Source organism: Muscardinus avellanarius (assembly GCF_963383645.1).
Source record: "Muscardinus avellanarius genome assembly, chromosome: 12".
Taxonomy (NCBI): domain Eukaryota; kingdom Metazoa; phylum Chordata; class Mammalia; order Rodentia; family Gliridae; genus Muscardinus; species Muscardinus avellanarius.
Window position 1 is genome coordinate 103,747,544 of NC_137798.1, and position 71,625 is coordinate 103,819,168.

Consider the following 71,625-nt stretch of genomic DNA (forward strand, 5'->3'; position numbering starts at 1 on the left):
GACAGATGTCATCTTCGAGGACGGCCTCGCCCCACCCCCACTCTCGTCTGGCCAGTTATTTTAGGAGATTTCCAAGAACTGGCAATTATGACAGTCTCTTGCTGCTGACTTCCTAGAAGTCCCACAGAAGATCCTGAAGCCAAATGCCAAACGGGCCAACCCGGCTCGCGAGGTTTGCGAAGAAGGAAATGCGAAATCCAAAGTCCTCGGGCATAGGGAGCGAAGCCCCGGGGTGCTACAGCAGTGTTTCTGAGGAGAGCTTCCAGGTCATCAGGCAGTGCCCCTGGCTTAACACAGAGAGTTTGGGGAGCGGGACACAGCCCCCTCCCATCTGGGAGTTTGGGTGTCCCACCCACTCTCAAGTTGTCTCTGCCCCCTCCCGCCCTTGTTTTCCCATCACCCACTGCCCTTGTCCACTCTATTGGAGAACTAGTCTCCAGCAGATGTGGAGCTGCTCACCAGGCCTCCATGGCTCCCAGACTTGGGGCCAGGTGGTGGCTCCAGGTGACTAACCCCAAGGTCTAATGAGCTTTGGAAGCCATAGCCAACTCAGTAAAATGCGCCCGAGGTGGGCGATTACCGAGAGAAGACAGTCTCTCCCGAAGAGGTGAACTGATCCTCCCGTTTCCCTGATACTCCCATCTCAGCTGATGGAGGGATCAGGGAATGGAGATGCTTCAGGCTACAATTTGCTTCCAATGACTGTAATTTTCCCCTCTTCTCCACACCGGAGGCAGCCATTTTGAAGCTGAGGCTAGAAGGCGGCAGGGCAGGAAGAGCTTTTTCCCAAGTTCCCCTTTAAGTGAGGACTGTTTTCGCGTGGCGGCCCAGAGCTCCAGGCTTCACAGCACCAGCTGTGAATCGCCCTGCCCCTGCTTGGAAGAACCTTTGGAGCCCACCCTGCCTCCCTTGCCCCCGCACCCAGTGGTACAGTAGAGTATTTCATTCTCCTGGAATGGACATCCATGCTAGTCCTCCAGAGAAGCCAGTCAGAGTGGCAGAGATGCCCCTCACCAACTGGGACAGGCCTGGCAGCGAGATGGGGCAGGCGGGACAGAAGAGGGCAGCCCGTGCTAGGCTGACCAGGAGAGTCAGGCTGCATTCAGATGTCCCGCAATTGATCAGAAAAGGAGGAAGCCCCCCGCACAGTCCCCACGGAGACATCGCATCGATTAGACTCATCTGATAGCTACAGCTCCCCAGACAGCCAGCACATCTATTAGGAGGTCACACGTCTTCCTGTAGCCCAGGGACCTGGCCTCACGGCAAGGGGTGGGGCTTTCAGTGTCAGCTTAATCCAGCCCGGCAGACATTATTGAGCACCACCTGTGTGCAGCAAAATGGGTTCCAGGGAGCGGCCCACAGGGCGCCCCGGGGCCGAGGTCCTCCAGCGGAGGGGGCCTGGTGGGAGGGCGTTCGGAACGTTACCTATATGCCTGCACTCTGCAAAGCACTTTATCTGTTTGGCTGGTGTTGATGGAAAGACTGAGTGGTGGTGTGTGGAGTGGGCTGGGTGCTGGCTGGTCCCCTGTGCTCCAGGGCAGAGGCCAACTGGGAGGGCTCAGGTATCCCTGGGGGGAATGTGATCCCCACTCTAGGGGCCAGGGGCAACCCCCCCCCCTCGTGCATCCCGACCTGGCCTGGGACCTGGACTCATTTTCCAGCCTGAGACTGGCCTCTTTTTTCTTAGACAAGGCCCCCACAGCTCTGTGCTCACGCCGCCCGCACAAGTGTTACTTCTGCGCGGCTTCTGGAGCTTGTGACCCCTGAGGGGCTTGTCCCACCCCTGCGCCCCAGCTACTGCACAGCCCTCGGGCACCTCCCCGGTGCCAGGGTGTGGGGTGGGCGGGCTCCCTTGCCCACTGGCTATGTCAGGCTTGGGGTGTGTGCTGGGCTCTCGAGGGGGGGAAATTCAGTGAAGAAGGGGCACCTGGCTTGTGCGAGTGGGGGCACGTGCATACTTGTGTGTGTGTGTGTATGTGTGTGTGTGTGCATGCATGCATGCATGTGTGTCTGTGTGAGCGCATGCGTGTGTGGGTCTGTGCTCGTGTATTCATGTGTGGGTGAGGGACAGATGGTGGGGAATGCCTGGGAGTGAGATGAGAGAGTGGCTCCCCCGGCACAGATGCCCGCGACAGGCCCCACCGCTGGCTTGTCCAGACCCACTGTGCCACAGAGCACCCTGGGGCCTTGTCCACCAGTCCATCTGAGGGTCCACTTCCTCCTACCCCACCCAGCAGTCCCACTCCTTGGCTGCTGCCATAAGTGGGGGCATCCCCCAGAACTCCTGGTGCCCCACCAGCTCTGCCCAGCCAGCATCCTCCTGTATCCTGAGCCGAAGCCCCCACTCCTACCCCCAGCTCCTACCCCCTTGCCTGGGTTCTAACCAGTTCCCTAGCCCCCCCCCCCCAACTTCCCAAGTATCTCAGTGAACAAAACAGGGAGCAGATGCAGGGGAGGTCCTGCATCAGCTCGGCCACTGCCCGGGGCATCTGTCACCCTGTGGCGCTGGCCCCTGGCACCTCAGGACCCGAGGCCCTCCCGGATCTCTGCTGCTTCATGACGCCCTTCGTTGAGCCTCAGACCAGGGTGACCCTGCACCTCCGCACACTCTCCAAAGACGCCACCCAGCCTCTCGGCCTCAAGGTCAGTCCTCAGCACCCCACTGCCTCACTGTGCAGACCCTGTGGTGAAGCCTCAGGAGACTCTGAACCCAGAGGCGGAACGTTTCCCCCTCCATTGCAATGCATACGAACATGTTGATTTGAAATGCCAAGTGTCAAATGTTTTTTTTTTTAAAGACAGGGTTTTTCTGAAAGAAGTCTGTCTTGCCAGGTTGGTTTACCACGAAAGTTCAAGGTGGCCAAGTCCAAGGCCTTCCTCCAGGGCTCTCAGGCTTTGATGGCTAAGTCACAAACGGAGCCGCATTAGTGCAGCTCTTTAGCTTGGAATGGAAATTTGTTGCCAGTTGAAAAATGGGCTGGATGAGCCGGGCGTGGTGGCGGACGCTTGTAATCCCAGCATTTGGGAGGCTGAGACAGGAGGATCGCGGTTCGTGGTCAGCCTCAGGCACTTGGCGAGGTCCTTTGCCACTCAGTGAGACCCTGTTTCAAAATAAAGACTAAAAAATAAGGCTAGGGGTGTAGCTCAGAGGTAGAATGCCCCTGAGTTCCATCCCCAGTTCCGAAAAAAAAAAAAAATAGGGCCGGAGGAGGGGGGTACATGGCTCTCCAAAATTCCATCATGGGTTTTGTAGGCAAACACATTTGCAGAGCCCCAAGGGGCATCCGCTGTTCCTCCCTGGCAGGACTCACAGACTCAGAAATTCTCCTGGTCGCACCGAGGGTTGATGATCTGTTAATATGAGCTTTGGGGAAGGGGATTGAGCGGGTCACGTATATGTGCTACCTGCCTCCTGGAGGTTTCTGGGTTGGGGCTCTGGCGTCTCTCCCCGGGCCCTGGTCTGGGGCTCCATCCCACGCATGTGCGTTACCATGGACTCCATCGTCATGGCTCCCGTCACCTCCATCCGCCTGTCGCCACAGGCCTCGCATCTCATCTCTGGCCACTGCAGCCTTCATCACCCACCTCAGCTCATCCTCCTTGCTTCGGGGCTCATTCTGGCCTCCAGGGCCTTGTACATGGTAGGCTTTCATTCATTCGTGTGCACATGCGGTGAAGGTCTACTGTGTGCCAGGCCCTGTACCGGGCACCGTGTAGATGGACATTGCCCTGGGAGGACACGCCACAGGGAGACCCACGCGAGCCGGCGGACAGCAGGAAATCCCGGGCCAGGGCTGCTGGGGACCTGGTGGGAGGAGGCGTCTGACTGTGGGGGGGAGGGCAGGGGCAGGGTGGGCTCAGAGAGGTCCTGCCCAGCAGAGTCAGCAAGGAAGGGATCCGGCCCCTCTGTCTGCTGGCTTGCGTCTCCGCCAAGGCGCCAGGAGCTTGGGCCCCCTGCTGCCCCACAGCTGCTATGGGTCCTTGCTCCCCGGCCCCTGGCAGGACCTGCCCTTCTGGGGTTTCCACTCCTTGCACTTTGGCCCCCAGTCTCTGGGTCAACCTCCTGGACGTGCACTTTGTTGAGGGGGTGGGGTCTTTGAGCTGTTAACAATGTACCTTTGGTTCTAAAATGGTGGTGGTCTAGGATGGGAAGCGCTTTGTCTGTTCATATTAATGTCTGTGCCTGGCCATGTGTTGGTTGTTGAATATTCATTTTGGAAGTTTCTCGGTCTAGGAGAGCCAGGGTCTGGAACCCTTTGGTGTCTCTGAAGACCCTGTGGATGTTCTGGGAAGGGTGGGTCCAGATGTTTTAAAGGCCCCTCTAAGGGCCAGCATATGCTAATATTGGGGCCCTGGTGGCCCTGGGGGTGTTCCAAGGTTGCTCATGGAAGGCATGTTGTGGGTGACTTCTGTAAACTTATGGGATTGTTCAGTGGCTTGTTTTACTTATGCTGAATCAGAGCTGGGCGGTATGTGGAGGTGCCTTGGTCTTCCTGAGGTGCCAAGGTTACCCCTGGGACTCCCAGGACACCACGACTCCCCCTGGGAGAGGACATGCGGGACACTCACAAGGGCAAAGAGCACTCCAAGCTCAGCTGTCACACCGAGGCCACCTCCATCCACGTGACACACAATTCCTAACTCTCACGGGTCACTTAGCTCTCTCAACACGCTTCACGCCAGCCTGTGGGACACCACATCGAGGGCTTCCTCTCTGCCCACTCATGTGTCACGCCTCGCCTTGCCCTCATGTGTCTCATTCAGTCACACAACACAAGACCTCTGCCCGTTACACTCAGCATCCGATGTCCAATGGCCACACCAAGCCCAAGGACACCTCACTCATAATGAACTGTGTACTAGTATCCCACTTCAGTATGAGTAAGGTGTGTCCTGTATCAAGGACAGGACATCTTCCTCTCTTATGTGATTCAGGGGACTCTCATCCATGTGTTACATGAGCCTTCTCTGTAACACAAATGCCCCACTGAGCTCCTCCCTGTCAATATGACATGCTGTCCCTCCTGACCAGGTGCCACACTGAACCCCTCCCGTATCCAGTGTAGCACTGAGACCTTTCCTATCCAAGTATCACTCTGAACTCCGCCTCTATCCAGTGTCACACCGAGGCCTCCCCCTCCCGATTCAAACTGAGCCTCACACGGACCGAACTCACGCTGAGCCCCTCCCCCTCCAAGATTGGCACAGAGCCCCTCCCCCTCCAAGATTGGCACAGAGCCCCTCCCCCTCCAAGATGGGAACTGAGCCCCTCCCCCTCCAAATTTGGCACAGAGCCCCTCCCCCTCCAAGATTGGCATAGAGCCCCTCCCCCTACAAGATTGTAACTGAGCCCCTTCCCCTCCAAGACTGGAAGTGAGCCCCTCCCCCTACAAGATTGGCACTGAGCCCGTCCCCTAAGATTCACACTAAGCCCCTCCCCTATCTAACATTCACACAGAGCCCCTCCCCTATCTAAGATTCCCAAAGAGCCCCTCCCCTATCTAAGATTCACACAGAGCACCTCCTGTATCTAAGATTCACACTGAGCCACTCCCCTATTTAAGATTCACACAGAGCCCGTCCCCTATCTAATATTCACACTGAGCCCCTCCCCTATCTAATATTCACACTGAGCCCCTCCCCTATCTAAGATTCACACTGAGCCCCTCCCCTATCTAAGATTCACACAGAGCCCCTCCCCTATCTAAGATTCACACAGAGCCCCTCCCTATCTAAGATTCACACTGAGCCCCTCCCCTATCTAAGATTCACACTGAGCCCCACCCCTATCGAAGATTCACACTGAGCCCCTTCCCTATCTAAGGTTCACACTGAGCCCCTCCACTAAGTTCACACAGAGACCCTCCCCTAAGATTCACACAGAGCCCCTACCCTATCTAAGATTAACACTTAGCCCCTCCCCTATCTAAGTTTCACACTGAGCCCCTCCCCTATCTAAGATTCACACTGAGCCCCTCCCCTATCTAAGATTCACACTGAGCCCCTCCCCTATCTAAGATTCACCCTGAGCCCCTCCCCTATCTAAGTTTCACACTGAGCCCCTTCCCTATCTAAGATTCACACTGAGCCCCTCCCCTAAGATTCACACTGAGCCCCTCCCCTATCTAAGATTCACACTGAGCACCTCCTCTAAGATTCACACTGAGCCCCTCCCCTATCTAAGATTCACACTGAGCCCCTCCCCTATCTAAGATTCACACAGAGCACCTCCCCTGTCTAAGATTCACACAGAGCCCCTCCCCTAAGATTCACACAGAGCCCCTCTCCTATCTAAGATTTACCCAGAGCCCCTCCCCTATCTAAGATTCACACTGAGCCCCTCCCCTATCTAAGATTCACACTGAGCCCCTCACCTAAGATTCACACAGAGCCCCTCCCCTATCTAAGATTCACACAGAGCCCCTCCTTTATCTAAGATTCACACTGAGCCCCTCCCCTATCTAAGATTCACACTGAGCCCCTCCCCTATCTAAGATTCACACTGAGCCCCTTACCTATCTAAGATTCACACAGAGCCCCTCCCCTATCTAAGATTCACACTGAGCCCCTCCCCTATCTAAGATCCACACTGAGCCCCTCCACTAAGATTCACACTGAGCCCCTCCCTTATCTAAGATTCACACTGAGCCCCTCCCCTATCAAAGATTCACAAAGAGCCCTTCCCCTACCTAAGATTCACACAGAGCCCCTCCCCTATCTAAGATTCACAAAGAGAACCTCCATATCTAAGATTCACACTGAGCCCCTCCCCTATGTAAGATTCACACAGAGCCCCTCCCCTATCTAAGATTCACACTGAGCCCCTCCCCTATCTAAGATTCACACAGAGAACCTCCTTTATCTAAGATTCACACTGAGCCCCTCCCCTATCTATGATTCACACTGAGCCCCTCCCATATCTAGGATTCATACTGAGCCCCTCCCCTATCTAAGATTCACACAGAGACCCTCCCCTATCTAAGATTCAGACAGAGCCCCTCACCTAAGATTCACACAGAGCCCGTCCCCTATCTAAGATTCACACAGAGCCCCTCCCCTATCTAAGATTCACACAGAGCCGCTCCCTATCTAAGATTCACACAGAGCCCCTCCCCTATCTAAGTTTCACACTGAGCCCCTCCCCTATCTAAGATTCACACAGAGCCCCTCCCCTATCTAAGATTCAAACAGAGCCCCTCCCCTATCAAAGATTCACACAGAGCCCTTCCCCTACCTAAGATTCACACTGAGCCCCTCCCCTATCTAAGATTCACACAGAGCCCCTCCCCTAAGATTCACACAGAGCCCCTCCCCTATATAAGATTCACACAGAGACCCTCCCTATCTAAGATTCACACAGAGCCCCTCACCTAAGATTCACACAGAGCCCCTCCCCTATCTAAGATTCACACTGTGCCCCTCCCCTATCTAAGATTCACACTCTGCCCCTCCCCTATCTAAGATTCACACTAAGCCCCTCCCCTATCTAAGATTCACACTGAGCCCCTCCCCTATCTAAAATTCACACAGAGACCCTCCCCTATCTAAGATTCACACAAAGCAACTCCCCTAAGATTCACACAGAGCGCCTCCCCTATCTAAGATTCACACTGAGCCCCACCCCTATCTAAGATTCACACTGAGCCCCTTCCCTATCTAAGATTCACACTGAGCCCCTCCACTAAGTTCACACAGAGACCCTCCCCTAAGATTCACACAGAGACCCTCCCCTATCTAAGATTAACACTTAGCCCCTCCCCTATCTAAGTTTCACACTGAGCCCCTCCCCTATCTAAGATTCACACAGAGCCCCTCCCCTATCTAAGATTCACACTGAGCCCCTCCTCTAAGATTCACACTGAGCCCCTCCCCTATCTAAGATTCACACTGAGCCCCTCCCCTATATAAGATTCACACTGAGCCCCTTCCCTATCTAAGATTCACACTGAGCCCCTCCCCTATCTAAGACTCACACTGAGCCCCTCCCCTATCTAAGATTCACAATGTGCCCCTCCCCTATCTAAGATTCACACTGAGCCCCTCCCCTATCTAAGATTCACAATGTGCCCCTCCCCTATCTAAGATTCACACAGAGCCCCTCCCCTATCTAAGATTCACACTGAGCCCCTCCACTATCTATGATTCACACTGAGCCCCTCCCCTATCTAAGATTCACACTGAGCCCCTCCCCTAAGATTCACACAGAGCCCCTCCCCTATCTAAGATTCACACTGAACCCCTCCCCTATCTAAGATTCACACTGAGCCCCTCCCCTATGTAAGATTCACACTGAGCCCCTCCCATATCTAGGATTCATACTGAGCCCCTCCCCTATCTAAGATTCACACAGAGCCCCTCCTTTATCTAAGATTCACACAGAGCCCCTCCCCTATCTAAGATTCACACAGAGCCCCTCCTCTATCTAAGATTCACACAGAGCCCCTCCCCTATCTAAGATTCACACTAAGCCCCTCTCCTATCTAAGATTCACACTGAGCCCCTCCCCTATCTAAGATTCACACAGAGACCCTCCCCTATCTAAGATTCACACAGAGCCCCTCCTTTATCTAAGATTCACACAGAGCCCCTCCCCTATCTAAGATTCACACTGAGCCCCTCCCCTATCTAAGATTCACACAGAGACCCTCCCCTATCTAAGATACACACAAAGCAACTCCCCTAAGATTCACACAGAGCGCCTCCCCTATCTAAGATTCACACTGAGCCCATCCCCTATCTATGATTCATACAGAGCCCCTCCCCTATCTAACATTCACACTGAGCCCCTCCCCTATCTAAGATTCACACAGAGAACCTCCCCTATCTATGATTCACACTGAGCCCCTCCACTATCTATGATTCACACTGAGCCCCTCCACTATCTAAGATTCACACAGAGCCCCTCCCCTATCTAAGATTCACACTGAGCCCCTCCCCTATCTAAGATTCACACAGAGCACCTCCTTGATCTAAGATTCACACAGAGCCCCTCCCCTATCTAAGATTCACACTTAGCCCCTCCCCTATCTAAGATTCACACAGAGCACCTCCTTGATCTAAGATTCACACAGAGCCCCACCCCTATCTAAGATTCACACTGAGCCCCACCCCTATCTAAGATTCACACTGAGCCCCACCCCTATCTAAGATTCACACTGAGCCCCTCCCCTATCTAAGATTCACACAGAGCCCCTCCCCTAAGATTCACACAGAGCCCCTCCCCTATATAAGATTCACACAGAGACCCTCCCTATCTAAGATTCACACAGAGCCCCTCACCTAAGATTCACACAGAGCCCCTCCCCTATCTAAGATTCACACTGTGCCCCTCCCCTATCTAAGATTCACATTCTGCCCCTCCCCTATCTAAGATTCACACTAAGCCCCTCCCCTATCTAAGATTCACACTGAGCCCCTCCCCTATCTAAAATTCACACAGAGACCCTCCCCTATCTAAGATTCACACAAAGCAACTCCCCTAAGATTCACACAGAGCGCCTCCCCTATCTAAGATTCACACTGAGCCCCTTCCCTATCTAAGATTCACACTGAGCCCCTCCACTAAGTTCACACAGAGACCCTCCCCTAAGATTCACACAGAGACCCTCCCCTATCTAAGATTAACACTTAGCCCCTCCCCTATCTAAGTTTCACACTGAGCCCCTCCCCTATCTAAGATTCACACAGAGCCCCTCCCCTATCTAAGATTCACACTGAGCCCCTCCTCTATCTAAGATTCACACTGAGCCCCTCCCCTATCTAAGATTCACACTGAGCCCCTCCCCTATATAAGATTCACACTGAGCCCCTTCCCTATCTAAGATTCACACTGAGCCCCTCCCCTATCTAAGACTCACACTGAGCCCCTCCCCTATCTAAGATTCACAATGTGCCCCTCCCCTATCTAAGATTCACACTGAGCCCCTCCCCTATCTAAGATTCACAATGTGCCCCTCCCCTATCTAAGATTCACACAGAGCCCCTCCCCTATCTAAGATTCACACTGAGCCCCTCCACTATCTATGATTCACACTGAGCCCCTCCCCTATCTAAGATTCACACTGAGCCCCTCCCCTAAGATTCACACAGAGCCCCTCCCCTATCTAAGATTCACACTGAACCCCTCCCCTATCTAAGATTCACACTGAGCCCCTCCCCTATGTAAGATTCACACTGAGCCCCTCCCATATCTAGGATTCATACTGAGCCCCTCCCCTATCTAAGATTCACACAGAGCCCCTCCTTTATCTAAGATTCACACAGAGCCCCTCCCCTATCTAAGATTCACACAGAGCCCCTCCTCTATCTAAGATTCACACAGAGCCCCTCCCCTATCTAAGATTCACACTAAGCCCCTCTCCTATCTAAGATTCACACTGAGCCCCTCCCCTATCTAAGATTCACACAGAGACCCTCCCCTATCTAAGATTCACACAGAGCCCCTCCTTTATCTAAGATTCACACAGAGCCCCTCCCCTATCTAAGATTCACACTGAGCCCCTCCCCTATCTAAGATTCACACAGAGCCCCTCCCCTATCTAAGATTCACACTGAGCCCCTCCCCTATCTAAGATTCACACTGAGCCCCTCCCCTATCTAAGATTCACACTGAGCCCATCCCCTATCTATGATTCATACAGAGCCCCTCCCCTATCTAACATTCACACTGAGCCCCTCCCCTATCTAAGATTCACACAGAGAACCTCCCCTATCTATGATTCACACTGAGCCCCTCCACTATCTATGATTCACACTGAGCCCCTCCACTATCTAAGATTCACACAGAGCCCCTCCCCTATCTAAGATTCACACTGAGCCCCTCCCCTATCTAAGATTCACACAGAGCACCTCCTTGATCTAAGATTCACACAGAGCACCTCCTTGATCTAAGATTCACACAGAGCCCCACCCCTATCTAAGATTCACACTGAGCCCCACCCCTATCTAAGATTCACCCTGAGCCCCTCCCCTATCTAAGATTCACACAGAGCCCCTCCCCTAAGATTCACACAGAGCCCCTCCCCTATCTAAGATTAACACAGAGCCCCTCCCCTATCTAAGATTCACACTGAGCCCCTCCCCTATCTAAGATTCACACAGAGCACCTCCTTGATCTAAGATTCACACAGAGAACCTCCTTTATCTAAGATTCACACTGAGCCCCTCCCCTATCTATGATTCACACTGAGCCCCTCCCCTATCTAAGATTCACACTGAGCCCCTCCCCTAAGATTCACACAGAGCCCCTCCCCTATCTAAGATTCACACTGAACCCCTCCCCTATCTAAGATTCACACTGAGCCCCTCCCCTATCTAAGATTCACACTGAGCCCCTCCCATATCTAGGATTCATACTGAGCCCCTCCCCTATCTAAGATTCACACAGAGACCCTCCCCTATCTAAGATTCAGACAGAGCCCCTCACCTAAGATTCACACAGAGCCCGTCCCCTATCTAAGATTCACACAGAGCCCCTCCTTTATCTAAGATTCACACTGAGCCCCTCCCCTATCTAAGATTCACACTGAGCCCCTCCCCTATCTAAGATTCACACAGAGCCCCTCCCCTATCTAAGATTCACACAGAGCCCCTCCCTATCTAAGATTCACACTGAGCCCCTCCCCTATCTAAGATTCACACAGAGCCCCTCCCCTATCTAAGATTCACACAGAGCCCTTCCCCTACCTAAGATTCACACTGAGCCCCTCCCCTATCTAAGATTCACACAGAGCCCCTCCCCTATCTAAGATTCACACTGAGCCCCTCACCTATCTAAGATTCACACTGAGCCCCTCCCCTATCTAAGATTCACACAGAGCCCCTCCCCTATCTAAGATTCAAACAGAGCCCCTCCCCTATCAAAGATTCACACAGAGCCCTTCCCCTACCTAAGATTCACACTGAGCCCCTCCCCTATCTAAGATTCACACTGAGCCCCTCCCCTATCTAAGATTCACACTGAGCCCCTCCCCTATCTAAGATTCACACTGAGCCCCTCCCCTATCTAAGGTTCACACTGAGCCCCTCCCCTATCTAAGATTCACACAGAGCCCCTCCCTATCTAAGATTCACACTGAGCCCCTCCCTTATCTAAGATTCACACTGAGCCCCTCCCCTATCTAAGATTCACACAGAGCCCCTCCCCTATCTAAGATTCACACTGAGCCCCTCCCTTATCTAAGATTCACACTGAGCCCCTCCCCTATCTAAGATTCACACAGAGCCCCTCCCCTATCTAAGATTCACACTGAGCCCCTCCCCTATCTAAGATTCACACAGAGCCCCTCCCCTATCTAAGAATCAAACAGAGCCCCTCCCCTATCAAAGATTCACACAGAGCCCTTCCCCTACCTAAGATTCACACTGAGCCCCTCCCCTATCTAAGATTCACACAGAGCCCCTCCCCTATCTAAGATTCACACAGAGCCCCTCCCTATCTAAGATTCACACTGAGCCCCTCCCCTATCTAAGATTCACACTGAGCCCCACCCCTATCGAAGATTCACACTGAGCCCCTTCCCTATCTAAGGTTCACACTGAGCCCCTCCACTAAGTTCACACAGAGACCCTCCCCTAAGATTCACACAGAGCCCCTCCCCTATCTAAGATTAACACTTAGCCCCTCCCCTATCTAAGTTTCACACTGAGCCCCTCCCCTATCTAAGATTCACACTGAGCCCCTCCCCTATCTAAGATTCACACTGAGCCCCTCCCCTATCTAAGATTCACCCTGAGCCCCTCCCCTATCTAAGTTTCACACTGAGCCCCTTCCCTATCTAAGATTCACACTGAGCCCCTCCCCTAAGATTCACACTGAGCCCCTCCCCTATCTAAGATTCACACTGAGCACCTCCTCTAAGATTCACACTGAGCCCCTCCCCTATCTAAGATTCACACTGAGCCCCTCCCCTATCTAAGATTCACACAGAGCACCTCCCCTATCTAAGATTCACACAGAGCCCCTCCCCTAAGATTCACACAGAGCCCCTCTCCTATCTAAGATTTACCCAGAGCCCCTCCCCTATCTAAGATTCACACTGAGCCCCTCCCCTATCTAAGATTCACAGTGAGCCTCTCCCTATCCAAGTTTAACACTGGACCTCCTCCCTATCCAAAACTCATAATGAGTTCCTCTCCTCACCACTGTCTCTAAGCCCCTCCTTCTCCTATGTCTCACTGAGCCCCTCCCTCTCCCTGTCTTTTAGCACCTCCCTCATCACTGTCTTTGAGCCCCTCCCTCTCTGCCCCCTCCCTCTCACTGTCTCTGACTCCTCCTTCTCACTGTCTCTGCCCCCTCCCTCTCACTGTCTCTGCCCCCTCCCTCTCCACTGTCTCTGCCCCCTCCCTCTCACTGTCTCTGACCCCTCCCTCTCCACTGTCTCTGACCCCTCCCTCTCACTGTCTCTGCCCCCTCCCTCTCACTGTCTCTGACCCCTCCCTCTCCACTGTCTCTGCCCCCTCCCTCTCACTGTCTCTGACCCCTCCCTCTCCACTGTCTCTGACCCCTCCCTCTCACTGTCTCTGCCCCCTCCCTCTCACTGTCTCTGACCCCTCCCTCTCCACTGTCTCTGACCCCTCCCTCTCACTGTCTCTGCCCCCTCCCTCTCACTGTCTCTGACCCCTCCCTCTCCACTGTCTCTGCCCCCTCCCTCTCACTGTCTCTGACCCCTCCCTCTCCACTGTCTCTGACCCCTCCCTCTCACTGTCTCTGCCCCCTCCCTCTCACTGTCTCTGACCCCTCCCTCTCCACTGTCTCTGACCCCTCCCTCTCACTGTCTCTGACCCCTCCCTCTCACTGTCTCTGCCCCCTCCCTCTCACTGTCTCTGCCCCCTCCCTCTCCACTGTCTCTGCCCCCTCCCTCTCACTGTCTCTGCCCCCTCCCCCTCCCTCTCTGCCCCCTCCCTCTCACTGTCTCTGACTCCTCCCTCTCACTGTCTCTGCACCCTCCCTCTCACTGTCTCTGCCCCCTCCCTCTCCACTGTCTCTGACCCCTCCCTCTCACTGTCTCTGCCCCCTCCCTCTCACTGTCTCTGACCCCTCCCCCTCCCTCTCTGCCCCCTCCCTCTCACTGTCTCTGACTCCTCCCTCTCACTGTCTCTGCACCCTCCCTCTCACTGTCTCTGCCCCCTCCCTCTCCACTGTCTCTGACCCCTCCCTCTCACTGTCTCTGCCCCCTCCCTCTCACTGTCTCTGCCCCCTCCCCCTCCCTCTCTGCCCCCTCCCTCTCACTGTCTCTGACTCCTCCCTCTCACTGTCTCTGCACCCTCCCTCTCACTGTCTCTGCCCCCTCCCTCTCCACTGTCTCTGACCCCTCCCTCTCACTGTCTCTGAGCCCCTCCCTCTCACTGTCTCTGACCCCTCCCTCTCCACTGTCTCTGCCCCCTCCCTCTCACTGTCTCTGACCCCTCCCTCTCACTGTCTCTGAGCTCCTCCCTCTCCACTATTTCTGACCCCTCCCTCTCACTGTCTCTGACCCCTCCCCCTCACTGTCTCTGAGCCCCTCCCTCTCACTGTCTCTGCCCCCTCCCTCTCCACTGTCTCTGACCCCTCCCCCTCCCTCTCTGCCCCCTCCCTCTCACTGTCTCTGACTCCTCTCTCTCACTGTCTCTGCCCCCTCCCTCTCACTGTCTCTGCCCCCTCCCTCTCCACTGTCTCTGCCCCCTCCCTCTCACTGTCTCTGACCCCTCCCCCTCCCTCTCTGCCCCCTCCCTCTCCACTGTCTCTGAGCTCCTCCCTCTCCACTATTTCTGACCCCTCCCTCTCACTGTCTCTGACCCCTCCCCCTCACTGTCTCTGAGCCCCTCCCTCTCACTGTCTCTGACCCCTCCCTCTCTGAGCCTCCTTTCTATCTGTGTGTTAGAGCCCCTCCTCCACCTGTTTGTGGCCCTCTTCTGTCTGGCGTCACATGGCCCTCCCTCTCTTGGCCCATCAGCCCCTCCTGTGGCCCTGCTCTTGGCGTGTGCTGGTCCCTCCTCCCTTGTGTCCAGCCCCTCAGTCACCATATCCTTGGTCCCTACCACTCTAGTCCAGGGGTCCCTCACACAGGTGTCACAGTTAATTCTGTCCTACCATCCCATCCTCTGTCCTGTGGAGTTCCACTGAGCTCCTCCACATCGGCCCTCCCTCTTCCCCGCCCATTTCCCTCATGAGTTTATCTGGACATTTTTAATCAGGGCATTTTTATCCAAATGTCTTTGCCCCAGAATGTCGTATAAGAACAAGGGAAAGCCTCTTTTGCGGGACTCCATTAATATGTTGTCTACACGCTCATCATCCAGCCCTTGAGATACAGTTTGGTGGCCTTTAGTTTGTTCACAGATCTGTACAGCCACCTGCACGGCGAGGTTCGTCGCCCTCCAGGAAGCACAGTGGCCGTTAGCTCCCCTTCCTCACCCCCACGAGCCCCTACAACCTACCTGCTGGCGCTGGGAAACCCTTCAAGGTCCCCTTCGGCTCTCAGGGTCCTTGAAGGTCTCAGGAGCTGGAGTAGCCTCACTTCACAGCTGCAGGCGGGGCCGGGGGAGTGTCTGCAGAAACAGCTGCGTGTGGGCAGGGCCGCCCGATGTCCAGTCTGCCTGGGGCCAGCACCTGGCTTGCGTCCGCAAACCCTTCCCTCTGTCGCTTGGCCTGGCTCTGCAGTCTCTTGGGGCTCGTGTCTGGTTGGGGAGCAGGGCCTGCAGGCGCCATGACGCCACCCCTGCCCAGCAGCGCTTCCTGGCTGGCCATCCCAGGGAAGGCACTTTCTCAGTGGGACACCCCTGGGGGCGGGGCCCAGGGTTGCCCTCTGACTCAGCCGCCAAGAGTCAGGCCAAGACAGGTCAGAGGTGGAACCCTTCCAGGGGTTTGGCTCCATGACTGAAGGGCAGACATTGGAGAGATGATGTCCCTTGTCCTCAAGGGGGGGTGGGGCTGGGACAGAGCAGGGCTGCTCCTTGTCAGTGCCTGGGAGGAGGGTCTCCTTGAGGGGCCTCTGTTTCTACCCAGGGCTTTGTTATGACCAGGAGGCCGAGGCCCCTTATAGGCGGCTTCTTATTCTCTCTTCGAGCCACCAGAGACAGGCACACCTTCCCAAGCTTTCCTAACTCAGGGTCCCCTGGCGACTGGCACCCTCCCTGTGCTTCCTCTTGTGCCAGCCCTGCCCAGGCTAGGTGCTTGAGGGCACACGGCAGCAACTTGTAGAGCTGGCACGGAAGTGTCCTTCTACATCTCCTACTAACTTAGCTCTGAGCATAGAAGAGGTGACCCCCACCCAATGGTGCTCTGGCCACCTAGCCAGCCACGGCCCAGCACACGCAGGGCCATGCTGGGGGCCTAGTGTAGGGCAGAGGGAGCATGTCCGCTTCTCCCCGCTTTCCGCATCCTTTCCCTTCCTACCTTGCCTCTTTGCATTTCCCGTGGTGTCAGGATGGACATGCTGGTTGTGCTGAGCTCAGGCAGCGGACAGAGGTCCCGACGAAGCCCACAGAGGGTGTCACAAATCGTGGTGAGGGTGTCTGTGGGGCTGGGTTCTATGTATTGTGTTTAGCATGACTCTGGCAGGCAGGGGACCCTCGTCTCTGCTCTGGCCAGGTTTTTAGGATCTTGTAAAGTTCCTCGCCCAGGATTCTGTTAGGGGCCCCTAATCTGACCCACAGCCACCTGCAGGAGAAAGACCGGCAGATCCGGACCTGGCGGTGAGTAGCCATGAGCTTCCTGGAGGGAGTGGGTACCGTTGGGTGCAGGGTTCAACCCAGTGGGCCGGGCCTGGTGCCTGGGGCACTGGAGGCCTCTAGTTGGGGTGGTGAGGGTGGGGGTCATGGGTGGACCCTCCACAGGTGGAACTCGGGGCTCTCCTTCACCTCCCGGAGGCTGCAGGGACCCCTATGCCTGGGACTCAGGGTGGGGGAGAGAAGTGGGTGCACGAGGCCAGCTTGGGGGCCCAGGGCTGTGTGGCCCGCGGTCCAGGGAAGAAGAGGCTGGTCCAGTGTCCACTGTCTTGTGGGGCGGTGAGGTGAGCACTGGCCTGTCCTCTAATACCAACTTGTTCTGTTTAGTTTTCAGGAGGAAAGAAAGGTTTGTATTGTATTTCTTTTTTGACATTTATTGTTTTCCTAGGTGGCAGAGACGTAATAGTCTAATGGGTTACTTCTCTGTCAATGGGGAAAAGCCCCTCCGGATGGATTGGGGGCGAGGACAGGGTCGTTGGCTGGGGTGGGAGGCAGGGGCTGCGATGGTGCTGGTGTGTGTGTATGCGCGTGTGTGTGCGCGCACGCATGCGCTGTGGATATATGTGTCTACCCAAATGGGCATCTGGTCCCCCCAGGAGGTGAATTCTCTGTTTGGCCTTAGCCAGTGAGGGGTCTTAGATACCCGCCCCCCTCCTTGGGCTCAGCAGGTAAGCAGCTGGTCCGAGTGACCGAGAAGGAGACTGAGGCTGGGAGAGAGAGGGGTTGGATGAGGAGGGCATAGGTGAGGCTGAGCCCCTGACCTTGAACCTGAGATCTTGACCGTGATCTCCTGGTGTTGCGGTCAGGGGTAGATTCCTTAGACAGATGGATGCTGGTGGCAGTCATTGCCCCTGCGTATCTGTGGGACGCAGTGAGCCCCAGGTGGGATAGGGGGAGCAGGGGAGCATGGCCAAGCCCCTAGTGCTGGTACTTTGAGACCCCAATCTCAGGTCGGTGGGAGCGCAGGCGGGGGTTCATGCTGTCCAGCGCCGCTCAGTCCCCGGGCCTTGGCGCTTTCTCCAGACAGAATAGATGAGACTTCGGCTCCAGGGTGGGTCAGTTAGAACCCTGACCTTTGAGCCTGAGCTCTGTGCAGGGCACAGAGGAGGCAGAGCTAGGGTCCCCAGAGTGACCCCCCACCCCAGTGGAAGTTAGATGCCATGCCAGGAGGGTCCTGGCTCCTTACCCCCACTCCTCTGCAAAAGAGGGAGAAGTGGGTGACCAGGCATGCTCAGGGAGGTCAGAGGACACTCCCTACCTGTGGCCACGCGGAGGGTCAGTGTGTGCTGGGCTGTGGAGTAATGGGCCCGGGGAGAGGCCGTGCCACCCTCCCCACTTCCCAGGTCTCCCCGGGAGCTCTTCCCCTTCCCCCACCCTCAGAGCAGCCATCTTCCCACCTGAGGGCGGGAGTCCCTCTGAAAAGAGCCCATATCTCCTGCCCTAGGGCCAGGGCATGGGCTCGTTGGAGCTGGGGGCCCCGTCCACTCGCCCCTCATTTCTCCTGAGAGAAACTCTTGAAGGAAAAGAAGGCTCAGGCCGGGGGGACTTGGGTTCTGGGCTCCCTGCCCTACCATCTCGTCCCATGGAATCCACCTGGGGGTATGGGGTGGAATGGCTTCCCCAGGTAGAGGAGGGCTCCAGGGTCCTGAAGAGGGATCCTTCAGACAAAAGGGAGACCTGCTACTGGGTGCCCACCATGGGCCTGTTGAGGGGCGGTCAAGCCCTCCCCCACCCATGTGCCTGCCCAGCCCTGCTGCCCTGTGTCCCCGACCTGTCTCCCTCCTCCCTGCCCGTCCCTTACCCCCACCTTTAGAACAAACCACAAAGCCAGATCATCTTTTATCCTACTTTATTTGGGGGTATAAAAAGGAGGAGGGGGGTGGGAAGATGTGGGAGGGTCTCCTCCCCATGGCAGAGAGCAGCGGTCTGGTTGAAGCACTCCTGGCTCCACGGCACAGGGCTGGGTGTCTGGGCCTCACCAGTCTCTCGGGCCCCCTCCCTTGTAGGGCCTCTGGGCCCTGCACCATCCAGTCCTCAGGGTTGGGAGGGGGCGCTCAGCACAGCTGCTCACTCTTGGTGTCCCTCGTATTGGGGGGACCCTCAAGGTGGGCAAGTCCATCCGGTAAGTGGTACTGGCACGTCAGATGCTCCGTGGAGCGGCTTTGTCCAGGTAAGGCCAGAGCTCAGGGTCAGATGGGGTCAGTGTCCCGGGAGCCGAACCAGACGGTGGGGGGTGGGCTTGCTTGCGGGGTGGGCCGGGGTTGAGGGAGGCACCACTCGACAGGACCCCGGGAGGGGGCGGGTGGGACCCAGGGGAGCAGGAGCACCGGTGGCGGAGGTAGAAGTCAGAAAGCACCCGAGGTCAGTGTCCCAGGATGCGCGCGCCACTCGGGCGGGGTGGGGGGTCCCCTGGCATCTGCTTGCTTGGCCGCGCCTGCTTCTGCATCTGGCCTGGGGTCACGGGTCATTTCCCGCTCATACTATGTCCTCCTCCCATCCCTCTTCCTCCCAGCGGTGGGCCTGGGCCCTGGAGGATCCTGATGGGATTGTACAGCCCTCAGCCGGCGCTGGGTCACTGATAACTGGAAAGTCCTTTAGCACAGATGACTGTTGCTGGTTGATGAGTTGAATTAGTTGTTCCCCTTCACAAGTGGGTTCCCCTGGGGTCAGGAGCAGCGGGGGAAAGGGGGCGCTGGGTCTGAGCAAAGCTGGCCGAGGCATGGGGAGGGAGGTGGAGACATCATGAGGTGCGGACTCAGCGGACAGGGGCCTCCGGGCTAGAGAGGAGGCCTTCAGTCGAGGTCGAGGTCGAGGTCGGTGTCGTCGAGGTCAGGCAGCTCTTCCAGGCTGGCCCCTTCCCTGGCCTGGGCCCCAGGGGCCGGGGCAGGTGGGGCCTGTGTGTAGGTCAAAGTCAGGAATCGGGCCAGGGCCTGGGCCGCCTGCTGCCGGTTGAGCAGGTTGAGGTGGCCGTCAGGGCTCCGGATGTAGAGAACGCGGTTGTTGAGGAAGTCCAGGACCTCTGGGTCCAGCAGGTTGCGTGGGCGGAACGGGAGGGCTTCGGCCCGTCCGGTGGGCGGGGCCTCCTGCACGTCGTCGCTGACCTGCGCGTCCTGCGAGGTGTCTTGCAGGCCGTCATGCAGGCCACACTGACGGTAACGTTGCAGGTCGTCTTGCAGGGCTTCTCGCAAGACGACATCCTCATCGCCAACGACGTGCAGCTCCAAGTACCTGTTCTGGCGAGGGGCGAGGCGGCCGCCCTCCGTGGGGGTCACCCTGAGCCCGAAGAACTCACACAGCGTCAGCCAGAACCCGGGGGTTAAACGCAGGCCCCGGGGGCTCTGCGGACTCAGGGCGTTGCGCTGCCAGCGACGGGCGCCCAGGAACAGTTCGGCCAGCTCCTGAGCCGGGGCGGTGTTGGTGCCCATGAGCGGGGGCATCTGGGTGAGCATCTGGGCGATGGCCGTGGCCATGCTGCTGCTGGCGACGAGAGTTGAGTCCAGGATGAGCCTTAGGGAGCGCCGCGGCTGGGGCCGGGTCACCGCCATGCTGGGCACCGGTGGCAGGGAGGGGCGCTGTCTCACCTTGAGCATCACCAGCAGGGCGGCCAGGGCTAGGATGTTCTTCCAGTACAGCAGGCCTCGGAAGAAGTGCAGGATGACGGCCCGGATCTGGGCCATGCTGAAGTGGGCCAGGAAGCTGTTGAGGATCTGGTCGATGGGGATCAGAGACAGCAGCTGCTGCTGCAGGCTCTGCTCATCGAATTCGTCTTGTTCTGGCTCATCTCCGTTGTCCTCCTCCCCGGATTCGATGGTCTGATCCCTGGGGGATCCCCTGGTGGCGAACAGCAGGACGGGCCGCGTGGGCCTGCCTCCGAGCCCCCTGCGCCGGCAGTTCCGCACGGGCGTCCGGGGGCGGCCGCCGTCCCGCTCGGGCAGCTCCATGACGTCAAAGTTGAAGTGGGAGAAGAAGAAGACCCAGTGGCCGGGGAGAAGTACGGTGAGCCTGTCATTATTCAGGGAGGCTAGATCCTCTGTGTTGAGAAGGATCATGATGGGCTCCTCGGTGTTCTCCAGGTAGCGGCACCACACCATGAAGGCAGCCCGAATCGCAAGGATCTTCATCTCCACCAGAGGGTACTCCACCTCGATGGGGGAGAGGTTTCGGGAGTGGAAGGCGCAGGTGGCTCTCTTGCCAGTCTGCTCGTCGATTTGGATGAGGGAGGCGTACAGCGCCATCCTGGTGACGCCCGTTTCCAAGTAGAACTGGTTCTGGGGCTTGGGGTGCTGGAGGAGGGGCGCCTTGCGGAAAGCCCTCTTGAGGCACTCGAAGGCCTCCTGCTCCTCGTCGCCCCAGTGGAAAGGCTGGGCGCTGAGCGCCTGCCGCACCAGGGGCTCCGCAATGATGGCGAAGCGCTCCACGAAGTGCCGGTAGGGGAACACGAAGTTGATCATGTTCTGCAGGGCCTTTCTGGAGACGGGGGTCGGGTGCCCCGTGATGAGGTTCATGACGTTCTTGTTCATTTTCACCCCTTTGGGGGACACGACGAAGCCCAGGATCTCCGCGGTCTGGCGGTGGAACTGGCTCTTGTCCAGGGAGCAGTAGACGTTGTGGTGTCGGAAGCGGACTAGGACTTGGCGGACGTGCTGGAGGTGCTCCTCCTGGCACATGGAGTAGACCAGGACTTCCTGGCCGTAGGAGAGCACAAAGAAACCTAGCATGTCCTTCAGGATAAAGTGGATCACGCTCTGAGGAATGATAGGGTCCGGGGAGAGCGCGAAGGGTGGGTAGCTCTTCATGTCCTGAAGCTCCAGGCCGAAGGCGGCTTTCCATATCTCCTCCGTGCGGTGCGTGTTCACGCCCTCCTCCACGATGGTCCCGCGCAGCACGAGCTTTGTGAACCATGCGGCCCCGTGTAACTGGTCAAACAGTTCCGGAATCATCTGTATGTAGTCCTGCCTGTCAACCAGCATGTCCTGCAGCTCCCAGTAGTCATCTTGCTGCTTGGCTTCTTCTTGCATCCTGGCACCTACAGGTTCCCAAGGCGCGGTGGAGGGACATTCGTAAAAGGTCTCGCTCTGATCACTGTCTCCAGCCTGCTGAAGCTCAGAGGGCTCTGATTCAGAAAGATCATCGGATCCGTCTGAGCTTGGCTGGTCGGAAGTCTCATCATCTGCTTCCTTCGGGTTAAACACGTCGGCCAGGTCTGAGTATGGGTGCGGCAATCCGGGTAGCAGGCTAATGCTGTGTCTCTCCAGCGCGATGCATGGTGGGGGCGGGCGGAAGCAGTTCTTCAGGCAGTAGGGAGAGTGGAAGGTACAGCGGCCTTTGATCCAGTCGACTTCCGGGGCGTGGATACGGAGCCAGCTGATGCCTAGGACCACGGAGAAGTTTGGTGAAGGTACGATGTCGAATTCGATGGACTCCTGGTGGTTCTGGTGAATACACACCAGGGGTTCCGTGTAGAGCCAGATGGGTTCGTTGCCGATCAGAGAGCCGTCCACGGTTTGGATGGACTGTGGGTAGGGCTTCTCGTAGAGCTCCACGTAGTGCTCCTGGGCAAACTTCTCATCCATGAAGTTGCCTTCTGCACCCGAATCGACCAGGGCCTGCACGGCCACGCTGTGGTAGGGGTTCACTCTCACCAAGAGCAGCAGGAACAGGTGGGCGCGGTTGATGGCCGGATGGAATTCGGTGGGCAGCCAGCTACTCACCATCCACTTCTCTGGAGCAGGTGAGTCGATCCAGGTCAGGTTCCGCGGGCGGGCCTCTGGGGGCAGCCGGAGCATGGCTCTTCTCTCCGCCAGTTTATCTTCGATTTGCAGGACAAGGACAATCAGACTGTCCAGGGAATCCGGCTGCGGGACGCGGAACAGATAATGCCGGATGTCCTCGTTGAGCCCCTGGCACAGGTGGGCCTGCAGGACCTCATCGGGCCAGCCCAGGGTGGGCACCAGGCTCTGGAACTCGTTGATGTACTCGGTGGCGCAGCGGTCCCCCTGCCTGATGTTGAACATGGCCTCCTCCGCCACACGCAGCGTCTGCCGGTACTCGAACACTTCTGACATGGCCTCCAGGAAGGCGGGGAAGTCGCCGATCAGGGGGCTGTTCTGCTGGAGCAGAGACTTAGCCCACTCCAAGGCCATGCCGGAGAGGTGGCGGATGACGTACTGCACGCGCAGCTGGTCGCTGTAGAACATTCTCGGGTAGCTTTGTAGAATCAGTTGGCAGAGCACGATGAACTCGTGGTATTCTCTGCGATCGCCCGAGAAGCGTTTGGGGGTGGGGAGCCGGCCCGCGTCCATCCCTCGCACCAGTATCTCCTCTGCCACCCTCTGTTGTTCCTTGAGGTCTTGCATCCGGAAGTACAGCGAGATGACCGACCTCATCATGGTCATCATTTCCGTGGGAGAGCACTCGGTTTGGGTTTCCGCTTCGGAATTCTCCTTCTTTTCTGAAGCCTCCAGGTGAGTGCCATCTTTTTGCTTCTCCTGGGTTCCGGATGGGTTGACTGACGTTTCTTTCATCCGACCAGATGCTTCGTTGCGTGGACCCTCCTCCGGTGCCTGGCGGGCAGCATTGCATGACTCCTCCAGGTCTTGGAGTAGGTCATTGGGTGGATCCTCTGTTTCTTTACGTGGGCCACTGGATGGCTCCTCCATGTCTTGGAGTAGATCAGTAGGCAGCTCTTCCACTTCCTGATCGGGGCCACTGGCTGGCTCCTTTCCTTCCTGGGCAGGGCCGGGGGCTGGCCCCGCCGCCCCCTGCACTTCACTGCTGCCCGGTGTCTCCACGGTGGTGTTGGATGAGCCCTCGGAGGACTCCATTTGTTTTGATGATGGATTCTTACGCTCCATCATCGTCTCAAATGAGTCTTCAGAGGGTTCTATCATTTCGTCGGTTGAGAGGAGTGTTGTCTGAAGACTGGTAAGGTTTCGACGCGTCTGGTCAGCGAGCGACCTGGACGTCAGAACCTGTGGATGGGGTTGGGGGACAGAGCGGGGAGTAAAGGCAGAAGTTTAGGGTCTCGGGAGGTCAGGATCAGGTTCTCGAAGGCAAATCAGAAGCTCAAGTAAGCAGAGCCCTGAGAAGCCGGGGAGAAACTTCCCGTGCCCAAAGCAGCCTTCTCGCTGGTCACTTGGGGCCCCCGGGGAGAGATTCCTAGTCAACCCTGACCTGCCTCCCAGGCGGAGCCTGGTGCCTGCCTGGCCTGCCTGCTTCCTCCAGGGGTGTGAGAAATTCACAGCCCATAAATTTTGTGGAGCAGTTTGGCTGGAGCGGCCACAATGGCAGGCGGGCGGGCACCTGGCAGGGTACACGGCCACCCTGATTTGCCCTGGCACACGTTTATGCCTGGCCTTCCCTTTCTGGTCACCCAAAAGCCACAGAGGTCACATCTCAGTGCCATTCAAAGCCACCCCAGGCGGGCTCGGGGCTCTGGAGCCCGGCCTCCGTGGTTGCGGAGGCGGGACAGACGCCTGCTGTTGCAGCAGGAGAGGAGACCGGGCACTTGGCCGCTCTCCTGCCCATCGGGTCAGCAGCCCAAAATAGCTCTTACTTGTCCTCTGTGTCCAAAGTTGAAATAGGGGGGTGCGGATGGGGGAAAACATAGAAGTCTGGGTTCTGGCTTTTATTGTAAAGCTTTCCTTGTGTTTATGAAATGCCTACTATGTGCTGCACACCCGATTCTAGGTCATACTTGGGGGGAATTGCTCTCTCTCGATCTGATGTATTTCCCATGCCGTGTTTTTTTTTTTTCCCAGCTCTGAGCTGTTGAGCTCTTCAGTTACACCCCCCCCCCCCCCAGTGTTGCCTTCTTGGTCTGCTGGGCTCCTGGAAATCTGGCCTTTGAACATCTGGCTGTACATGCAAACACATTTGCACGCCTGTACAGTCATATCTTCCCACGCCTCGGTCCTTGTCAGGGGCAGCACTCCGTGCATCCTAGCACGCGCCCCATCTCTCTGCCACGGGCTGATTTCCTCCCCAGTAGGGGCATATCGAGCAGAAATGTGACACTGGATGGGGAGAGGGCATGAGATAGCTTTGAAACCTGATTGTCCTAGACTTTCTGAATATCTAGTGATTGGCGGTTTTAGTGGGCCGAGACTGAATCTAAAGAGATGTCTTTGTTTGGGGTTATTGGTACATTTCTTCTCTGCTGAGGCAGAGCAAATTGAGCTTTGATTATTTAATAGAGTAGCTCCACAGTTATTGCTCTTTGTAAATTTAACACCTTTTGTTACTTCTCCGTTTTTCTTAGGGCCACTGGGCTGTTCTGTTAAAAAAAAATGCATTCCCTTATGTAAAAATCTTCATTGGCTAAAATTGAGACTTTCCAACAGGAACCAAAACTCAGATCTGCTGTTTCTCAAACTTAAGCACACTCTTGTTAGCATGGCACTTAAATTTGATCATGCAGTCCCTCTGATTAAAGTCTTTCCCTGTTTATTTACTGTCTGCAGTATTAAATCCAAACCATTCAGTGTAAACATATCTGATGTGTAAACTTACCAAAGCCATTCTCTGGCTAAGATTTAAAAGGCTTAGCATAATATGAAACCCTACTGACATGTCATTCCTCGAGGTAGAAATCACATTTTTTTAAGCCTGGTGTACAAATTAGGTAAAATCATCATCACCACCATCATCACCACCATCATCACCATCATCACCATCATCACCACCACCATCACCACCATCATCACCATCACCACCATCACCACCATCATCACAGAAACAGATGGGTAGCACATTGCACAAATTAACTCATTTCCTCTGAAAAAACTCCATTAAGGTATATATTATTATTGTAAAATTCCAGGTCTCATTGAAACACAAAATCTGGCTAAGTAATTCATCCGCAGACTCATCTGTCAGAAATAAAAGTCTCAACATGGTCTCGCTCAAAATCCTTTATTGGCTAAAATTTAAATTCCTTAGCAAGCTGATTTAAAAGCCAGATTCTGCACCTTCTTACTATAGAGTGTATACTCAACAGATTTCCAAATTTGATCATGTAAATAATCAAGTCTTTCAACATCCCTCCCTTCCACCTAAAATCTGACATCCTTGTCATATTACAAAAATCTTTATAATAATACTCTTTGACTCCTAACATCAAAGTTTAAACCTTTAGCGAGAAAACAAGAAGTTATTCCACAATTTCTCTATGTAAAGCACGCAGACGTTTCCTTTCTTTGCTAATACGATGAAGTATCACTTAGCATAAAACAAACAATTCCACCATGTAGTTTATTCACCAGCTGATCCATACAGAGCCCACCGCCTCATCAGGTCACTCCTGAAATCTTTGAGTGACATAGTTCCAGACCTCTTAGCATGATCTAAAAGTCTGACTGTTATTATTTGTAAAAGGTCACACTTCCTGCAAGAAATAGCCCGCGTAACTTCTACTTAAAGCTGTATATTATCTCTGAATTACCTATGAGATAAGGTCTAAACTTTTTAGCCTAAGCCAATTCATTTTACCCTGAAACAATACATTTTACTGTTTCTCTGCTCACTGTTCCATCCAACGCAAAAATTTCACCATGTCATTCTCTTAAAAGCTCTTAATGGCTGGAATCCAAATTCCTGAGCATAGCATAAAAATGTGTTCCTGCCATTCCTCAAAACTGTGTCCAAACTTCTTAGCATGCTCTGTGAATCTAGTCATATAATTTCTCTTCTCTGCCCAGCGTGTGAACTCCCCAACTCCCCAGGATAGAGCAAAGACAGGTGTCCTTGTGCCCACGAGCCCCCTCTGCTGAGGAGTGGCGAGGCTCGTTGCCAGTGTCTTCACCAAACGCCTCTCATGTTATGCCTTAACCATCTCGTCTCTCAGGAGACAGAACCCCTATCGGTTTGCTCCTCAGGACCCTTTCTGTCTACAGGCCAAACGCCTCTCCATGAGGACTCACAAATGATATCATCGCTCTTCTGGCCAATACTCTGCTCCAGTGCCTTCACTCACACGGAGTCACGTCTCCTTATCATGATGTGGAACTCTGACCATATTATCTCCACCGTCAAAATCCACTTTGGCTCTGCCGAAATGCATAAATTGGAACATGCAACCCTCAATTTAAAACTTGTCAAAGTTTCTTCATTTCCTGGAGTGCAAAGTCCCGAGTACTTATTATAAACAGCATTTTACCCTGTAATTCATCTCCAGGCTGGTCTATAAAAAACCCTAGATCTCACCCCGTCACTCTTATAAGCCCTTTATCGGCTTAAATCCAAACGTATTAGCATGATATAAAAACCTGATCATGTCATTCTTAAAATAAAATTCACACTTTCTAGCACAATATATTAAATCTGATCTTGGAAACCCCACCTTAAAATCCTGCACTGTCTCATAATTGTGTAGGGTACAAAAGTCCAGATTCTTGGCATAAAGTGTGAATTTTATTTATTCCATGATTTCATTGCATATTATTTCACACACACACACACACACACACACGCACGCACGCACGCACGCACGCACGCACACACACACGCCTTCACTGTGACCCTCTGATTGAACTTTTTACTGGACAAATCAAATTCCTAGGCATTTGAAAAAAACAAAACCATTATGTCAGGACCTCTACATAAATTCCAAATTTCTTTGCATCTTCACAATGCCGATCATGTAACTCCTCTGATTAAAACCTTCCAACTTTGGTGTCAACGTTAATCAGAGCTTGCCATGCCCAACAAGTCAGACTCTGGCCTTTCCTCAACGTGGAAAGTTAGACTGTTTGGGCAAGATCCTTAAATTTGAGGTGGTTCCTTTTCTATTTACAGTTTTTCAACATTCCCTTCTTGCTTATCAAGTTCAAAGCTGTGTGCCATAAAATGCATTTTCTCATGTTTTCCTGCGGACTTATCTCCACAAGCCAAAACCTCACCCTCACATTTCTTAAAGCCTTTTGGCGAAAATCCAGACGCTTCAGCACAATGTAAAATTTTGATTCTGCCACCCCTCAAAAGAAAGTCCGGATTTTTTTCCCCATAAAACCCCAATTTATCCATGAAACTCCTACTTAAAATCTTTTCGTGTCATTTCTTCCCCAGTGAAAAGTCTCATCGTCTTTGCACGGCACCCATATTTAATCATGACAGCTTGAGCTCCAGACCCTTCAGATTTCATGTCCATGACATAAAATCCAAGCGCCTCAGCATGAACTGGAAATCGGAGCAAGTGTGTCTCATGCTGAAAACCTTTAGGCTGCTCTTTAGTCCTTTCCAAGAGCAAGCTTAAATTCCTTTGCATGACACCCACATTTGTAATCATCTACAACCTGGAACTTGCCCCCCTCCTCAGGCTTTTCTCTAGAAAGACTGAATTTCTCATTTCCCTTCCCCAATCCTATCCGGGATCTTTCTCTCTCTCTCTCTCTTTTTAAAAATTAAAGCCCGCAAATTTGTCAGTCGGTACAGCTTGTCCTTGTTCTTTCCCAGGGCCAGGCACATGCTACAGCCCTGATGGAGTAAAATGGAGGCGGCCCTGCCTTGCCGGCCATCCCAGCAAGATGAGGACCATGTCCCTGGGATGGGGCGCTCCGCAGGTGAGCGAGGTGTGCTGGGGCCAGGCCAGGGCTCCTTCCAGGCTCGGCGCACAAGCCTGCTCTGGGTGGGTTTGGGCCCATCGGGATCTCTGTTCTGTGCTCCTGCTGGGGCTTGGGACAATCACCATGGGCTCCCCGCCTGGCTTCTGCCCTCTGCCAGCCCACACCACCTGGCCTCTGAGCTCTGCAGAAGGAATCTTTGCCTACATTGTCCCTCAAATGAATCTCCATAAACACCATTCTCAAACTTCTCCACAATTGCACCTCCTGATTTGGAATGCCCCACCTGACCCCCAAACCAAAACCAAAACAAAACAAAAAAAATCAGGACTTAGTGTTTGGAGTCAGAACGGCCCTCAGATCGTTGAGGAGACCCTTTGCCTTCCTTTGCCTTCCTCCCCCGGCCCCTCAGACAGGTACCAGCCTCACCACTCAGTGCCCAGAGCCTTGGTCAGGTCAGCGCCTTGCTGTCCTCTGAGCAAGTGGCCATGGCCCCAGGGCTGCCAACGCGCATCTATGAAGGGTTGGGAGTGGGGGGGGGCGGGGGGGCAAATCCCTCAGCGAATACCTCTCCCTGTACAGTAAAGGAAATCTGATTTTAAAAATAGAGCTTGGAAGAGGAGATGGGTAGAGATTTAGGAGCAGAGTTGGGCATGAGGCAGGGGGCGGGGAGGAATTAGGGGAGAGGTGAGGACAGGGGGAGGGAGGCCCCCAAGAGCTCAGGAGGAAGGTGAAGCCCTGCATGCTGGGGGTGGGGAGGAGATGTGTGGGTCCTCCTGGAGGGCCGTCTGGATCCCTTCTCCTGCCCCCACCCCGCCACCTGCCCACACACACCAGAGCCCCCGGCCCTCCAGGCTGTGGGATGGGGGTCAGGTGGAGACCCCTGTCACTGCGGCCGCCTGGCAGGCGATGTTCAGAGCCACTGCGGTGTGAGGGTCACAGCTACCGGGTCTTAGGGCAAGTGGCCCCTGACTCCTGACCCCCTCCTCTGCTGGCACAGGGGTGGATGAGGGAACGCCAGGCTGGGGGTGGGCATGGGAGCACTGCCAGGTCCACAGGTCATTGCTAATTGTGTTTGAATCAAATGTGAGGGTCAGGGTGTGCCAAGGCCTGGGGTCCTTCTTGGTGTCCCTGGTAGGGACAGATGGTTTGGAGGTGGGAGAGGAGGGGTGGGAGTCACAGGGACACTTCCCAAGGATTGCACGAGGGGCTTGGGAAGGTTCCGGCATGCCAGTGGCCATGGGGCCTGTGGGCCCAGCTGGTCCATGTGGGGTCCCTACATTGCCTGCTTGACCCCGGCTCATGGCTAGGGACAGAAGAGGGTGACTCCACATCTGTGGGGTCTCCTGCAGAGGGTCCCCTGGTCCTTCGCCTCCCTCTGCCATGGGGAAGGGCAGCGCCCCTGAGCCAGCAGTTTCCTGCGGCTGCGGCTCTGCCCCCAGGCGGGTGCCTGTCGGGTAGCTCCGGGGGCAGCTGGATCATCTGCCCAGAATAAGCCTGGGAGGGGGAGCGCGCGGCTCGCGGGAGGGGCCGGCCGAGGGGTCAGGGAGGAGAAGCCCTAATAGAGCAGCCAATCAGCTGCTCCTGATCTCAAACTTGCCTTTCAAGGCAAGTGGGTAGGAGCAAGGGCGGGAGCAGCTGGCAGGCCTGCACAGGCCCTGACTTTCCGCACAACTTCCCTTTCCCGGGCCTCAGTTTCCCCTGTCTGAATGGGAGTGAGGGAGGTGGTGGTCTTGCTTTTTTCTTCCAGCTCTGGGGCCCTGAGAGGTGACTGAGGGGGTCCCCTGGGGAGCAGTGTGGGGGGCTGGCTGAACAGATGGAACTCAGAGACCCCCCGCTGCCTCTGGTTCTGCCAGGGGTGCCAATAAATCGGGGTCCTTATGTTTTATTTTAACAGAGGTCCACCTTCCCCACCGCACTGATAGTGCAGTGAGGCTTCTTCGAGCGACTGTTTTTACTTGACACCCGTCTCTGCCTTAGCTGGGTGCTTTGCTGGCTGTGCGAATCACCCGGGCGGGCGGCGGGAAGATTAAGACGGGGGCAGAGCTTGAGGTCCAGGCTGACCCTGCAGGGAGCCTCAGTTTCCCTCTGGACAAAACAGAAGGGGCGCCCCTCCCAGGGGAGCGCTGCGTACACCGTAAAATGGAGTGAACAAGTCGATGCTTGTTCCTGTCATTAGGACGCCTGGTCATTGCCTTGCGAACATCCGCTCTAATCGTCAGGGTCAGGGTTTAGACAGAATTTCACGCATGGCGTCCACTCTAATTTTCCAATTAGCCCGTGAGGAAATGAGACCCTGCTTCGAAAATGAGAAGCCAGAGAGTCCAGAGGGAGGATCGGCCGCTGGGGCCTAATTACCGATGGCACTGGTGCGTGGACCCCGGCCACCGCCGAGGCTGGCTGCTGAGGGAGGCGTAGGGACATGCAGAAGAGAGATTTGCCCCTTAGGGTGGGAGGTGGCCCCCTGTTTCGTAGACTTGAGCCGGGGCCTAGAGGGCTTGGTGTGAGGCCCCGGGAGGGGAGCTGCAGAGGTCAGAGCCGGCTTTCTCCCCCGCCCTGGTAGATGGCGTGGGCAGGAGCAGACAGATGCCCGGGGTCAGTAGTTGCCATTTGGGGACCTGGAGGGGCCTCAGGGCTGGCCAGGGAGCCTGCCGCCTTCATCCTCTGGTGCACATGAGGTCAGCCTCGTGGGGCCTCGGCACCTACCTCCATCTCCCCAAAAGGCACATGCTGTCATCCACAGCTCATTTTGGCTTGTTTGGTATCGGCAGAGGAACGGGACAGCTGGTTAAGGACCAGCTAATTATAGCGGCTCAAGTATTTGAACTGAGGTCTTGAGTACCTCCAAACTGTGTCCTGTTTTTTTTTTTTTTTTTGTACAAACTAACCCTTTAACCTTTCTTCCTGAGCACAAACTCAGCCTGGTGGTCACCCAGGCACCAACCCGCCACTCCCTCCCATCCTGGGGCAGAGGCCAGCATGGGACCCCCGCCCCAACACTTACGTTGGCTGCAAGCGTCCAAGTCGAGTTCCTCCTGTCCCACGGGACACGAACTGCGCTTCTTCCTAAAACGTTAGTGAATACATGCATTTTCTTAATTATGAAGGCCCAATCTTCTTGAGACACATTTTTCACGGTCGCTATTATTTCCTAGGTGCCAGGGACTCCTGTAAGCATTGCACTTTATAGCAGCCTATGCAGGCACTATATATGTATTTTTTATCCTCCTATTTCGCCAGGGAATCTGAGCCCCAGGGTCATACCTGCCTTCCCAGCTGGGACGGAGCAGGGCCGGCTGTCCAGCCAGCCACAGCCAGGGGTCCACCTGCGTCACCTTTGGCCTTGACCTGGACTCCCAAGCTCATGGTGAACCCCCGTTTTTGGAAGAGCCCGTTTTTTTCTTTAGCAAATGGTCCTAGGGAGCCGGGCGTGGTGGCGCACGCTTGTCATCCCAGCATCTGGGAGGCTGAGACAGGAGGATCGCGGTTTGAGGACAGCCTCAGCTCTTTAGTGAGGCCCTTTGTGACTCAGTGAGACTTGGTTTCTAAATAAAGTAAAAAATAGGGCTGGGGGTGTAGCTTGGAGGTAGAATGTCCCTGGGTTCCATCCCCAGTATTACAAAAAAAAAAAATGGTCGTAGGGTTCATGCATATGATTCTGGGGGCTAGCCACAGGGACCCCAAAGTGCTCTGTCCTGCCACCTCGGGCACACAGTAGGGCTGCAGGCAGCAGGTGAGGCCTGGGGCGAGGGCTCGGAGAGGCAGGTACCCCGGCCATCACACCCCTTGAGGAATTTCTTCTCTCCCTCCCAGGTGGGCTGGAGGAGACGCCCATGGCCGCTTTCTCCCAGGAAGGGAGCAGATGCCTGGCCTGGGACCTCATCAAAAGGTCTGCAGAATGATCTTCTTAATTTCTCCTAATGTGTCAATTTAGACAATTTGCAAATTTGGAAACATCTGAGAATGGAACTAATGTGAGTCCTTCACTCCACAGACGGGGTTCACTGCCCCCCAGGGGGGCAGTGAGCCGTGGGTCAAGGAGGCAGCTGGCCACCCGCCTAGGCTGACCTTGGAGAACCAGCCTCCCAGGCCCTGTGCCCTGCCAGGTACGTGGCTGCACCTCACCCTGTGCCTGCTCTTGGGAGGAAAAGCCCTGGAGGAGAAAATCCTCATTGTTCTTGTCTGTGTGTCAGATAGGAATAAGGGGGGGGGGGGCTTAAAAATCTATGGCCAGGGTGCAAAGAGGGTGGGGCTGGCTGGGAGAGGGCAAGCCTCCCTTAGAGAAGATGGGTGACCCTGGACACGTGGCAGTACACCCTCCCCCCTTCTATGGGGTGGGGGCAGAGATGTTCAGATGTTACCTTGGTGCCTTAAATGAAATAAAATACAAAATGTCTGCCACAGGGTGGGTCTTAACATAAGTGAAAAGGGGCTCTTATTTTAGGGGCATCTGTTTCCCCAAGGACCCCTTCGGAAACGCTCTCACTTGAGATTCAGAGGGCAGGAAGGAGGTAGGGCCCCTGGGGGCTTCTTTGGGCAACTGTCTAACTTTGATGGGCATGACCTGAACGGATGTAGACTCTGTGAGCAGTGTTCGTCAGTGCGGGTCATCAGCCTGCAGGTCGGGTGCAGGGCGCACCAGTCTGGTCCTGCATTATATTTTTATTTATCATCAAAATGCTTTGTATTTGCAAAAATTCCAGTGCCTGTCATCCCAGCATTGGGGCGGCTAAGACTGGGGGGTTGCGATGCGCAGGCAGCCTCAGCTACTTAGTGAGGCCTTTTGCAACTCAGTGAGACCCTGTTTCAAAAATAAAAAGACTAAAAAATAGGGCTGGGGGTATAACTTGGAGGTACAATGCCCCTGGGTTCCATCCCAAGTACCAAAAAAAAAAAAAAAAAAAAAAGCCAATAATCACCTCAAGGTATGCACAAGGACCAAGCCCATCCCTAATGAAACGCCCTGTGATAAGTAACAGGGAAGGTGGTTAATGGCCAGGCGGGCAGGCGGAGGACTAGCTAGTTAGCCTGTCTTACGTTTCTTCTGCGCAAAGTCATGGTTGGAAACAGGTCTCCACCCAGCACAGGGGAAGAGTTCTCCGTCTGCCTTCAGTCACAGGGAGACATTTCCCGAGTGTTTTGCAGTTGAGAGCCAGCACCGACACTGGACAAGGCTTTGCAGTCTGAAGTTGGTCTAGTTTTGTGGTGCAGGGGCTGCCTAGCCTCGGCTCTTCCTCTGCAGATGGGACCCTAATGCCCATTTTCCACAGCCCTGTGCGGGCTCAGGGGTTCTGACAGCTGGTGACAGCTGCAGGGGCCCGAGCAGAGTCTAAAGCTTAGTGTACCAGCAAGCCTGGGGGAGAAAGGGCCTCCCGATGGGGGACCGTGGGTTACCCTGGAATGGGATACAGCTACATTGTTCCTGGAGCTGACAGGTTAGCAGTACTAATGCCTTTTAGCCACGGCCCCTCCCGGGTAGGATCTGGGAGGAAACACGGTAACTGTGTGTCCGATGGGCTGTCAGGTGATGGTGGTAAGGCCCGGCTCACTGCCAGCAAGCCTGCCGGGCTGTGGACACCCTTGAGCTGCGTGGCTCCTGTTCTCTAGAGGCCTGTGCCCCCTCTCCAGGACCCATCTCGTATCACATTCCCCCGGAGTTCTCGTTCCAGTCGGCTAATCCCCAAGAACATGGGCCAGGGCATTTAGATTTCGGGCCCCTTAAAAGACCAAATAGGAAAAGTACCCCCCTCCCATGGGTGCATTGCAGACACGGCTGGGCTTTGGGGCTGGGGGTGGTGAAATCAGAGCTGCATATAAAATTAAAATGAAAGAAAAAAAAAAAAAGGATGATAAAACATGAATCCCCGGGGTCTGCAGAGCTTGCTTTGGGCGTAAGTCACTGGCTCCTAATTTGTCAGCCCAAATGCTCTCTGCATTTGTAAAAATGACAAGAACAGCAGCAACAACAACAACAAAAAACATCCTCATAAGCAAACAAACCCTCGCAAAATACTTATTTAAAATATACTCATTAGTAAGAAAAAAAAATCATACATGCAGAGAAGGCTAAAGGCAACTTCAACCCTTCCTCAACCCAGGCTCCCCCTCCCCAAATTAAGTGTCCAGCTCAGTTCAGGTGTGCGGGTCCAGGTATTTCTTCTGTGCACGTGCATCTGTGTAGCAAAATGCTTTCCAAGTATATCGCTGCGTTTCTATTTTACATGGACTGCATTGTGTGTACATTTCCTGTGCCGTTTCCCTCGCCTTGTTTTTCTCCCTTCAAGACTCCGCTTGGAGATAATAAATATCAACGCCATTCCTGCCGCTCCTTCTACCGCACCTCACTGTCCTAGAATCCGTGTCCACGGGAGCGGACTTAACCCCCTCGCTGCTGCGGCTGCGAAGCCCCGCTCCTTCCCCCTGGTGGGGACGGACAGTGGCAGCAGGTGTGAGTAATTGCTGAGGTCCGGACTCGGGGAGCGGGCTTGCGAGTGTTTATGACATTATTACAAATGACCATATGAGTGCATAAATTAGCACGCTGAAAGGGCGCGCGTTTGGATCTGTGATGGAGACGTGTTTGTGAGCAGAGGCTCGTGATTAACCCAGTTCAGCACCGAATGCTGAGGTCCATTAAGAGACAATAGGTCTCTGCTGTTTCATTCTTTTTAAGAGCTGTTTAATATTCCGGGGTATGTATGCACCATTGTCGATTACACCCTCCCCCACTATCGAAAATCCCAGCTGTGTGTCCTCTGGAGGAGGAGAATGTATGCAGATACAAGCTTTGGTCAAAGTCCTACTTGTCAGGGTAGGTTTGTGGGTGTCCACTACATTATTTTAACAAATGCAAACAAAAATGAATACCTAAATAAAAGCGGTCCCTGCACTGACCACTTTTGAGGAGGGCATGTCAGAAACCGACATTTTAATTAATAGGATTCTGCTCAATTGATGCCTGATAAAAAAAAAGCTCTGCATGATGCCCCCCCCCCTTTTTTTTGTCATTGCTAATGGCTCTGCAGGGAGCGTTCCTCAGCTAGACCTGTAAATATACCCCAACTTCTTAGAGGTGGGCTAGCTGGGTTAAATGTTTGCACAAGTTTGTTTTCATTGAGTGATCTTTCTAAAATGCCATTTTGACCTTGTTACTGTCCTGCCTTCAAACCTCTCTATCTGACTTCCCGGAGCTTCCGGGACATGGTCCAAAAAGAAAAAAGAAAGAAAGGAAAAAAAAAAAAAAAGCCTTAGCCTGGCACATATGCGTCTTCGGGGTCTGGTCGAATAAAACCTGCCTGTGTACCTTGTGCCCCCTGCCCTGTACCAGCCCACCGTGTGTTTTACTTATCAGCCTTTGGCCTGCGTGTCCGTGACCTTCAAGAGCAGGCCTGAACCCCCCGTTCCCCCCAGGAGAAGCCGGGTCTTCCCCTCCAGCTGCTCAAAGGTCCACCGGCGTCCCTGTGCCTGGGACTGCAGTGCCCCTGTGACGCTTGCTCTGCTAGTTGGAGAAAATAGTTACATTTTTCTAGAATCAGCAACAGTGATCAAATGTTAATCACCCTTCTCTTGGTCCCTTGACAGAAGCCCCCAGCTCCTCCGTGAGTCAGACAGACCCTAATTGAAAACCGCCTCGCTTTCTCCTTGGTCCGACCTGCAGAATCAGTCAGAGGGTCCCACTGCCTGCTTCTGTGGCGCTGGGTGAGTCTGCAGATTGTTGTCACACCGCGTGTGCGCACACACACACGCACACACACAGGCGCCCGGGCTGGGGGCTGAGTGTCACTGCCCCCACCTGCTCTCTGGCAGCTGTGTCGGGAGGCAGGGCTGGGGGCGAGATGTAGGGATTCTCGCTGCGCCTGCGGGGTGTAATCTCAGCCTGGAGAGTGCAGACTGCGTTTTTACAGCTTGCTCCATGTAGGAAGGAAGAAAGCGTCCAGGACCCTGGGGTCATGGTGGGGGTCCTAGGACAGGTGAGACAGGGCTGAGAGTGGGTGCTTCTGCCCTTAGAAGGGGCCCAGGGAGAGGGGCCACGAGGCAGGTTCAGCAGTGCCTTTGAGGGCGGAGGACTTGGTGTGCGTGTAGGGGCCACAGGAGTGACCAGGTGGGTTGAGGGGGGATTGCAATGAGCCGGCCATCCTGTGCTCAGACCCAGCGATAGAACAGAGCTGGGTGTCCTTGGCAAGACCCCACACATTTCTGTGCCTTGGTTTCCTGATATAAAATAAAAACAAAAGAAAAGGCAAAAGCAAAGGAAAAAAAGAACCATGCTTTTCCTCACACAGGGCTATTGAGATCTCGATGAGAAAATAATGCAGAAAAATCACACAGCACTGTAACCCTCGTAGCGCACCCAGCAAAACCTGCAGCTTTTTGGTCTCATCCATCTTGGGTGCTTAACCCGCCCTTCCCCAGCAGGCAGCAACAGGACAACACAGGAAAACAAAGGCCAGCTGGCCTGTGCCCCTCGCGGGTGCCCCCAAAGCACCATGTGCCTCTACTGAGATGCATGGGTGCCGGCCAGGGGTTGTTCCCCTCCCCGTGTGTGTAACTGGGTTCTCTTGAAAAGTTAGGTGAGAGTTTTATTTTATTTTTATACAAATACATGTTAAAAAGTGAGACTGCTCTCAGGCAGCTTTTTCAGGCTCTGATTTTATGGAGTTTGGCAAGGGGGGCTCAGAAGGAACAGTCGTGGTAGTCTCCAGAGGGTAGCGCCCGCTGGAAAAACTCCTGGCTAAACCAGATGTCTCCTCTATTTCTCAGAAAATCCTCTGTGGACTGGGCCCCGGCTAAATGAGGTTTTTTTGTGCGGGGACAACTGTACCTAGAAGGGAGAAGGGTGGACTGTTGTTCTTTACACAGAAGTGACCTCCTCGGCCGCCCTGCGCAAAGATTTCCCTCTGCTGGGAGGCTTCTGCAGCTATGTGCAGACCCACACAGGTCTCTGCAGTGTAGCCCCGGATTTTATGCTGAAATCCCATTTCCTGCCTTCTTCATGTGTGGGGGAGGGAGCCAGGCTCTATCTGGGATTGAAGCAAAAGGATTATTAGTGTGTGTGTGTGTTTGTGGGGGGGCAGAGTATCCCTCCCCACCCAGCGGGGGCACAGAGCTGCTGTCCTCTGGTCCCTGATTAGGAATTTGGGTCAGTGACTTGCCAAATTCCTATCACCACCCCCCCCAACCCTTTCTGAACCTGCAGCCTCTCCCACCCAGAAGTGTTCATTCCCACGATCTCACACGAGGGTGCCTCCCTGTATCATGTCACAGAGACGGGCACACAAGTGTTAATGTCGTGTTACCAGACGTTTTCACATCGAGAGTTTCAGATCAGCCCTTTAATAAATAAGACAGCCATAGAAAAACAAAACCCCCGAAGCTCAGAAAACACAAACCGTTTCTGCACAAGGCGCGCAGTGTCCAGCCAGGCGGCCAGGGCCGGTCTGTCTGTCCTTTGGCCCACAGAGGGCCAAACAGCCGCTCACTCACCTGCAACGCGATGCTGCCGCCCCACGGCGGGTTGCAGCAGCTCAACCACCCGAAGCCAACAAATTAGGCTTTCGGGAGCAGGACAATGAGGCCGCAGACGGAGGCCGCTCCCGAATGACACCGCCCTTCTCCAGATCTTTCTGCCCCAGGGAGGTGCGTCACGGCCCCTGAGCATCAGCCAGGCCTCCCCGCTCAGTTCACAGGCTAGGCCAGCCTTGTCACCGATACCTATTGCTGCGTCTGCACTGACACCCCCGTGCATACACACACACACACACACACACACACACACACACACACACACACGTGTGCGTGTTTGTACACTCAGAACAAAGACCAAAAACTCCTTTAGAAACCACAGAACACAGGCTTGTCAAGCAGAAGTCCTCTGATAACGGCCCCTGCCCACCCCCAGCCCCTGCGCACCTCGCCCTCCCGTGAGCAGGCCAGGAGAGGCAGCTCTGGACTCCAGCTTGGGGTGCCTCCCCCCACATGGAAGCCTGTGGCCCGCGGCCAGCACCTCAACTTGCCAGACCTTCCTTTGTACCCCCTGTTGGTCCCAGCCACTCACCCCTATTTCTTTTCCTCTCCCTCAAACCCCCCCTGTGACAGTGGCCCACAAAAACTGTCATGTCTTTGCCATTTTATCCCGGGGCAAATTACGTGCAGAGGTTACACATCCTTGCCCAGACCCCAGCCCGCCCGTCTCGGCCGGCCCCGCAGCCCACTGTTGGGCTTGTTTAGGACTTAGCACCCTCGACCCTCCCTCAAACCACTGCCCCCACGTCTCTGCAAGCTGCCCGCTCGCTTTCATTCCTCTGTACACAGTGCTGAGTGAACTCCCACCCCCGTGGGAAGGGATTCAGAGCTCTTCCACCTGCCTGGCTGCCTCTCCCCTGCTCCTGGGGCACCTGGGCCAGAGCCCTTTGCCCTGCCGTTCTGCCAGAAGTCCAGGGGAGGGCGCGGTGCTCCCCAAGGGGCCCAGCGCTCCAGGTCTTGTTAAGCAGCTCTGAGCCCTTCTTTTATGGCCCCTTCGCCAGTTGCCAGGGAGAAGGCTCTCTATGCAGCCCCCCCCTCCGCCTTTGCCGCTGCAGCCGCTGGCTGGCTGGCTGGTTGGCTGGCCCAGGTCAGCCCTGCCGCTGCAGCAGCAGCAGCAGCAGCAGCAGCAGCAGCAGCAGCAGCAGCAGCAGCAGCAGCAGGAGGCAGCTGTGGCAGGGCTGGGGGGCTCCCGAGCCAGGCAGACGGCTCGATTCCCACTCCCCAGCTCAGAGACCACGGCAAGTCCCTTTACTTTTCAGATTTTTTTCCCCCTATGAAACCAAGATGAGACTCTCTCTCACCGACTTGAAGGGAGGACTGGATGAGCTAAGAGTAGCCTAGCACACATCAGACGCTTCATAAATGCTTGTGGAGTTAACAGGACGACCCAGGGAGGGAGGAACCATGTAACAAGTGTCATGAGAAAGAAAGCAGTCGGGCCTTTCAAGACCCCGCACAGAATCCGGTGGGCATCTCTCCTAGCAGACCCCCTCTGCCGGCTTCATCGCACAAATCAAGTCAGCCGGAGGCAGCCCCCGGCCTGCGGGGCTCGCTGCAAATGCAGCAGGCGACAGCCACGCTGCGCAGACCCCACGTCTGCGTTTAATAGACCCAGGATTTACACTGTTTGTCACGGCACCAGGGGCAAAGCAAAAAGCAGAAGGGAACATTTTTCCCCTGTTACTTCCTAGAGGGGCCGGCTCCCACTTCCAGAGAGGAAGGGACCTGGGGCAGAGGACCCAGCAGGGTCCAGGCTCCCGCAGACTCTGGGGAATGAACACTCTTCCCTCCCAGCACTCTTCCTCCAAAACGCCGCAGTGCACCTACCTTCCTGGGCCCGGACCTGACCCGAGAGGGGCTGGGGCTGAGGTGATGCCGGTCGGCTTCTTGTCCCCGACGCTCAGTCAGTCTGGTGGGGAAAACAGATGGAATAAGTCACTATAAATCAAGGTCATCAGTAAAGTGAGCACAGCTAAGGTTCCTGGAGCCCCGTCCAGGAGCCCGAGCCGAGCTAGCTGCCTAGGACTCACCAAGCCAGGACCCTGAGCACCAGTCTCACGATCCCCATTTGACTGATGAAAAAACCGAGGCACGGAGGCAAAGTCCCAAACTCACCGTCTCTCAGCTGGCGTGAGGTCGGGCAGGAGGGAACCCCAGGCTCTCCGAGGCTCTCTACCACACCCTGCTGCTGAGGACTGCTCAGCGAGGCTGTGCGAGTGCTGGGGGGGTGTGGGTGGGCAGGGGATGGATTGATTAGTTATAAGCACCTCCCAACGGGTACTTGAGATCCCTGCTCCTCTGTGGCCCAATCCGTTTGAAGGGCAGGTTCAAAATTAGGTGTTAGCGCCTATGGGCAGAGGCTTATGAAAATGGCATTATTAACCTGATGTGGAGAGGGCTTTGCCTATTTGTAAACAGAGTGCAGATAGGGTCAGAGGGGGCTGGGGCTTGTTTGTGTGCACAGAGAGTTGGAGAGGATGGAGAACGTCCAGGAGCCCTCTGGAGCTCCCGGCGCCCAGAGACAGCTTTGGAGGGGCTGAGCTTGACAGCTGGCAGCAGACGTCTCTTAAGGGCAGCCTCCTCGCTGCGGGGCAGTGCCCCCAGCTGGGACCCACGCAGGGGGAGGCCCCCAGCCCCACTCTGACGTAGACAGGGACCAGGAGCCTCTGCTCTCCTCAGTTCTCCATCCGCGAGCCAGAGATGGAAGCCAGCCTCAGATCAGGGAGAGACCCTGTCCCCACCACCTTCCCCCGGTACTGCTGGCTTGCCAGACACCTGTCTGCGTGTCAGCAGAATTCAACAGGAGAGCTCCGCTTCTTCCCTTCCCGAGGGAGAGGGAGGAAGGCGGGAGCCGGGAAGGGCGCGGGAGCCCAGGCGCCGCTCGGCCGCCGGGCTGTCCTGCAGCGGGCAGCCGCAGTTGGGTCACTCAACATTTGTGCCAACTCACGGTGCGGCGGAATCAGACAGGCTGAGATTCTTCAGACACCAGCCAAGAGTCTGTGACGCCCCCAAGTGCCACAAGGGGGCTGCCTGGGCCGCAATTTTGAGTCCGGAAAGTGAGGAGGGGGAGCCGGTCAGGACGGCCCAGTGGCAGCTGGCGGCGGTGGGCGCGGTGGGCGCGATGGGCGCAGGCTGCGGGCGGCGGCGGCTCGATGGTCCCTGCCGGGTCCCTGCCCGATCCCTGCCCGGTCCCTGCAGGGTCCCTGCCCGGTCCCTGCCCGGTCCCTGCCAGGCGGCTTCCGAAGCCGGAATGAGGAGGAATGAGGAGCGGGGGAGCGAGCGCGGCGGCGCGGCGTGGGTGCGGGGCCAGGCGGTCTCGGCTCCGGAGTCAGCGTGCGCAGGCTGGCAGCGGGGAGAGGGGCCCCCCGGCAGCGCTCCGCTTTAGGGGAAAAGCACCGACTCTTTCCCTTCCAAAACAGGGAAAAAAGAAAAAAAAAGAAAAAAAAAAGGAAAAAAGAAAAAAAAAAGCGTTTGAGAACTAGATAGCTGAATCTTTCCCAGCACGGCGGAGCCGGCCACCCTAGGGTCTTCCTTCAAAGCGTGTCTGATGGGTGACAGTGTCATGGGGCGGCTGGCGCTGCGTTAGAGCGATGCCCACCAGCGTTTGAAGGGTCCCCGGGGATGCTGAAGCCCGGCTGTGAAGTGCACAGCCCGCCCCCCTCGCAGGCGCCCGGTCCTCCGCCCACCTTGGAGCGCTCACCTCCTCTCTAGCCCCCTCCCCACCATAAGACCCTGCGAATCAGTCCCCTGGCACCTCCCCAACGTTTAGTTGAGATTCTCTGGGCTTTTAAATGTCTCCTGCGCATTTCCCACACTTTTATTTTTACTTGCAGATTTAGAAAACCTTTTATTAGGGGAAATTTCAAACAACACAAACGGAAAGCAGTTCATGTTCTAAAAATCACAATCTTAACTTCTCTATCACCATCACCCAGATATAGTTGCCATCAAATCCCAACCCCTCCCGTGTCACCTAACGCCCAAACTGTACCCCCACCATCTCCCAGAGCCCCCACCCCTGGGACAGTTTTAAAGCAAATTTTTGAACACATAAATATAAAAGGACTCTTTTTTTTCATAAAAGTATAGACATGATACCATTATCACAATTAAAAAATTAATAGCATTTTCTTTAAGCTGTCCAACCTCTATTCAGCATTCAAATATTCTTGATTGGCCCATAAATTTCTTTTACAGTTGGCTTGTTCAAATCTGTCCAAGCGACTTCCTGTACTTTCAAGGGGCACGTGGGGTTCTGAGAGGTAGCTGCCGCTACAAATTCAGGAGTTTGAACATCTGCCCAGATCTGAAGTCAGAAATGCAACCTTGGATAACCTCAGTCTTCTCACTAAAAATGGGGCAAGTCCTGGGCCTCTTCCAGCACCCCAGAGAAGGTTAGAGATGAATCCCCAATAAGCCCCCGGCCCTGGCCCTCGTACGTAGTACACACTCAGCAAACAGTAGCTGCCAAAATTATCCTTTTCCCCGGAAACCTCTAAAGGAGAGTTGAACTGGGGTGGGCAAAGCAGAGTGGGCTCTCCTCCACAAAACAAAGGCTCCTGGCAGTCTAGGGCCCCTGAGTGATTAAGACAGTACGTGCACCACATCTCAACAAGGCCAGCCTGCAGTCTGGGGCCTGAGTCCTCCTGGACCTCACAGCTAGCAAATCAGCTGCCTGATGTCTGCTTCCCGGACCTGGGACCCACAGGAACCCCATGGGGGTGGTCCACTAGGTGGCAGTCTGTGCTGTGAGTCCCGTGTGGACAACTGCCCCGCGCTGCCGAGGCTATACAGCCCAGCTCAGGGTGCTGCGAGAGTGTGTGCACCCCCCAGGCACTGCAGACAATGTCTGACGCGATTTCTCAACAGGTCCTGCAAGACGCATTGGCTTTCTCTGGCTTACGTCCCAGCCCAGTAACCGAAGCAGAGGGAAGGCACGCTGAAGTTGCTGAGGCCAGGCCCTGAATTGTCTGTCCTCTTCTTTTCTGAAATCTGCCACCCAGCTACATCTGATTGCCTTTATTTTACAGATGAGAGGGCTCTGCCAGTTGCCCGAGATCGGCTGCGACGCAGGACCCAGGGTTCCAACCCAGGTTTGTCCTTTATCAAATCGAGAGGTGGAAAGATGGAGGTTGAGGTCTGATGGATGAATGGAGTCCCGCGTTGAAACGCGTCAGTCCGTGGGGAGGTGGATGTCTGAAGGATGAATGCTGGTGCGGTGGGGACCGAGTCAGTGGTGCTATTGGTGGCCTGAGAGATGAATGAGAGTGTATAATCAGAGACTGAAGACTTGCTTGGTCTTCCGAGGGAAGTTTCCTGGGAATGGAGCTTGCTAGTGAGACGCCCGGGTTCTGTTCTGCTTCCGAGTCTGCTGACTGGCTCCCATGGCTCTGGGCCCACAGGTGAGCTGCCAGGTCAAGGTGACCAAGGCCCAGCGGCGGATCTCGGTCCACACTGTTTTCACGCAACATTGGAAACTGCTGGCTGGCAGCTGGCTCTCCACGGCAGCCCTGATGACTAGCTCCGGGCCCACGACACGTAGTCAGCCCTTTTCCAGTGTCAGGCGTTATTTTATTTCCTCTTAATTATCATAGTTACCCTCTGATAGCAGTCCCCAACTTTACTAAAGAGACAAGGAAACCGAGGTAGAGGGTTGGTAAAAGGCTTGCCTGAAGACCTAGAGCGAGCAAACGCAAGGCCAGGATTTGAACCCTGCTCTCCTGTCCTTCCAAACCCATACTGCCAACCTATTTCCTCTTCCAGATGTCCATTCTTGAAAAAACTCTGCGCTGCCCGGAGCTCCCCCGTGTTAGGCTCACCTTCCGGGTCTCGCCAGTTAGCGGGACCTCTCCAGTCCCACCAAATTCTAGTTTATTTCTCAAGTAACACCTTCGCTGGTGTGTTTTAATGGCCCATCATCACACAAACAGGGGCCACAGGGGCCCCTGGCACCCCACAGTGTCATGGGTCAAGTCAGAATCGATCAAGTCCAAATTTGATATTTGACAAAATGCTAATGAACACAGATGTAAAATGGCCCCCAGAGCCTCAGGGCGCCCAAGGCGAGGAGGAAGGCATCGCGCACAGGGCCCAAAAGAAAATCGGCGGGCCTCCCTCCAGAGCTGGCTGACTGTGAGCGGATTTGTTTTGCGAATCTGCCAATGGTCCAAACTCCGTTAAAAGCATCCATGATGCTGAGGCTTTGACCCCGTTCTGCTGTTTGCTAGTTTGGACAAGATATTTAACCCCATGCCTCAGTTTCCCTACTTGTACTATGGAAATACCAATAGTACCATATTAATGGGTGCTTAAAAATCAAATGGGTCCAACCTATAAAGTGCTTAGAAGAATCATTCCTACTGGGCTTGGTGGTACACACGCCGGAAATCCCAGTACTTGGGAAAATGAGACAGGAGTATCGCAGGTCAGAGAACAGCCTCAACAAGTAGTGAGCCTCTCATTAACTTAGCAAGAGCTTGCTTCGTAATCAAACTAAACATAGGGCTGCAGTGTTTGGAGCTAGAACACTCCTGTGTTCATTTTCTAGTATCACAAAAGGAAAAAAACAGAAAAACAGAAAAACGATAATTCCCCTGTGGCGAGCACTTGATTAATACTTCATTATAAATAAGATTATAGTTATAACTGTTCTCAATGAGATTTCATTTAGTATCTTTGGTAAAAAGCATTACCGTTACCCACATTGGTTTTTTTTTTTTTTTGATACTGAGGATTGAACCCATGGGCATTCTACTTCCCAGCTACACCTCCAGCCCTTTTAATATTTATTTATTTATTTATTTGTTTGTTTAAATTTTATTATTATTTCTTATTATTTATTTTTTATTATTTTATTAAATTTTATTTAAATTTTATTACATTTTATTTATTTATTTAATTATTTTTGCAGGTCTGGGATGGAACCCAGAGGCATTTGACCTCTGGGCTACACCCCCTGCCGTATTTTTTATTTTTTATTTTGAAACAGGGTCTCACAAAGTTGTGGAGGGCCTCACTAAGTAGATCCTTGAGATCTTTCGGTCTCAGCCCCCCGAATGCCGGGCTTCCAAGCGTGCGCCACCACACCCGGCGGGAACTTATTTACTTTGAATATCCTACCCATAGAGATGTGAACCCCTGGTCGATTTTGCGTTATTTCTTCACCGCGGTGTCCCCAGGACCTAAGTCTTGTAGTTGGGACCTGGGGGTCGAGTCCAGGTGTGCTAAAACTTGGATGGGGGCAGAAAACACGAGTGCCGCTGCTGAACTGATGGATCCATACCCGAGGAATGCCAACGTACGTGAAGCAGGCGGCGTGGTGCCCAGTACAGGGTACGCATTCAGTAAATATCGGCTAATTATGATCATTATGTCTAATTCGCAGGACTGCTGTGAGGATCAGACGAGATAATACATGCTAAAGTGTGCTGTGAACACTGCGTGCTGGGTACAGGAGGTACAACGTTAACGGTCCCTGTTGCTTCCAGGGAACTCGCAGGGAGGGCGGGAGGCCGGGGAGTCACTGGCACCTGAAGCCAGGGAGGGCCCGGCCTGCTCCAGCCTGGGGGTCTGCCCAGGTGTTTTTGTGGGAGACCCCAGATGGCTCTGTTTATGTGCATATGACACGATACTGGTGCATGTAACTTACAGAATTGTTTTCTTGTCTCTGACTTGCTGGAAGGTGAACGTCCCGCGTACCTGCACAGGCCATGCCGGGTCAGGGTGGGAAGGAGGTGTAGGAACCTCCTTGGGCTTCTGGGAAATAATTTGACCTGCCAGAATCTCCTGGCCCTGGGTCCCTGGAGAGGAGCCCATGCCTGGCAGCGAATTGCCACCCTCTGGGTGCGCCCCTCGCCTGCATTTGTACCGTTCACAGCACTTGTTTAAGCTGTGATGCTGTGTCCCCAAAAGAACAGATCCCAATAATTGCCTCCCGGAGGCCCGCCCTTCCTGAAAGCCTCGGCCTGGCCTGAACACGGAGTTCGCTTGTTTCTGTAATCCGCCGGGGGCGGGCCGGGGGTCAGAGCGCGCGCGCACGGGGCCGGAGCGGCTGGAGGATCCGTCCGTCGGCCGGTCACCTCGGACCCCGGACGGTGTCGCTGTCCTCATTCTACACCTCGCACGCGTCGGGGCGCAAGACAGAGAGGCCAGGTCACGTCTCTGCAGTTACACAGCGTACGAGTGCCTGCTGGGGTGGAACCTGGTCTGTCTGTCTGTCTAGCAGCAAAGCAGCAAAGATTGGATGAGGGGCTCAGAGATGGGGCGGGAGCGTTGGGTGTTTTTGCTTTTGTTTTTGTTTTCTTTTTTCTTACCTGGCTGTCTTTGGCATGGAAATAAAAACTAACTTTGTTTGGGGACTAGTGCTGTGATATGTTGCAGATGGGGAAAGAGGCGGGAGAACTTAGCTGGATTCCTGAAGCCACCGGCTAGGTGGGGCTTTAGGCCGGGTTTGAGAAGGCGGCGGCGAGGTGTAGCATCCGTGCTCTGACCACTGGGATGCACTGCCTCGTGACCCTGCGTGCAGGCGGAGGTGGTCCAGCGCATCAGGGCGGGTGTTGAGTCCCGGCAGGACACCTGGGTAGATGTGGTGAGAAGTCCAGCTGGGGCATTTCACTCCTTCCATGGAAGGAAGCAGGCTTTACCTTCTCCTCTCACTGCCCGTGGCGCCCAGCAACCCACTGACCCGTGAAAAACCCATTTTTTGAATACTCATGTGTATGAAAGGGGGAGAGGAGGGTCTCCAGGACACTCGAGAATGAACGCTAAAGGTTTAAGGAGGCCGAGGGCTGGGGAGGTCTGGAGGCGGGGGCCAGGACTGGTTGGCCACAGGATTTTAACAATCAATAAAACAGGAGAAAGGCCCGCCGGGCACTGGGCTGCGGCGAGCTGTAAGCCAGGGCTTGTGATTAATTTGCCGCAGCTGAGGGACGTAAGGAAAGGAGCTCAGAACGGTTTGCAGCTATTAATTTTATTATTAAAAGCAATAAAAGACTAAGAAATAATGTAATCAGGGCATTGAATGGAACAGTGGTCAGGGTTTTTGGACAAAAGATTGTGACCAATTCAGACTAATTCGGGTCTGCTAACCTGCCATTAATGAACAATCAAGGTCCAGCCAGCCTCCTCCCCTGCGCGGACTGGCGCTGTGTGTCCCGGCAGCGGGCGCTCGGGGGAGACGGGGCAGGGAGGGCCGGGCGTCATGGCCGTGCCGCAGTGGGTATACACGGACGGCTGCGCAGTCCAGTTAGAGAGTGCCAGGTCGGGACCAGCGCTGAGACGCGTGTATTCTTCCCTCCAGCTTTACTGAGGTTTGGTTGAGGAAGGCAAATCGATGTACACGTAAGGTGGGCTGTCTTGATGTACACGTAGGTCGTGCAATGAATACCATGATCGGATAAATCGGCGCGCCCCACCCAGCGCTCACAGAGATACTTCTTTGGAACGTGTGGTGCGATTCCTTAAAAGTTGTTCTCTTGGCCAATTTCAGGCACGTGTTATTTTTTATTTGTATGTTTCTGGAGTGCTGGGGATTGAACCCAGGTGCATTCTACTTCTGCTCCTTCTTGCGCCTTTAAAAATTTTTGTTTGTTAGTTTGGAAGCAGGAGGAACTCACTAGATTGCTGAGAGTATTGCTGAATGTTTGAGGCTGGCCTTAAACCTGTGATCCTCCTGTCTCAGCCTCCAAAGTGCTGGGATTATAGGTATGCACACCACACCTGGCACCACACATTTTCTTTTTTTCGTACTAGAGGTTAAACCCAGAGGCAGTCTCTGTCTGAGCTACACTCCAGCTGTCTTTTATTTTACTTTTTTACTTTGAAACAGGGTCTCATTAAGTTGCTGAGGGACCTTGCTAAGTTGCTGAGGCTGGCCTCAAACCTGTGTTCCTCCTGTCTCAGCCTCCCAAATACTGGGATTTTGGATGTGCGCCCTATGCCCCGCTAGGCACGCATTGTTTTGAATTATTTTGACTATTTTTTGTCCCCATGCTAATCAGTACGACCCTGGAACTTACTCGTATCATGACTGCGCATTTTACCTTTTCACCAGCTTCTCCCATTTTTTTTATTACCCGCTGATCCCTGAGAACCAACTTTCTACCCTGTTTCATGAGATTCTTAGAACCCCCAGTCCCAGCAAGTTCTAGGCTGTTGCGGCTCGTGGGCAAGAGACAGACCTGCAAGTGCGTGGAATGGGGGTCTTTTCCTGGGCTGGAGGGTGACTGCCAGTATATTTGCTGTATAGTTAAAAGTGAATTCAGTGAGTGAATCGAGAAATAACCAAATGAAAGAAGGTTAAGACTGGGTCACCAGAAATGATGTTTTCCAAGCAAAGGTTAAGATCTGCCTGTTGACACACCATTGCGGACTCTTTAAAACCAAGTAAGACTTTTACCTCTGTGTATAGACAGGAAGCGTTTGGAATGTACTAGCCAATGAATATTTTTGTTCTGGATTATTGCTGGGATCGTCTCTGTTTATTGTATTTAAAAGTAAATAAACACAAAGCGAAGGCCGGGAGGGAGGTAACGCAGACGGTGCCTGGTGCGCAGGGCGTGCCTGGGCCTGTGCGCCGAGGTGCGGGGAAGGGCCTCTTTGTCGTTCCCTTTGAGGGTCAGAGGCACAGGGAGAGGTGCTTGTACTACTAATTGTTACTGTGTTTTATGTGGGTGGTGAGTTAATGTATATTTCTTGTACTAATCAAACTGAATAAATGCAAATGCCAAGAAGTATGCTTGAGCCCGTGGGTGAGACCGCCCTGAAGTAAATTACGAGGAATCCTGGTCTGTTCCCCAGTGACCGTTACGGTCTGGGCTCTTTCCAACCTTTTTCATAGGTGCCTTGTATTCCACAGAGCGGAGGCTTCGGGGAATGCGACCCGGGCTGTTGGCGATGACCTTGGTTGTGACCTCTGTGGGGAAACGCCACGGGCCAGCCAATGTGAGTAATGGCTGCCGCTGTGATTCTTAGCGTGGGTGGCTAACTGAGGGGTGTTTGTGTCATTATTCAACATGAGTGGCTACGAAAATAAAACCAAGCGCTGTCGTGAACCAAGGGTGTGATTCTGAGGAGGTGTAACTATCATCAGATTGAACAAGATCTCTGGGCAGTTCTCTGTGTAGGAAATAGCAAAGAAAAAAGCAATGCGTCTGTGTACCTCTGCACATGTCTATACCTTGCATTCGCACGCATGTGTTCTCCGTATCTCACATGTCATATGTTATATCTTGGGGTTTGGACAGTCAGTTCATGGGTGTTTATGGATTTGTTCAAAATAAATGGATGACGGGCCAGGCATGGGGGAGCTCACTTGTCATCCCAGTTCTGGGGAGGCTGAGACAGGAAGATCAACCAATGAGACTCTCATCAACCTAGCAAGACCCTGTTTCAAAATAAAAATAAGAGCCGGGCGTGGCGGCGCACGCTTGTCATCCCCGCGCTTGGGAGGCGGAGGCAGGAGGATCGCGCAGGTTCGAAGCCAGCCGCGCGCGCTGGCTGAGGAGACCCTGTTTCCAAAAATAAAATAGGTCTGGGAGTGTAGCCCGGAGGGAGAAGGGCTTCCAGGAACCCCAGTACCACCTCCAAAAAATAATAAATAAATAAATAAATAAATAAATAAAATAAAAATAAGTCTGGGGTGTAGCTCAGAGGTAGAGTGCCCCTGGGCTCAGTCCCCAGTACTACAAACAAACAAACAAACAAACAAACCCAGAGAGAGTCAAACACAGTTAATGGCGACATGTCATAACCTAATATTTATAATTACACAACCCCCATGAAGTTGAGATGCATCAAAACAAAAATATCTACACTTTATTTTAATAGCATTCTATAATTAATTCACACACTATGGTTTGTATAAACACTTTCCTATTGATGGTGTTTCTATATTAACTGGGAGAGAAGTTCTCATGGGAAAGTAAGGTATTAATTGTTTCTATTTGTCGGTCAGCATTCATGAGCCTTCTTACATGATTTTTATGAAGGGATAAACAAAATTTAAAAAGAGCCAAGCACAGGCCAATAAGGCTAATATTTAATAAACTAAGCCTTATTAATTCAATTCTATACAAGTGAGAACCATTACGAAAGATCCAGGATGTTTATTTTTCTAATTATTGCTTTCTGTTTCTCAGAATGAACATGTCGTAGTTTATTTAATCGTGCAGTGTTTATGGACTTTGACCCTTTCTTGGGTGGCTAAGGCACATAAAACGTAAGTAACGGTTGGAATTTTTTAATCTTTGGGTGGAGGAGAGGTATTCCAGGCTGTCTAGAAATAAGTAAGTGGCCCAGCATCTGGGAGACTGAGACAGGAGGATCACATTTGCGGACAGCCTTAGCTGCTACTTAGTGAGGCCCTTTGCAACTCAATGAGACTCTGTTTCAAAAATAAATAAAGAAAGAATAAAAACTGGGGCTGGGGGTGTAGCTTAGAGGTAGAATGCCCCTGGGTTCCATCTGCAAAAGCACCATAAAAACAAAAACAAAAACAGAAGTGAATGGATGAATGAAGAAATAAAGAGAGGGCAGGGAAGATGTGGGACAAGGTGCGGCATCTCATTGTAGTGAATTTGAACCATTTTACGTGAGCTTAACATCCACTTTGAACGTAGGTTTAGCTTAGACCCGGTTTCTCGTCCTTCACCGCCTCCCTGTTCCTCAACGTGGTAGACTCGTGTGTCTTCTCTTCTCATCCACCTCCTGCTGACCACCTCCCTCGGGGTGGCTAGATGCAGCCTACTTGACGAGCCGCAATTCCTCAGATCAGCTCCCTGAAGGGAATCAGCTGGGGTCAGACCATGGACCCAGTAAAGACTCTTTTTTTCTCTTTTTTCCTGTTGGCCCAGCACGGCATGCTGCCCCTTCTTTCTGGGTTCTGTAAGCAAACAAGTACCTTGCTTGGGTTGCCTGCTCAGTGTCTCACGTGACCAAGTACATCTGAGTCTAACTTCTGTCCAGGTCAGGTTATCCTAGGAAGCGTCCATCACGGTCGGAACATTGGGTCCAGGTCAGACAAGAACATCAAGGGCCTCCGATGGTTTAAGAAAGTTTCCTCTGAGAAGGACCCCCTGGCCACAGGTCAGATGCTTGGGCCCCACACTGTTTGCTAGGATCAACAAGTCTCCTATGAAAGAGACATTGCACACATCCACGGCCATCTGCCCTAAGTCTCCGTCATGGCAGGACTAGAATTTATAGCCATTCTCCTTGCTGGATACCCGAAGGCTAAATCAGAGGTAAAAACAACACTCTTGGAATCATGATTATTCTAATTCTCTTAATCCAGAGTCAACTGAAAAAACATGCTGGTTAAGGAAGTAGTCAATATCCTTGTAATTTTTCAAACATGAGGATGTGTTGGTTGTTGATTTTAGTACTGAAAGTAAATAATTCCATAAATACATAAAAGAAATGAAAGGCCCAAACATGGAGTGGTTGAGGGGATGGGCCAAGGATGAAAGGATTACACTTAATTCAATTCCGTGCTCCCAACCGCCATAGAATCGCCCTGCCCGCCTAATTCCTCTTCCAGCTGTTTTGTATTTCATTGTGTATGCGTACATAATTTATTCAAACATTTATCCATAAATAAAGACCTTGACGATTTACTCTTTGAAGAAGCGCCCAAGAGGAGATGGGAGACAGTGGCAGTGTTCAACTTGTGCAGTAAGAGGTTGGTTTATGGTTACTCATCAAAATTTCATTAGCAATAACCAAAGCAGATCAAAGGGAATGACCATGAACCAAAGATGATGTTTCCTGAGTCAAGGGTCACGAAGAGTTCAGTGAGGCTCACTAGAGAAAGTTCTGGACTCTTACCTAAGGGTAGAGAGCATGCTCTAGCACTCTTTCAGACAGCTTTCTGCCATGATGGGAATTTCTCTAAATTTGTTCTAATATGGTGGCTATTAGCCACACGAAGCTATTGAACACTTGAAGTGTGGCTTGAGTGTGCATGAGGAATTGAACTTTTCATTTGTTTCTTGTGGCACTGGGGATTGAGCCCAGGGATGTTTTTCCTCTGAGCTACACCCCCAGCCTTATTTTATATTTTTTTAAAATTTTGAAACAATGTCTTACTAAGTTGCCTAGGGCCTCACTAAGTTACTGAGGCTGATCTTGAACCTGAGACCCTCCTGTCTCAGCCACCACGCCCATTTTATCATTCTTAATCTCACTTTAAATGATCAGTTCAAGGGTACTCATCGAATTAGTAGTTGGAAGTTATCAATGGGTTAAGTCAATGAACAGTTGCGTGCCAATCGTGGATCAACAAATAGTGAGAAAAACGGCTGGCCACGAACCTCTGCTGAGGGAACGTGGCACATCAGAGAGTTGGGTGAATCTAGTGTTTTGCCACTAACATCTGTTTTAAAAGTTTACCTCTTTCTTCACACCAGCTTTCCATTCTGCTCAATGGGCACACCAGATGAGTACGCTTTCTGCAGCGACGGAGGACTTGGTGATCACGCCGAGAGTTAGCAAGGAGAACAGAGGCTGATGTAAGTGCCAGCCGGAGTCCTCTTCTTAGTATGGTTTGCTGACGGCTGTTGACTGTATTAGCTAAAGAAAATAATTCGCTTTAGCCAGGCGTGGTGGTGCACAACTGTAATCCCCATACTTGGGAGGCCAAGGCGGGAGGATCACAGGTTCGAGGACAGCTTCAGCAACTTTGCAAGAGTGTCAACAACCTAATGAGACCCTGTTTCATAAGTAAAAATGGCTGAGGGTGTAGCTCAGAGGTAGAATGCCCCTGGGTTCAATCCCCGGTACTGAAAAAAAAAAAGGTTCAAGACAGCCCAGCGATGGTTGTAGACCTGCCCGTGTATCAGAACGTCACCTGATCCATGCATGCCACACCTAGATTCATTATGGAAAGCCCCCTAGGGCTTTATTTCTCTGGGGAGTCAGCATTTAGACAGACACCGTCCAGTGGAATGAGCGCCGGCCAGGGCGGCTGCCGCACACTTGCTCTGCCTGTGGTCTAACTGGGATGTCATCTCCATGCCAATTACATGCCCATTGTAGAGGGCTGAAAAAAAAGTAAAACATTTTTATGATGGCTCGTAGGAATTGAGCGGTACCATGATAGTATTTTAGAGATACTGAGTTAAATAAATTATATATTCAGATCGGGTTAATCATCATTGAGTTGAATGAATACATGATTCTTATGGACTCATCTGTTTCATTCTACTTTTTACAAATGTAGTTTCTAGAAAGCGCCAGTGTACAGACACCATGGCTGGTGTCATGTGTTATCAGACAGCACTGCCACGCGGTAACGGAAGTGTCGATGTTCAAGTGTTCTTTATCTGTGGATATGGATTGTACTGTCACTAGCCAGTCAATGACTGGATCAAATAAATGTGAATGAAGGCACAAGAAAGGAAGGGATGTGGGGCACACTCAATTTTATTATTATTATTATTTTTTTGCGGGTCTGGGGATGGAATCCAGGGGCATTTGATCTCTGAGCTACAACCCCTGCCCTATTTTTTTTCTTTTTCTTTTTTGCGGGTCTGGGGATGGAACCCAGGGGCATTTGACCTCTGAGCTACACCCCCTGCCCTATTTTTTTTCTTTTTTTTGAAACCGGGTCTCACTGAGTTGCAGAGGGCCTCACTAAGTAGCTGAGGCTGTCTGCGAACCGTGATCCTCCGGTCTCAGCCTCCCAAATGCTGGGATTACAAGCGTGCCCACCATGCCCAGCTGGGCACACTAATATTGAAGTGTAGACAGAAGCAAACATTGCCTCAAATATTTGCATTAAGTACTGAAGCCTATAACAAAATGGAAGCCGGTTCATTTCTTTGCGTAGGTAACATAGGAACAGAGGTAAGGTATGTGAACCGTTGGTGCCCTTGCGTTGGGCTCCTCGTGTTGCTGGCCTTGAGTTGTTTTACTTTGTCTTTTAGAGGAAGTGACGGGCAGGTAGGAACAGCTGCCATCATCCGTGGAAGTCTATGACGCGTCCAAGTGAGCAGCCTCTTACCTTGGCTGGAAGCGAGTCTGCAGCCGGGGCTTAGGGACATCGTAGGGTCTTGACCTTAGACTTGTATGGCTGATGGGTATTGATTATCTTATTATCGTGTGAGTGAATCATGAAAACATTGAATAAATATGTAAACAAAATCAGTTAACGAGTGCACGCATGATTGAAAGGGGGGGCCAAGCATGGGGCGATGGCAAATACACACACACACACACACACACACACGCGCGCACACACACACCATGGGTGGATGGTTGCTCTGGTTTCCAAAAAGGGAAAGATTTTTGTATAAGTAGGGAAATGGACAAGTAAGAATGCTGATGTTGAGAACTGTCAGTTCAGACAAAAGTCTAGTTGATTATCTCTGTGGGTCAGAGACGGAGCGACAGATGTCAGTTTTATTTAGAATTTTCCTTCAGCTCCGTTGGATTCCCAGCTATGAATCGTAAAGGAGCGAGGTGCCTGTCTTCATGTCACAAGTAGCGAAGAGAAGGCGGCCGAGTGAGCGGCGGCGTTGGCTGGGAAGCGGCTACGAAGAGAGTTACTCGCACGCTGCTCTTGTTCCCAGAGAGACAGAGCCCGGGCCCCCTTTGTTTCAAGTTCGCAGGTGGACTCTTATTATCTTCTTTTTAAATCTCTTAATTTCCACTTGTTGATTACCTATTAAAAGAAAGGCAGGGTGTTAAATTAATCTAAGACTAATTAAACAAAACAATCAAAAACAAATGGGTAGATATACAACAGAGTCAAGAATCATTTGTCATGAGGAGCAGGAGAAACTACAGATGAGCAGATAGGGCGACCCAGCTGAGGGGCCGGAGGGAGAGGAGGGGGCTCCCCACTGTGCATGGCCGGCTGTGCCTTCACAAACATCGCAAAGCCAGGCCCCGACCAAACCTGGGGGGGGGGATGGGTGGGAATTGGGGAAAGGCTCAAGGAGTGAGGTGTGCGTGTGGCCTCTACCATCTTGTACTCCATTCAGATGTATGACTACAGTGCACCAATCAAAAATTTTAAAAAAGCCGGGCGTGGTGGCGCACGCTTGTAATCCCAACATTGAGAGGCTGAGACCGGAGGATCGCGGTTCGCGGACAGCCTCAGCTACTTAGTGAGGCCCTCTGCAACTCAGTGAGACCCTGTTTCAAAATAAAGAATAAAAAATAGGGCAGGGGGTGGAGCTCGGAGGTCGAATGCCCCTGGGTTCCATCCCCAGAGCCGCCAGAAAACCCCAGAACAACAATACCAGCATCAGCAGGGAGAGCCATAGCCTGACAGGTCATTTTCGTTGTAACCACTGTTGATTCATACATTTGGCCATGGATAAAGATTTAGATTTTTTTTTGGCCCACAAAGAGAAAGGAAACACAAGACAAGATGAGAAATATTGTCAGTGACGTGAAACTAGAGGTTTCCAGACATTCTTTGTTAAATATTTAAAATAAAATAAGTTGAATTAAATATTTAGAATTAATACATTAAATATTTAAAATCTGGACAAATTAAAGAAAGATGGAATGAGGAAAGGCCCGGGGGGTTGGAGCGGGTGGAGGGCATCGATAGACCCGCACGTGCGGCGGCGAGGTCTCTTGCAAAGGCGCCTTGGCGGGTCGGGGGCTTGCGGTCCCGGAGAGGGGCAGCAGCACCTTGGCTGAGTCCTTTAGAACCCTTACGTCTGGGTCTTATTGTCATTCGTGAGTTGGGACAAAGGCAGCTAGATATTCATTCATATGACAGCGTGTAATGAGATTTTAATTATTACTCAGATATTTCTGAAGAGCTGTGTTCTAACACGTAAATAGTCCAAGGCTGTAACCATGTTGCTTAGGAACATAGAGGGTGATGTACGTAAATTGCAGGGTCGCTTCAAGGTGGTTAATTTTATTAAGAATTTTATTGTGGGCTGAGGGCATAGTTCAGTAGTGGGGCTTTTTATTTTTAACCAATGAAAGAAGAAAGAGAATATTTAAAAGAGGACAGACATGTACTAGTGAGAATGGTAAATCATCTAAAAAAAAAAAGTGAATTCCGGGGTAGCGGTACAGCTCAGTGGTAGAGTGCCTCCTTAGCAAGCCTGGAAGCCTGGATTCATTTGATCCCCATACTACCAATAAATAAATAATAAATAAATAAAGTGAAAAGTTCATTATTATTTGTGTTCTACCCTACTAGTATCCATATGGATAAAAGGTGACTGAGATTGTTATTATTATTATTATTATTATTATTATATTTTTATTTTTTTGAGGTACCAGGTATTGAACCCAGGGGCATTCTACCTCTGTGCTATACCCCCAGCCCTATTTTTAATTCTTTATTTAAAAACAGGGTCTCACTAAGTTGCATAGGGACTCACTAAGTAGCTGAGGCCAGCCACCAACCTGTGATCCCCCTGTCTCAGCCTCCCAAATGCTGGGATTACAAGTGTGTACCACCACGCCCGGCTGGTTTGAGATAATCTTAATTTTGGATTGAGAACATAGAGACAGCTCTCTGTGATAACATTTCAGACCATTTTGCTTTTGCTATTAAAATATAAACACATTTTTTCCCCCAGGGCTAAATAAGAAATACATGCATGAACAAATACTTAGTTAATTTAGGGTCGAATAGAAGAAATATGTCAACAGATGAGAAGGTAAATTGCCCCAGTTTCGATCGGGGAGACCCTCCGAGATCATCTGAGGCTGGTACTCAGTAGACAGCGTTTGGAACACCGTAGTTCTTATTCTTCTACAAGGGTGTGTAGACTTAGCAGTTTTTACTATTTTACGTAAATTAGCAATTAAAGCAGTCAGTGAATAAAATCAGGGCTGGTATGAAGGCTAAGAATGAGAAGCCAAACAAACAAAAACAAAAAACAAAACAAAAAAAAAACAAAAAAAGCTGGGGGTTTTGGATGTAACCAGTACGGCAGGACTAAGAGCCCACACAAAGTCCCAACGTATGCCACATCTGGACTTCCTAAAAACTGCCTCTGACCCCACGGACCCAGTCCACCCAGTCCCAGCGGCTTCTTGTCCAGACCTGGGCTGTCACTGCTGGGCACGAGGAGCAGAGGGACCCGTGTCAGTCACGGTCTCCACGTTTCTGGTTGGGAGGAGCCATTCTTGCTCTGCATGGATGGACATCAAAGGAGCAGATGGCTACTACAAGCAAATCAGGAATGCTAGAGAGGGCACAGTAAGTGTTTGCACCACAAAAATCAGAATTATATGAGGCGACACACATGTTAATTAGCTAGAGTTAGTCATCCCCCTGTGTTTATGTGCTTGGAAACACGGTACTGTGTTTGCACGTACCACGTAGGATGTTATATTTCAATTAAGAACTAAAACAAAATGTCAGAGGATGCCACCTATGGACCAAAATTGAGAATGTGAAATGGACCGTTTTTAGGCCAGGCATGGTGGTACATGCCTGTAATCCCAGTATATGGGAGGCTGAGGTGGGAGGATTGCAGGTTTGAGGCCTGCCTCAACAATTTAGTGAGACTCTATTTCAAAAAAGGAAAAAAATAGAAAGGGCCGGGGGGTATAGCTCAGAGATAGCATGCCCCTGATTTTGTTCCTTGTACTACAAAAGTAAATAAATACATAAAAATAAATTAAAAAAAGAAGGTACAATTTCCTGGATTCAGTTCTCAGTTACAAAAAAAGCAAATAAATAAAAACACAGATACATGTAAATATATATATATATATATATATATATATATATATATGTAGACATAACAACAGTATATAAGTAAATACATAAGCGAAGGAAGAGAGATGAGCTTGGATCAGGGATGAGTAATTCTGGGGCGTATAAATCAACAATTTGACTAAATCCAGTACTGAAGTACATTAGAAAGAGGCCTAGCTATTCCTCCGAGGGATATGGGCTTCCCCGTAGACACTTAGGCCAATAATAGGCCTAGCTCTTGGGGTACCATGTTCCTGGATAGAGGCTGTGTAGATGCTAGTCAATAAATGAACACAAAGATAAATCAACCTGTACGTGAAATTCAAAGTTGCTAGCGTGAAGAGTTGATGAGGAAGTGTCATTCGGAGCAGATTTGTTTAATACTGACTTCCGGGTAACACAAGGAAGCAGTTGTCGCCCCTCGGAGCACGCGGGGACTCTAGACACATAGATGCACAGACGTAACAGAGGCGTCGAGTGTTGTGACGATGTTCTGACTGTAGGAGGTTGCTAACTGTTGGTTTTATTAAAAAGAAAGAAAAGCCGGGCGTGGTGGCGCACGCTGGTCATCCCCGCGCTTGGGAGGCAGAGACAGGAGGATCGCGCTGGTTCCGAAGCCAGCCTCGGCTGGCTTAAGAGACCCTGTTTCCAAATAAAATATAAAATAGGTCTGGTAGTGTAGCCCGGAGGTAGAAGGCCCCTGGGTTCCATCCCCAGTACCACCAAAAAAAAAAAAAAAAAAAGAAAAAGAAAAAAAGAAAAGAAATGATGATATAACTCCAATTGAAAAGGAGCAAGTAGGGGCCATTATAGAGAATGTTTTATATGGGGCTAGTTATGTCTCTGTTCACTGAGGTTTATGAGAAACAACAGTCAAAAACGACAAGGGATACGTAGTCACGTATTTCTGTGGGTAGTTGATAGTATTTTTGGTGTTCCGGTGTAGAGTTTGAGCTGGCACAAATGCCTGTAATTCCAACTATTCAGGAGGCTGAGGCAGGGGGATCACAAATTCAAGGTCAGCCTGGGCAAATAGTGAGACCCTTTCTCAAAATAAAACCAAGTGGGTTGGGGATGTAGCTCAAGGGTAGTGTTTGCTTAACAAGTGGGAGGTTCTGTAATGAAATCCCTGGTACTGGAAGAAGAGGCGTGGGGTCTGCAGGTTCTCAGGAACTTACCTCATTTTTATTATTATTATTATTATTATTATTATTATTATTAATTTGGTGGTAATGTGGGTAGAACCCAGGGCCTTTTCTACCTCTGGGCTATACCCCCAGACCTATTTTATACTTTACTTGGAAACAGGGTCTCACTAAGTTGCTGAGAGCCTCACTAAGTAGCTGAGGCTGGCTTCGAACCTGTGCGATCCTCCTGTCTCAGCCTCCCAAGCGCGGGGATGACCAGTGTGCGCCACCACGCCCGGCTAACTCATATCATTTTAAGATGTCAAATGAACATAATTCTTTCTTGAGTAATTAAAAGAAGGCCAACTTTGGACAGTGTGCAGCTGGTGATGTGGGATGGGCTGGTGACCATCCCCTTCTCTCTACTGATGTCCATATGGAGACAGTAGAATCTAGGCTCTTTTAATTTGGGTTAAGTTCTTGGAGACAGGTCATGGAATAAGAATATTTCAGTTCTGGGATGTTTGTGAGTTTACTATTCTTTTTGTTCTTATTGAGAAATGGTCAAACATGAGCCAATATTGAGGGTGTGTCATATGACCAGAGCTAGGTTTAATCTAAATATACTCACTGAGCTTTACATAATGAAAAATCAAAAGAGGGCTTAGTTGGTTCTTTCCGTGGGTCATGACATGTAGACAGATGTTCCCATCCTTGCCCTGGGTGTCGGTTCTCATTGTTATTCAGATGTTGTTAGACAAGAAGGAAGGAATGTGTTTACATCGAGATCAATTGCTCAAAAAATAAAAAAGGGGCCCAATGAGGAACATGTGTTATAAACCAAAGATAATGTTTATCCCTGTTATAACCAGTTGCTTCTCAGATAAATAAATAAAACTGGAGATTCGTCTCCCTTTAGGTAAATCACACACCAAAATTGGTGGGGAGTAGTTCTTTAGAAAAATGCACAATTAATTTATTACCTGTAGAATTATAGACATAAAGAAATAAATCACTAGACATGTTAATAAGAAAACCGTATTTTATTTGAAATGAAGGTTTCATTTGTCCAGTTTTGCACTAGTGAGGTCTATTGAAATCAATCACCTACCTCTTAAATTTATGGACAGGAAGTACACAGACAGAAGTTAATGATACAGCCGGGCGTGGTGGCGCACGCTTGTCATCCCTGCGCTTGGGAGGCGGAGGCAGGAGGATCGTGCAGGTTCGAAGCCAGCCGTGCTGGCGTAAGAGACGCTGTTTCAAAAATATAAAATAGGTCTGGGAGTGTAGCCTGGAGGAAGAAGGGCTTCCAGGAACCCCAGTACCACCAAAAAAAAAAAAAAAAAAAGAAGTTAATGATACATATGGCTCCTGTTCTCACAACGATACTGAGGATTGAACCCAGGGGCATTCTATCTCTGGGTATACTTCCAGCCCTTTTTGTCTTTAATTTTGTTTTTAATTTTGAAACAGGGTCTCTTTAGGTTTCCGAAGGCCCTGTCAGGTTACCGAGACTGGTCTCCAACTTGCAATCCTTCTGTCTCAGCCTCCCAAGTCCTGGGATTATAGGCATGGGCCGCCATGCACGGCAATCATGCTGTCTACAAATAAAAAATGAATCAATAACTAGGAAGTGCCATTGTTGGGTGATTATGAGATTGTGAGATGACCCGAGTTTGATTCATTTAATACCGTAGGACAGACTTCTATTAAAAAAGTGCCTCACTGCAGTCTTTCTCTGTTTCTTTTGAAAGTTGTGTTCTGACTTCATGAACTGAACATCCCACCACCGATTCAATCAGCCAAGACCGACGCTGAGGGTCTTGGCTTTTACCTCTGTGGGTAAGGAGAGAAGAGATTTATGTAAGTAATAGCTAGAGTTTAACGTTCTTGGGTTGGGAGGTTGGTTTATGGGTGTTGCCTGCATTTTCCAAAGGAAAAATGGATATATTCATAAGTAAAACCAACTAGCACCGACACTGACCATGATGAGAATGGGCTCAGCACTGGGATGTATGCTTACCCTGATTCAGCACTAGGAAAGTCCCACAAAGAAGAGGCGTGGTGCTTCATTCACGCGCAAGCTCAGCATCTTCCCCTTTATTTTTGCCTTGTAATTCATCCCGGTGCGGTTCCATTGATAAAGACTCGGGCCGTCCATTCCTAGAGGGCGAGGCACATGGAGGATGGACAAGATTGTCCGTGCTCCTTTTCGGTGTGGATTAGGGCCATAACTAGCAGGCCTATGCTTCTTCAGTTATTCTTTGCACCATCTTTAAACGAAGAAGGCCAAATATGGAGAGACTAGAGCTGCTTCAAAACCAGGGTCCGATTGGCTTGTCTGCAAAAGCGCACACGCATCGCAAAATGTGATATCTTTGGTTAGCTCTGTAGAACATGGGTATTCTGACAGCCATGAAGAAGAATCAAGGATGTCAGTGTCAGCCTTTCGATTCATGAGCACTAAACCTACTACTATTTGTGAATCAACGAATAAAGGCATAAGTACTGCGTACAGAAAGGAAGAAAATATAGCAAGTATAGGATAATATTCTGAGATGCATGAATCGAGATTTTGATTAAGTTCTGTAACTTAGAGGTCTTTTAGCAAAAAAATAAAAATAAAAGTCGCCTTTCTTGTGTGGGAGAAGGATGTATAGCAAAAGTTAGAATAGTCAAAGTTCTGGGTCTTAGCTCTTTAAGTATGAGGATTGTTTTCTAATGGAACCAATGTAAGAATAAATGACTATGTGTGAGGGAGTGATGGCTGAGGCACGAGTCTGGAATAAACGTGAATCATTTTTCATGACTGGTTTCTGAAGCCCGGGTCTCGTAACATAAACAGATCAAGGCTCTCTTAACCGTTGTCCATAAAAGTTATATCTGACTCCATGAGAGTTGTTATTGTTTTAGCCTAGTGGTAGGTAGCTGGATGTTGGTTTTATTTTAAGAAGAAGCAAATCCTTCATCTTAAAATGATGGAATAACTGTCTGAGTGAAAGAAGGCTGAGCAGGGACTACTGTCGTGACATAACAGTAAATACTATCAGTCCAGTTCTGTTCACTGAAGAGAAACAGAGAACTTGGTCCATTTTATCTGTTGGCAACGAGCACGTGGAGCTCATTGATATTGGGACCACTGCTTGATATTCTTGTCGAATATCTTGGCTTTTGTTCATTTTGATGGATTGTTAAAAGTGAACGAACGAATGACTTTTATCCTAAGTTCTTTTTTTTCTTTATATTTTTTGTGCTACTGGGGGTTGAGCCCAGGGACATTTTACCTTTGAGCTATACCCCAGCACTTTTTTTTTTTGAATTATTTTTAAAAATTTGAAACAGGGTTTTGCTAGGTTGATGAGAGCCTTACTACTTGCTGAGACTGTCCTCCGACCTGGAATCCTCCCGTCTCGGCCTCCCAAGTACTGGGATTACAGGTGTGTACCGCCGCACTCAGCTTAATCTCAGTTATATCTTATTTGATGAGAGCTGTTATTAATTTGGATTGGTAAAGGAGGCTAAATGAAAATCATGGGTTGGTGAGGAGCAAGTATCATAAGACAGAGATAAAATTGGTACATTATTGCAGAGGAAGAAAAGAGAAACGGAGGCTTTTCATAGTCCGACACAGTGGTAGTTTGCTCCTGGATTTCTGCTGGGTCTTGTTCTTTTTCTTTAAAAATGAACAGAATCAAATTATCCTTTGAGTGAAGAAAATAATGAGGGAATCAGTTAATGCATAAATGAGGGTGTACCCTGGGTCGATGCTTCGTAGCGCACCCCCAGCGACGCGCGGTAAGGACCCTCGCAAAAGATTAATGAGCTTAAGGTGTCTGTGTGGCAAGGGAATACACAGATGGATAGTTGTAATAGTTTCAATTAATCCTCTTGTGTTGGGTGGTCAATTTAAGTATTCATTGTATTAAAAATTAAACAGTAAATAAATCAGAACATAAAAAGTAGAGTTGTTTTTGAGTCAGTAAGGAGAATGTGATCAGAACTGGGGTTTATGATTAATCTATTCCTGGGTGACCCACGTCTATTGAAAGGAGTTAAGTCTCTGCCGTCCTGTTCTTTATGAAATGTGCTTTGTAGCTCGCAGGAGGAAAACCCACGGCCGATTTAATTATTCAGCAATAATAAAGATGCTGGATTTTTCCTCCATGGCTAAGAAGCTTAGAGACTATTACAGAGAACAGTCAAGTCGTCAGGTGTTTGGCTCAGGTGGTCTGTCTGCCTCTAAATTATGTCAAGGGAATGAATAAATGCCCAAATGTATAAATAAAAGGGCACCAGGCGGGAACCAAGGGTGGAAGTAAAAGAAAGTGCGTGGCCAATCTAATTTGGCACGACTTGGGTCTGTTAACAGCGACAGGGGGCTTCTATTCATTTGCAAGGTTTTTAATAGAACATTTTGTACCATCACTGATCTAATCATCACTTCAGTGATCAATACCTCGGCCATTAACTTGCTGAGGTCGGGCAGCCGGGAAGAGGGAAGACGGCGTCACTGTGGTCATCGTGACGAGGAATGGTGGTTTGTGGTTGTCCGTCATATACCTTTGAGCATCCCTAACCTGAAAGACCAAAATCAGAACTACCCTAAAATCTGACAACATTTCAGGTACTGGAGCAATCCAGCGAGTGGAAAATTCCATGCCTGAGCTCCTGGGCTATCATGACAGCTTCCAGCCACAATGCAGGTGCGCGAAAAAGGTTGCGTAGAATCACCATCAGGACATGTAGCATCTGGGGCTCATGAGGTGCACCTGCTGCATCTGCCTCTACTGCCCGGCAGGTGGCCCGTTGGCTGGGTTGGTCCTGGGTGTGGTTGGGGCCCCCGGCCCTGCCCACCTGCACTGTAGAGAATCCCCACGACACCACAGCTTAGTCCCCGCCCCCCATTCTGAGATGGAGGACTGGGGGGTATAACTCAGTGGTAGAATATCCCTGGGTTCAATTCCCAGTACCACACACACACACACACACACACACACACACACACACACTCAAAAGAATAGGCTTTATTAATGCCTGTACAGCAAGTTATCTTAGAGCAGAAACTAAGAACAGTCAGGATTTTGTTCTTAGGCTATGAAGGTTCTATACGTTTAGATTTTACTACTTCGAGCAAATTAATATAAGAATAACAGGCAAATATATCAACTTATAAAGACAGGGGTAAATATGCAATCCAGCTTTGAGAGTGTGTAGTATATCTATTGTTTACACATTTTGAAGCAGTCAGTTCCAACAGAAATTGATTAAATCTGATACCTAGCTGGGCATGCTGCATGTCTGTACAATCCCAGTACTTGGGAGGCCGAAACGGAAGGATTGCAGGTTTGAGACCAAACTCAGTAATTTAGCAAGATCCTCGGCAACTTAGCAAGACCCTGCTTCAAAATAAAAAGTAAAAAGGGTTAGGCTTGCAGCTCAGAGATAGATACCCCTGGGTTCAGTCTCCAGTAAGGACAACCAACAATAACAGAATCTGTTACTTATTTGGGTAACGAGAAGAATAAATGAGCACAGAGAAATTACTGTTGTCCTGCATTATTTAGGTAGAAATGAATGCTTATTAAAAGAAGAAGAAAGAGCCAGGCGTGGTGACGCACGCTTGTAACCCCAGTACTTGGGAGGCGAAGATAGGAGGATCTGGGTTCGCAGCCATCCTCAGCTACTTAGTGAGGCCCTCTGCAACTTAGGGAGACCCTGTTTCAAAATAAGGAATAAAAAATCAGGCTGGGGGTATAGTTCTGAGATAGAATGCCCCTGGGTTCATTTCTCCAGTACCACAAAAACAAATAAATAGAAGAAGAAAATATAGTCTAGTTATGTCTGGGAATAATGCCCCATGGTGGCTGTTAATAGCGGTCAAATTCTTTCCTCCCTCCCCTCCACTTTTGTGTGTGTGTGGTCTGGGGGCTGACCTCAGGTGCTCATGCGTGGCAGGCACACACTCTGCCATCTACCTAGTGCCCTCTGTGCTTACAGACACTGATGGTCCTATGAACAGAGGTGTGAACACAGTCATCTTCCCACCAGATACTCTGAAGAGAATTAGGAAGTTTCTCACCCTTGGGACTTCTGACATTTTGGGTTAGACATGATTACTCTTAAGTGCAGAGCTGCTTAGTAACTTTATTAGATGTCTGTTTTACTCCCCCGACCCCGTCCAGATGCGACAATCACAAGTATCTTCAGATCTGGGCAGACATCGATGTCGTCCCTGGTAGATCCCCGCCGTGGGCATGCGTGGGCCAGCAAGGGGCACAGGTTGACCACAGTGTGAGTTCTGTATCCTCTCACACCTTAATGACACTCAGAGGGGAAAACAGCCGCAGCAAAAACAAGCAAGGTGCTTCTCACTGTGGGTCGGGCCCACACACGCAGTGGCATTTAATTACATTATAATTTAAGTCGTGGATGGGTTGATCACATTGTGTTTTCTCTGGGAAAAGAAATGTTGAAACTATTCATGACTACTTAAATAAGTGAAACAATGAGTAAATAAATACCCTAAGAGAGTCAGCATGGATTACTGATGGCAATGTGCCATTAAAAAAAGGACCGAAATATCCAATTCTGTTTAAGTGATATATATTCATTAGCAGGAAAAATGTTTTAGTTTTTACCATGTTGGTTGAGAAAGTGTAGATGGATACTTGCAATGGCGATTTCTTATTCTTGAGCTAGGCGCTAGATAAGTCAGGAAGTAATGTGTCAGGCCATTTTGGGGCCAAATCAAAGCTTATGATGAATCTGGCACAGCCCTGCAAATGTCCCCTCAGAATTCAATGCGAGCTATTTCTCCTTAAATTTGTTTTTACTCCACACAATGGGTAGACCAGATGACTTAATTATTCTCCAACTGTGAAAATCTGAGCTGCTGCCTCTGCGGGTAAAAAGCGTAGGAACAAATTTAAGTATTTAAGCAGTCAACATTTATGTTCACAGTGTGAGCGGTTTGTCCTGGGTTTTATTATTTCAGAGAAATAAACGGGTCCATATTTAAATAAAGTTAAGAAACAGCACGCAACGCACAATGACAAAGTTTACAGACAAAACCAAAGCGCTCTTACCCCAGTTTTATATAACTAGATTTTTAAAGAAGACAGAAGACATTTTAACCACTTTCAGAGCTGAATAGTATTCCATTTTGCATCATAATTCCTCTTAGTAAGTTCTTATTATTGCATTCTAACTATGCATCGTAATAAGGTTCTGAGTGACAGGAGCACACACGTGCATGGCACGTGGAGAGTCCCTCGGAAGCCACCCGCTTCCTCCCCTTCCCCATGTACATGTTATGGAGATTGACCCTGATGGTTTTGTGTCTGTACATAGCATTTTAAGCATTCCCTTCTTCATGTCTCCCCGCACCTCAGAGTATTTTCATGATACACGCATGCCCACGTTTCTATCAGCAAAATTCACAACAGAAAAATTACGGGAGCAGCCTAGGTGTCCATCGACGGATGAATGGGTCACGGCACTGTGGTGTACGCACAGCGTGGAACTTTATCCAGGCATGAAGAACCACAACATTATGTTACTTGCAGGAAAATGGACGGAGCTAGCGAATATTATGCTCAGTCTCAGAAAGTGAAGGGCTGTGTGTTCTCTCTCACGGGGAAGCTATGGAGACACTGGGATGCATCTTGTCATTGTGGTATCTGCACCACACTTTAAATTTCTCCCCGTGACCTTGTCTGTTGGATGTTGAAGGGCAGTGCGTAGGAAGGTGGTTGATGTGTCAGTTTTCACGTGCGGGGATAGGATGGCGGGTTCTGTAATTTTATGAGCAAGTTACATGCAGAGGAGCAAGTGTCGGTCAGTGATGAGCGTGTGATTGTTAAGACCCAGGAAGGCTTAACGTTTCTGTTTGTGCCACTGAGGCTCACTGTGGAGAGAGAGGGTCTGTGAGCTCTATGGATCTTAGCAAAATCCTGATGGTTATTGTTGGGATTTTTGACCTAATTTTCTATTCTTTGTTTGTTTGTTTGTTTTGGTGGTCCTGGGGTTACTGGAAGCCCTTCTACCTCCGGGCTACACTTTCAGACCTATTTTTTTAATTTGGAAACAGGGTCTCGTTTTTATTTATTTATTTAATATTCTTTATTGATTCATATTCTTTAATAGATATAGGCCAGTTGGGTGTGGTGGTGCACACCTGTAATCCTAAGACTTGGGAGGCTGAGACAAGAGGATGGGTATAGGTTCAAAGCCAGCCTCAGCAACTTAGTAAGACCCTGTTTCTAAATTAAAAAATTATAAATAGGTATGGGGTAGAATTTGGAGGTAGAACACCCCCGAGCTCCACCCCCATTAAGCACCCCCAAAATCACCAGGTATAGGCCTACTCAAATTGTCTGTCTTCTGGTATGAATTTTGGCCTATTTTCTTTTTTAATAAACTGATCTTTTAATCAGGCTATCAAAGTTGTGGGCATAGGTTGTTCATGGTATTTCTTTCCTATTCTTTCAGTGTCCGCAGAATCCACAGTGACTTGGTCTCATAGTAATTTGCATCCTTTACCCTTTGCTCCGTTACTTACCCAGAGACCTTTTGATTTTACCGATCTTTCCAAAGTACAGATTTTTGTCTGATTTGATTTTTCTCTGTTGGGTTTCTGTTTTCGATCTCATTGCTTTTTGCTCTAGTGTTTATTTTCTTTTCTGCTTACTTTCAATTTAATTTGTTCTGTGCGTGCGTGTGTGTGCGTGTGCGTGTGTGTGTGCGTGTGTGCGTGCGTGTGTGTGTGTGTGTGTTTGCTAAGGTGGAGTGTTGCTGATCTTACCTCTTTACTTTTTAAGTTAACATTAGTTTTAATTACTAAGGCATAATCACATACATGTATGAGGCACAGGGTGTGGTGTCACGATGGATGTTTCCAGTTAGGGATGATAAAATCAAGTTCGTTAGCATTTACCTATCATTTGATTGTGATAAACTTCAAGTTTACTCTCTTAGTTATTTTTAAATAATACACTGCAACATGGGGGATGGTGGAGCACTGTGAGGCTGAGACAGGAGGATCTCAGGGACGAGGCCAGACTCGGCAACTTAGCGAGACCCTCGGCAACTTAGAGAGACCCTGTTTCAAAAAATCAACAGATTAATGAATACGTAGGCTGGTAATCAAGCAGTGGGCTGGGGTGTGGCTGGGAGATAGAGTGCCCTTAAGTTCAGTCCCTGGTACCTGATCAAATAGGAAACCAAGCAGTCCACTTCCGTGTCCTCTCATCACCTCGCTGAGTCTTAGGTGTCCAGGCCTCCGTCCTGTCTTTCTGAGACGTGGCGCCCTTGACCAGCGGTGGCTGGTAGCCGCCACCGTCCTCTCTGCCTCGAGACTCGGCACACACGGCAGCCTGAGCCTTTCTCGAGACACAGCCTGTCACGTGATGTCTGTCCATGGACCTGGCTTGTGTCACTTAGTGCAGCGTGTCTGTGTTCATCCACATTCTTACAAAAGACAGACTCCCCCTTTGTGATCAATTTCCCCTGGGCACGCACACCACTGTTTCCTTCACCTGCTCCCCCATGGTGGGCATTTTAGTTGTCCCTATCTCGGCTATCCTGAGTAGCGCTGCGGCCTACCTGCAATTATACACATCTTCCACCATACTGACTTGAGATTTTTTTGAATAATGCACCCAGATGTGGGATTGCCGTCTCATATGATAGCCTTTTAGGCTTTCTTGAATTTCTTTCCTTGAATCTGGAGAGCTTTCAGCAGACAGGCCGTGATCCTCTTTGTTAAATTTGCCGCTAAGCATTTTATTTTGATTATTGTGGGGGGTTGATACTTTACGTTGGATTATTTTCTTAATTTCTTGTTTGGTTCAATTAATTATCAGTGTGTGGAATCACTCCTGATGTGGGTGTGTGGGTTTTGTATCTTGCAATTTTACTGAGTTCCTTTCTCAGTTCTGATAGGTTTTTGGCAGGGACTTCAGGGTTCCTAGACAGAAACCAGTCCCATACCATTAGTCAAGAGAGGCAGTTTCCCTTCTTTTCCCTCTATTAAAACGCTGTTTCTTACTCTCTGTAATCTACTCACTTGATGATATAAATCTCCCTCTAAGTGCTGTCTCCATTGTTTGTTTTTGACAAAGCACGCACGCGCGCACACACACACACACACACACACACACACACGCACAAAGAGAAAACACCGGCATCCACGCACACCTGTTGACAGCAGGTCCCACATAAAAAGTTAGAATTGGTTGGATGGTGTTGGTTTTTCTTGAACCCCCTTTAAAGCCCGGGCCAATTGTGTGGATGAAGCCACAGGGGTGCTGGTGCTAGCACATCACACTTGGGCTCTGAGGTCCGGAGCCAAAGGTCAAGGAAACCAGGAGAGACCATCGTATGCGGAGACCTTGTTTCTAGAGATTTTGTGATCGGATCATTTTTTAAGAAACCTTTTACTGGACCCGCGATGAGGACCATGGAGTGTCTGAAACAAGAGTATCTTGATTAAACCCGTACGCAGATCCAAGGTGTGATACACAGAGACATGTAATTATTCCTTTTTTGAGAAATGAGTCCACGGTGGTGTGTCCGTGGGCGTCTGTGGTTTTGGGGGACAGATTGACTTTTTTCTTCTTTTTCTTGGTGCAACACTAGGGGTCGCACCCAGCAAATGCGCTATCATGAAGCTCCACCCACCCTCAGCCCAGATTCCACGTTTATTATAAAATCAGCTCATCAATAAAAAAATGTGAATAAAGAGGACACATTCTGCAATTATAACAAAGGAATGTAACGCAAGATGGATTATTATCAAAGCCGCTCTGAGACTCCCAGTGATTAATAGTCAGTCATCTCACCATATTGGTAAGGGGACACACGTTCGTGTGTACGTCAAAGTTTCTGTTCTGAGTTGGAGGTGGGACTGACTGTTTTATTAAGGAAATGAAGCGCATTTACTTGCATAAATAGTTGTTAAGTAATCACTCGATGTGCGACGAGGGAGTGACAGTGACGAGACCATCAACCCGGTCTCTTCGGTTTCAGGAGATTTTTATTTAAACAACCAAAAAGGAGTGATAAGGAAGGCATGGTTTTATGTCTCGATTTGTTTTTTAAAAGTAAGTAAACCATAAACCAATTCAGAGCAAATGTCATAATTTGAGACTAATGATCCTCTAATTTATGAATAACAGTAATTTTCCATGACAGATATTCCTGTGTGTGTGTGTGTGTGTGTGTGTGTGTGTGTGTGTGTGTGTGAGAGAACTGGGGATTGAACCCAGGGATATTCTAACTCTGAGCTACACCTCCAGCCCTTCTTAATTTTTTTTTTACTTCGAACCAGGGTCTCACTAGGCTGCCGAGAGTCTGGCTGTGTTTCCGAGGCTGTCGCTGGCCCTGCGATCCGCCTGTCTCAGCCTCTGTACTGGGGTTACAGGCATGTCTCTCCTGGCTCCCCGGCAGATATTCTAAGAGAAATTCTGAGCTCTTGTATTTGTTTTTTGAAATAAATATACGGAGTTTTCAAACTTGGAATAATTTGGTTCTTTGAAATATGAGGACATTTTTAAAGAGGTTTTGGTTGTTGTGTAGAATTCCAGCCATACAGGAGATGTTCTCCCCTCGTTCCCCCATCACCGTTATTTCTGAACTATGGAGCATACAGGCCAGACGCAGCCACTTGGCAGGATAATAAAAGAAAAAAAAAAAAAGAGTTGGGCTGGAGCTCCCAGTTGGTTCAATCCCTAGTGCAAAAACAAAAACAAGACCCCCCCCCCCCCAACCAGGCACGTAATCCCAGTACTTGGGAGGCTGAAACAGGAGGGTCACAAGTTGAAGGTCAGTCTCAGCAACTTAGTGTGACCCTGTTTCAAAATAAAAACTAAGATAAAATAGGGCTGGGGTGTCACTCAGAGGTAAGATGCCCCTTAGTTCAATCTCTAATAACACACACATACATGCATACACACATACACACACACACACTCACACACACTCACACAAATATAAATATACATAAAAGAATAAACAGATTTACTCATGGAACAATTAGTAGAGTATGATACATTAAGTATTATTAATATTTCTTATAAAGAAGTACAGCTATTAATTGGAAATAAAATGAAAAGATGTGGTATGTGATCTTTTTTCATGTGGAGCATATTATTATTATTATTTTTATTTATTTATTTTTTTGGTGGTACTGGGGTTCCTGGAAGCCCTTGTACCTCCGGGCTACACTCCCAGACCTATTTTTACATTTTTATTTGGAAACAGGGTCTCCTAAGCCAGCGCGCGTGGCTGGCTTCGAACCTGCGCGATCCTCCTGTCTCTGCCTCCCAAGCGCGGGGATTACAAGCGTGCGCCACCACGCCTGGCTTATGTGGAGCATATTAGTATCAAAATTTGAGAAATTATTTTTGCATTTTGCTTTTTTTCAATTAAGAAAAGGAAAATATTTGCAGCAGCCAATAATTCACTAAGTCACCATTTACTTAATTGATGCCTATCTGGGCAGGTATTTGTGATTGTCGTATATCTTATTTTTGGGCTAGGTTATGGATGTAAGAGTGTTTATTATTCAAAACTAAAAATTTAATACTAGACCACTAAACACTGCATTTTGAGCCACAGTTTATAGTTCCCTAGTTTATTTTGAAACAAGATCTCCCTAAGTTACCTCAAACCTGCGATCCTCCTGTCTCAGCCTCCCCGCCAAGTACTGGGATCACCGGTCTACTCCATCATGCCCGGCATGAAGTGTATTTCTAAGTGAACAAATATTTAGAAATTTGTATGTCAGTATGTGTGTGTGTGTGTGTGTGTGTGTGTGTGTGTGTGTGTGTGTGTGGTACTGGGGATTGAATGCCTCTCTAGAGAGAGGCATTCTACCTCCGAGGCTGTGCCCTGCTCCCTACTTCATTATTATTTTGAAGAAAATTCTGACTAAATGACTGAGGCTGGCCTTGTACCTGTGATCCTCCTGTCTCAGCCTTCCAAGTACTGGGGTTACAGGTGTGCACTGCTATGTCCGGCT

At 51.0% G+C, this 71,625-nt stretch overlaps 1 protein-coding gene across 1 annotated transcript; it reads right to left on the reverse strand.

Annotated features, from left to right (window-relative positions):
* Positions 1–19,502: 19,502 nt before the first annotated feature.
* RTL1 (retrotransposon Gag like 1) lies at positions 19,503–28,508 on the reverse strand (the record flags this gene model as incomplete). The annotated part of the gene is made up of 4 exons (XM_080707230.1): positions 19,503–23,681; positions 26,723–26,756; positions 27,503–27,626; positions 28,172–28,508. The coding sequence occupies 4 exons, from the start codon at positions 28,506–28,508 to the stop codon at positions 19,503–19,505; spliced, it is 4,674 nt and encodes a 1,557-aa protein (XP_080563356.1).
* Between the last annotated feature and the right edge of the window lie 43,117 nt (positions 28,509–71,625).